Here is a 72,089-nt window from a genome sequence, read left to right on the forward strand (position 1 = left end):
AAATTCTTTTTCTAACAGTGAGGTTAGCTTTGGAAATTGAGGAACATTTTCAACAATCACAAAGTTTATCTTTAGTAGTAGAGGAAAGAAAGCCCATATTCTTCTATTCTTCCTCTGTTTAGTCCAGTAACCAATAGACAGCAAAATACTGTAGTTTTCAGAAAGATTGCCAAGATTCAGTTTTGTCCCCACATCCTTGAGGATGTTTGTAATGATGACATCACACTCTTTCACTTTAGAGGGGTGAACAATCAGGTTAGGAAATTGGGAATAATAGTTTCTAAAATTTCAAACTGCTCTAAAATGGAGCTTCTTAAATTACTAAACAGCTGTCAAAGTATACCTTGCAATAGAATAAAATAGAATTAATATAATATGAGATGTGTGAAACCCAGGTTAGCTATGAGGTTTGGAGTTTCTTGCATTGTCTTCTATTTTATTCTATAAGTCAATGAACACAGAATCATATCTACGTGGTGCACAGGACACTAACACAGGGCTTGAAACATATGTTAGTAGTCAATAAATATTTGGTGTATTAGAATCAATGTCTCAGTTGTCCTTTAGGTACCATATCCATGAATATATAGAGCAAGACTGTATCCAGTAAAATGAAAGTTTCATTGATTGTACTTTGGTTGGGATTTTCTGTTTCCACTCATGGAGAAAAAGAATATGACTGTACAAATTGATAAAAATAAGACTCTCTGAGAGGGATTTGAAATCAGATAGGAACCCTGGGAAGCATATATGTTACTTGTAGCCTTTCCCTGGTTGTCATTTCAAATTGAACATTAAGTTGCTAAGAAAGTTAGGTATGTAATGCAATATTTCCTAAGAAGTGATGGACAGGGGTTTCTATTTCTGAGTTCTGTCATAAAAATTTATAGAATATTTGAAAGATGCCAGACTCTATGGATGTAATACTCATAGTAGATACCCTACATCATTTTTCAATGCAAAGGTAGTGGATTGTAGGTAAATGTGGATAAGAAGACAGTGTTTTTCTGGAACATTTTCCCTTCTGGTGTGCAATGTGCAGCTGTGTGTGTGTGTGTGTGTGTGTGTGTGTGTGTGTGTAAGGTCTAAAGATAAAGGGAATACTTTTCTCACTGTTTAGAAGGAAAGCTGACATATTCTGAAAGACATCATCAGAACTTTGGCATTATACTGACTGACTGCATTAGATCAGACAGCAAATTAGATATTGATAGAACTATTTTGAACAGTCAATAAGCTTCCTGATGACTGATATCTTTATGCTGCCTGGTAATATCAATGCTGGCATTTAGAAACTAGAGAATGATGCTGTAATGTAATATTCTCTTTGTGGAATCCTTACATGTAATCTAAGCTCAAAAGACTCATTACTTAGCAGGATTTAGAGTTGACTTTCACAGGCATTAGAGAAAGAAAATTAAAACATCACCCTGTCCTTTGTGTACTAAACTGTCCTTCTATCCACCCTTCAGTCTGAATCAGAGGGCAAAGAAGTCAAGTGTTTTAAAGTTCTTCTGGTATGAGGGAAAGAACTTGTTCACAAAACCTTTCTGCAAAACTGTCCCCTAGAGAGCAAAAAAGACTTCATGTGAAGCAAGTGGTTCATTTCATTAGGCAATTATTTCTGGGAGGACATTCAGCTAAAAACAAAGTACCCAGAAAGCTTCAAAGTATACCACTGTCCACTCCTAAATATTTTTTTCTGAAATCTAATCAAGAAAGTGCAAGGTGATGGACAGAAAGCATTGTGACTTATACAATAACCTCTGCTTTTCTTTGGCCAGTTTCTTCTCACCTTCCATTTCATTGTTTGTAAATAACTTTTTTTGGGGTTTAATCAGTCAATAAATTAAAAACTTGTTTTGCCATCCATCGAGGGATACATTTAGTAAATATGTGTCAGTATTTTTATAGGATTATAGAACAATGGGTAACAGATACAAATTCCCTCACTGAGTTTACCTTGTGGTGGGAGAAGACACATCATTAGCAAATTAGATCAGTGTAAGTAGACAAAATCAACAGAGAAGTGAGATGATGTAACCAGGTGCAGTTTGCTGTTAGGAATGACAGTTAAAATATGGGACATTAAGTTTGACTTGAATTAATGATTTTGTAAACAAAGCGGAAATCAGAGGTCAGAATGGTTATGGTGAAAAAATGATGTTGTGATCATATGTAAGTGTTGCAGAACTAAAGAAAATATTGGACATAGAAAATAGAGACATTAGGATACAAAAACCAAAATTTGTTTTTGAGATGTGAAAATTAAAATGTCAGAGAACAGAAATACACAAATTGGGCTTATGGTCATATAAGATACCCTCAAAAAAATTTTAGTCAGCTCCTAGTCATAATAGAAAATATCGAGAGAGGGAAGGTAAGAGTGAGAGGGGGGAGAGAGAGGAGAAGAGTTAAGTGATAGGTGGGACAATTTAAAGTGAGTTTATGTGAGTATAAATGGTGTCTCCTGAGGAAGATTTTGAACAGATAATTTTGCAAACTTGATGAAATCTAATGACCCACAGGCATACCAAGTTTTAAGTGTTACCAAAACAAACCCCGTAGTGCCAGAGTCATAAAGAACTACACTAAGGGGTATTATAATTGAAGTGACTTTAAGTAAGTAATAAAAGAGAAAGCCTTAAAAGCATTCTGAACAAAATAATATATTGCATACTTGGGGCCAAAGATAAAAATTACAGTATATTTTGAATCAGAAATAAAACAAGCCAAAGGCAAAAACCTTTCAGAATGCTAGGAAAACATAAAAACAAGACTGACAATCTATAATCTAAGTGCAGAGAAAATATTTTTCAAAACAATGAAAGGGAAATAAAGTTAGTTTTGGATATACAAAAGCTTAAAAAATCCATCTACTAAAAGTATTGAATAAAATCCTTTATGGAAAATGAAATTATCAGATGGAAATATGGATCTGTGTAAGGAAATGACTACTGAACAAATAGCTATATACACAACTGCAAAGGTTTATTTTTATCTTAAAATTTTGAAAAGATAATCTATTATTTCAAGTGAAAATAATAACACAACAATAATCTAGATAAAAACTATTGAAAAAATAGCCCAAAGGCAAATACAGAAGAAATAATGATACCTGTTGTGAGATTCATGTGTACTTCTGGAACTGATGTAATTTCACTTGCATGTGATAACCAGACAACATCCATGACAGTCCTAAAATGACATGTACAGTTCCAGTAGGTAAGGAATTGGTATTTCTGAAATCCAAAAATGGTTTTTAAACCTATAAATTGCTATATTTTTAATTTAGCCTCTCCTAAAATCTTTCACTTTCTCCACGTGAAAGTTGAGGCATTAATCGGGAAAGAATTAAATACAAAAAGTTCCTATGAGCACACCACATTGGACCTAGATAAAACTGAAAATTTTGAATATCCTTGTCATTCTTAGACTCCTTTAGAATAGGACAGTATGGTGCTCCAGGGGCTGGGGAAACTAGTCCCCATTAGCCTGAAAATTCTGTCATAACCCTGAAAGGTATCCTCATTCACTCAAGACCCATTGCAATCACCCCATAGTTAATAAGCCTATAGTGTACCCCTGTCAGTGTATCCCACAGGTACTATTGTCCTCAACATTCCAGGAAGAAATGGACATAGCACATATCTTGAAAGGTTGTGAAACTGTGCTAATATGTATCAGTAGAGATGTGGGAAATGTAGGACTGAGCATTAATGGCAATATACCAAAGAAAGCAAAATATTATACTCAGTTGGACTGAATCATTGATGTGGTTCACTTGATAGATGTTACAGATGTCATACACTCTATTATACCTCTGGCTGTGGTACCGAACGGTTACTTAGATGTTTAAGTGGATATAAATTAAATCAGAGTATCCATTTAATGAGATTAGGGTGCAAAGCTTCATTGATATGATATAAGAAGACAAACAAAAGGCTTAGGAAGATAGAAACATTGGACTGGATTTTTCAGGAGTAACATGCGTGCCTGTCTCTCATCCAACCTATATAAGATTTAGAAAGTACTCCTTCCTCTAAAGTATCCATAAATACATTAGTGAAAGAAAGTTTCAAAAAGGGTTTATGATTGGCTCCAGTATAAGTCAGGTGTGCTGCAGGGAATGTCACTATTAAGATGGTCTCCTTAATTTTAAAAATGAATTATGTAATTCCAGAGTAGCAAAGGCTAAGTGATGGTACTTAATCATCAAAGTCAAGTTGGGGAAATCAACCATAAATGGAAACAAGGATGTGCTAGTAATTAGAAAGCATTGACCTTCAGAGATCTTTTGTGCTGGGCAATTGGTCACGGTGTCCCTAGGAATGACATAGATTGATGGGTTACTAGCATATTACTTGATTTACATAATAAAGAATACCTTAAATTTGGTAACAAGACACTTGGCTTTGGTTTCCAAAGTGGAGCATTATAGTCTCTCACCAGTTTCAAGATACAACTCAATTCAAAGATCCACAGCCCCTCTATGGTCAAGAAGTCCTAGTCATTGCAAGGAAGAACTTTGTACCACTGATGCAAGCATATTCTATAGACCTTTCTCTAATCCTTCCCCAAATGTACATCTATTTACTAGCACTGAAGAAAGAAATACCCAGGGATTACTACACACTGGCTTTCACTGAAGCTTTTTCTTGGGACTTGAAGTAGTACAGTGGCCCACCAGTGAACGTCGGCGTCTATGATGTTCAAGTGGAATCTTAAGTCTGAATTATAGCCATCCTACTAGGTCTACAAACAAAGCTTTTGGTAATTTTCTTAGCTCCTGAATATATACTTGGGATAGACACATTTAACAATTGTTAGAATACTTGCATTGGCTTTTTAATTTGTGGTATGTTCCATTATTGTGGGAAAGACTATATAGAAAACTTGGAATTTTCTTTTCTGATAAGATAGAACAGTAAACAAAAACAATACCATATCCTGGGAGGAATTTCAGAGATTAATGAAATCAAGGAGATTTCAAAAATATAAGGATCATAACACATATATCACATCCTTATTTACTTCACTAGTTTGACCTATAAGAAATCAGATGAAGAATAACTAGATTGTCATAGACTTATATGTGGTTACTTCAGTTGTAGTTTCTGTAGTACCAGACGTGCTGTGTTTACTCGAGGAAGTCAAAACATCCTCTCACACCTGGTTTGCTGCTACTGATCTTCCTCAAGCCTTTTTCTCCATACCAATGTCTAAGTATAACCAAAAGAGGATGATTTTATCAGGACCAAAAACATAACTTCACAGCATTGCTTCAAAACTACATGACTCAACTTTCAGTGTGTGGTAATATTATCTGATAAAAATATTTTACAAACCATCTGACTAGTTCAATATATTGACCATTGTGTGGATTGCATCTAATAAGCAAGATTCAAGTAAGTGGCATGACAAAGTGGTTCTGGTCCCATTAATAGCAGTTTATGCTGAATTGTCTTCTTTCATCTAAGCCTTTGGACTCTGGAATGTTCTCTATGACCAAACAACTGAGGTAGAACAATCTGCAGCCTGATTTGGACATGGGTCACGTGCTATGCTACTACCACTTAAAAACAGAATGCTGCAGCATTATTGTCCCCTCTAGTATGGGTCTAGATATCATTGATGAAGGAAAATCTTCCCAATGGGCAGAACACTGAGAAAAATTTTTGTTTTTCTCTATGGATCAAGAGTTGTTTTGAGGAAAGACATAATAATTTATGATCAGTTGATAATCATTTGCTTAGGATAATGAGGGACTAGAAGAAATAGAATATTAGTGAAACAAAAGTTTCGCAAAGAAGTATGTGGATGGACTTCTCAGAATAGACAAAGACTTTGAAAATATTTGTGATTGTATGAGTGTTCACCAAAGGGCATCCATCCTAGTGGAAGCTCTTCACAGCTAGAATGGACAAAATAATTAGAAATGAAGGGTGGCAGTCAGCCTTTTCCCTGCCTCTCCAACTCTTGTTCAATGGGCCTGTGAGCAAAGTAGTCACAGTCATAAAGGCAGAGGCTATGTGTGGGCCTAGCAACATGGATTGCTTCCTACCAAGGAGGGCCTGGCTATTGCTTCTGCCAAGTGACTGAACTGCCAACAGCAGAAAAGTCCTGGCGCAGCATTTTGAAGGGTGAGTTGAGTCCAAACCTATCATATGGTAGAACACTGATGAGATTTTAATTCTCCCATCATGAAGACTGCAAAGTTTTGACATCAGAGAAGTCAGTGCATAGTATAAACATAGAGGTTTCTTCCATCATTTCTCATGGTTCTTCTATAAGCCTTATTATACACAGTCATAGAATGCCCTACTTACCATCATGTACTACATATCATTGTGTGAAATTAAGAAGATGATTTCTAGCAAAAGAAGTGCAAATCCATGGAATCAGATGTTTTATCATATAACCCATCATCCAAAACTAGCTGCCCATTTGAATGATAGAATAGCTTCATAAAGACACAGCTATGACTCCAGTTGAGAAAGAGCACCCAGAGATTTAAGTTTCCCATTGTAGAATATAATTTTATGCTTTGATTTAGAGATCATCTTGTAGTGCTACTTTCCACAAGAACAGGATATATATATATATATAATTTTAGTATAGCTCCTCTTACTATGAAATGAAATTACACATATGATTGTTGTATCAGTATTGAGTCCTGCTAAATTGGAGACTTTTGTTTCCAAGAGGAGAATATTTTCCAAAAGGTAAACAATAATAGTTCCAATGAAGGTAAGATTTTTATTTGGGGAGACATTTGGGAAGATGGCAGAATGGTAAGCAGCAGAAAAAGAGCCTCTCTAAGAGTCACAATTCAGACACTGAGATATAGCAATGTGAGGAAGACAAGAAAGAAGGAAGTGGGTCTCCTAGACTCAGGAAGGATCTGAAGTGACAATTGAAGCCCACAGGGAGACTGAAGAGAGAAACTTCAACAAAAAAGGAGGTAGCACATGGTGCCTTCTACCTAGTCAGGACTCACTGCATGGGAGGAATGGTTCAAACCTGCAGTTATGCAATGACTACTGGTTACACCAGACCTCATGGAGAAATGCTGCAGTGGAAAGGAGCAGTGGGTGTGAAAGACTATATTAGCAGGAGGTGAGTGCTGAGGGCTTGGTTATCCTACAGGAGAGAGTGATTGACTGGGAGCCATCTTAGAGAGGGGCCAACTGAGCTCAGAATTCAGAACAACTACTGGGTCCATCTAGTGGCTCCCAGCTGAGTTCAACCTCATGGAGGGTGCACTGACTGCTGCAGGCTGAAAGGGTCTGATCTCAGCCCATACTTGTCTAAAATGCAACCTGACCTTCAGGGGAAATAAAGGTGCAGGTTCACTAATATTATCCACTACCCTACATAGAGATATTTCTGGCTTACTGAGATAAATCAAGACAAACTTGGACTCTGTCTTCACATGTTATCTATCAGTGACAGCAGAGACAAACCTGGAAGTGGACTTTCTTCCCCCTCCCTTATTTTTTGTTGTTATTGTTGTGTTTTTAAAAATTGTTTGATGTTTTTATATGACTGTGAACATGGTTTCTAGCCTTTTGTGGCTGTTATTCTGTTCTGTTCTTCCTTTCATTTCTATCTTCTTTTTCCTTACTATTTTCTGCACCAATTTCCCAGCTTAGCATGATTCCCCTTTGTCCTCCAGGCTTATTTCTAATCTCTTCTTCTTCTAATTCTCTACTTTTTGCACTAAACTCTTTTAAATTTTCACCCCTGAGGGTAAAATTGACATATTTAAGACTTATATACTGCATGTAGTTTTTTGGTGTAGATTTTGTTATGTAATCACAAATCTAGTCTGTACAGTTAAAGGTGGCAAGTTAATGGTTACTTCAATTTGTCATTTTCTAGGCTGTGTTTGATGCCATTGCTATTGTTGATAGTATCACTTTAGCCAAAAGTGATGCAAGTGTTCTAACTAGCTGTTCTTCCTAGTATTCCAAGACTCAGATTGACTAAGAGTCATAGAAAAAAATGTGGTACACTGCCAAATAACTGGGGACTGGGGAAAATAGGCAGCATTTTATCATCCCTAACAAATTCAAGAGTAGGATCTTGAAGTAGACTCAAAACCTCAAAATCAGCTACATCTGGAAGGCTCCATGAAGAAGTAGTCATTTACTAAGGATTCCAAATTCTAACAATAAAGCAACTCACCACAGGCAATTTACAAGCATCCACACAAAAATTACACTACACAAAGAAAACAGAAATAAAATTAAAAGATACTTAGACAAGATGCAACCCCAGACATCCAATTCACTAAAGGCAAACTCAAGGGACAATGAGGTGGGACAATATGAAAGCCACCCACCTGGGCTTTCTGAAGTGATGATAACAAAGGAATTGAGTAAAGCTCTTGAAAAAATGAAATAACAAATAATTTCTCAGATAACTGCCACAATGGAAATGATGTTTAGTGACTTTAGAGCAGATCCAGATAAAAAAAAATAGAGGAGTTTAAAAAATGATGGAAGCCATGAACACCCAACATAGGAAAGAAATGGAATCCATAAGACAAATTCAAGCAGACATCCAGGAGAATAAAAGTTCCATTGAAAGTATCTGCAGTAGAATGAGCCAATGTGAAGACAGAATCTTAGATATAGAAGACAGGCTTGCAGTTAGCAATCATGAGAAGAAAGATTTCTCAAGAATAGCAAGGGACCACGAGAAATCAATCAGCAGCTGCTAGATGATGCAAAGAAAAATAACCTGAGATTGATTAGAGTCAATAAAAAAGCAAGAAGTAGCACAAACAGTATATATATAAAAAACTGTCCATAGTCATCATGGCAGAAAACTTACCTGGTAGGGAAAAAATATTTGCATATTTGACATACAGTTAAGTGAGGCATATAAAACTCCAATTAGCCATGACAAAAATAACTCTATAGCCAGGCACATCATAGTCAAGATTCCAATAATTCAACACAAGAATAGAATCTTAAAAGCTGTTAGGGAAAAGAAATAATTCATCTATAAAGAAAAGTCCATCAGAATCACAGCTGACTTTTCAGCACAGACTCTCAAGTCAAGGAAAACATGGAATGAAGTATTTCACACTCTAAAGGAAAACAGCCTTCAACCTAGATTGATATACCATGCAAGACTATCTTTCCTAATTGATGGAGAAATAAGATAATTCCGTGACAAAGAACATCTGAGGAAATTTTTATCCACCAAACCAGCATTCCAAAATGTTATGAAGGACTTTCTAGAAAGACATAGCAAGGACTACAACTCCATGAACCCCAACAAAAGGAATTCACCAGGCAAAGCAAACAGTTAAACACAAGGGGGAAAAAGAGGGAGTCAACAACAGGAAAATAACCTGACAAGGGTAAGTCAGTACATATCAGTTATATCCATCAATGTTAATGGCCTCAATTCACCAATCAAAGACACAGAGTGGATCAAGAAGCAAGATCCAACAATATGCTGCATTCAAAAAATGCATTTAGCTCAAAAAGCAACTCATAAACTGAAAGTCAAAGGATTGAAAACAAAAGCCCAGAAAAAAGCAAAGGTAGCAATTCTATTTGCAAATAAAGTGAATTTTAAGCAGAGACTAATTAATAGAGACAAAGAGATCACTATATCCTTGTAAAGGGAACAATCCAAGAGATAGAGATAACAATTATAAATAAATATGCAACAAATATCAGTGCACCCAACTATAAAACAAATATTAAAGACATGAAAAATCCAATAAGCAGTAATATAAATGTATTAGTGGCTCTCAATATCTTAATACCCCTCAGAAAAAGACAGATCAACTAGACAGAAAATCAACAACAAAATATTAGAACAGAACCAAACTTTTGAACAAGTGCACTTAGTAGATGTTTACAGAGTGTTTCACCCAACATGAGAATATACATTATTCTCAGGTGCACATGGGACATTCTTTGAAATGGACCACACATTAGCTCATAGAACATTCTTAGGTAAATGCAAAGGAATTGAAATTATCCCATGCATATTATCAGACCAGAGTGGAATGAAATTGGAAATCATTGGCCAGAGAAACCACAAGAACTTCATAAACATATGGAAATTGAATAACATCCTCATAAATTACCAATGGGTCACAAATAAAATTAAAGAAGAATTTAGTTTCTACAATTAAATGAAAACAACAATACAACATACCAGAACTTATGGACACAATAAAAGTAACCCTAAGAGGGAAATTTATAGCAGTGAATATCAGAGATATATAGCAAGCACAAATAAACAACTTAATATTGAACCTCAAACTTTTAAAAAAAGAAAACTTGGCAAAGCCCAAAGCTCATATGAGGGAAGAAATTATGAAGATCAGAGCAGAAATTAATGCACTGGAGACTAAGGAAATAATACAAAGAATCAATGAAAGAAAGAGTTGGTTCTTTGAAAGATGAAATAAAATTGACAAACCCTTAGCCAACCTTGTCAAAAAAGGATAAAAAAGAATCAAATCAATGCAATTAAGAATGAAAACAATGAAATAAGAGCAAAGCATGCAGAAATGCAGAAGGTCATCTATACTTATTTTTGAAAACTTGTATTGTAATAAGATGAAAAATGTAGAAGATTTAGATCTTCTTCAGATTCCTAGATCTATATGAATTACTAAAGCTGTATCAAGAAGATTTAAAAATCCTAAATAAATGAGAATTAATGAAATTGATGGTGTAATTAAAAACCTACCAATAAAGAAAAGTCCAAGCTCTGATGGATTCACTGTTAAATCCTACAAGCCACTACTGCTGAAACTCTTTAAGGAAATTAAAAGGGAATCCTTACTAACAAAATTATTCCTAGAAGCAAGTATTACCCTGATTCCAAAACCAGAGAAAAAAAGAAAACCAACCAATAAAGAAAACTGTCTAATGAACATAGACACAAAAATCCTCAGTAAGATACTGCCAAACAGTATGAAGCAAATCAGCAAAAAGATTATACACCAAGACAAAGTAGGATTCATACCACGGATTCAAGGATGGCTTGACATACACAAATCAATACATGTAATACACCATATTAACAGAACCAAAGACTAGTCACATGATCATCTCAATAGATGCAGGAAAAACATTTGGCAAAGTTTAGAATCAATTTATGATAAAACCCTATACAAAACTGGAATAGATGGCCTTTATCTCAATCTGATAAAATCTATCTATGACAAACCACCAACTAACATCATACTAAGTGGACAAAAATTGAAACCTTTCATTCTAAATTCAGGAATAGGACAAGGATGTCCCACGTGTCTAGTCTTATTCAACATAGCTCTGGAAATGTTAGGTCGAGCAATTAGACCAGAGAAAGAAATAAAAGGAATGAGGATAGAAATGGAAGAAGTTAAATTATCATTATTTGCAGATGTCATGATACACTACAGAGAAAACCCCTAAAACTCCACTATAAGTCTGCTATATTTAGTAAGCAAATTCAGTACTGTAGCTGGATACAAAGTCATCACTCAAAAATCAATAGCATTATTGTACATGCATAAAAAAACTCACTAAGAAATTAACGAAACAAAACCTTTTGCAATAGCATCCAAAAATGTGAAATACCTAGGAATCAGTCTAATGAATGATATAAAAGACCTCTACACTGAAAACTACAGTACTTTGAAAAAGGAGATTGAAGTGGATATCAGAAAATGGAAAGCTATCCCTTGCTTATAGGCAGGAAGAACCAATATAGTGAAAATGGCCATATTTCCAAAACTGTTTATACAGATTTAATGCAATTCTGATCAAAATTCCAACAGTGTATCTCACAGAATTAGAGAAAACATTCCTAAAATTCATTTGGAACCAGAAGAGACCTAGAACAGCAAAGGCAATTCTGGGCAACAAAGACAATGCAGAGGACATCACAGTCTCCAACTTGAAATTATACTATAAAACTACTGTAATAAAAACATGGTACTGACAGAAAAACAGACCCAAGGATCAATAGGAGACATTAGAAGATGCAGAAACAATTCCAGACATACTAAGCCACCTTACCTTTGACAAAGGTGCTAAACATATTCACTGGAAGAAAGCTTCTTTAATAAATGGTGCTGGAAAAACTGGTTCTACCCATGCCAAAGCTTAAAATTGGACCCATATGTTTCACCCTGCACTAAACTAAATTTGAAATGGATCAAAGATCTAAATATCAAAACAAACATTAAATCTGCTGGAAGGTAGAATATGTAAAACTCTTGAAGACACTGGTATATACAAAGACGTTATGAATAAAGCCCTGACTGCACAGTAACTATCTCAAACAATCAACAACTATGATCTCATTTATTAAAAAGCTTTTGCACAGCAAGGGAAATCATCAACAGAGTGAAGAGATAACCCACAGTTTGGGAAGAAAATGTTTGCCACCTGTTTCTCAGACAAAGGATTACTATTGAGAAAATATAAAGAACTCAAATAAATTAGACCTCTCCCAAATTTAAAAATCTAATCCAAAAATGGACATCTGAGATGAATACATACTACTCAGATGAAGAAGTACAAACAGCAAATAAATATATGAAAAAATGTTCAACATCATTCGTCATGTGAGAAATGAAAATTAAAACAACACTGAGACTCCCCACCCAAGAAAGTATGGCTGTCATCAAGAAATCAACCAATAACAAATACCGGTGGCACTGTATGGAAAAAGAAACCCTTCCCCACTGTTGGAGGGAGTGTAGGTTGGTGCAGCCTCTATGGAATTCAGTGTAGAGATTCCTAAAAAATGTAGGACTAGAGGTTCTGCTTGACCCAGCCATTCCTCTCCTGGGCATCTTCCAAAAAGAATTAAAAGTATCATTCTACAGTGACATATGCACACTCATGTTTATAGCAGAACAGTTTTTAATAGTCAAATCTTGGAAATAACCCAAATGCCCCTCACCTGGTGGCTTTTTTATTTTTAAATTTTTTGTAATATTTTAAAAAGTTTTGTAATTTTTTAAAAATTACAATAGACTGCTACTCTGCCACAAAGAAGGAAATGCTTGAGACATTTCTAGGAAGGTCAATGTACCTTTGAGTGCATACTGTTAAGTGAAATAAATTGGACACACATGTGAATGTTGCAATGTTTCTCTGGTGTGAGAAACCAAAAGTGTAAACAAGGACCAAAATACATTTTGAAATCAGAGGAGAATGTTCAAACTGGGAGGGAACAAGAAGGAGTGGGGAAAGGAAATTAGGGAAAAGGAAAAAAATGAGAAAGGGAAGAAAACATTGAAATAAAGCTTTGTGAATGGGAAGGAGGAGGGCTTGAGGGAAGGGGAGTGGGTGGGGAAAAGAACATGTTATATCATGTACAGGTGCAAATTCTCTATGATGAATGTGATCATTATGTATATCTATAATGGATGAATGAAATCTGATGTAAAAAATTTTATTTGGCGATTTCAGTATCTTTAAGTCAGTGAGCTTAAGGGGTGAAAAAGATCTTACTGACTCGAATGACGAGATTGATTAGCAAAGGAAATTAGTTATACTGCACCATGGAGGTAAGAAAGTTTATGTTGAGGAGATTTTTTAGAGTACCTCTTGGCAGTTTTGTATTCAGTGACAAATATTAATGGAAAACTAAAGTCACCAACAAAAGGAATGTGCCTGAAGATTCAGATCAGTTGGGAGTAAACAGTTAGGTTATCCTACCCTTTAAAACAAAAAGATCTGGCTGAAGTCAGTGGAATATTGAATGGGTAGTTACAGAGAGCCAAAGAAATCATTTACAACTCTGGCCAGTTGAAACTGCAGTTACTTTGCATATTTTTTCTATGCTTGTTATAGTATATATTGCTTATTCATATATATTAATCATTCTCATCTTTTTCCTTCTCAAGTGTTTTGCTTTAAATATCTTCTGAACGAGTGATTAATGATTAACTTAACAGTTCAGTCTTTAGGTAATATATATAGTATGACTGTCATTGAATATAAAGAGTAGTTAATATTGTTTACAAATGCCAACAAAATCTGTCTGCACTCTGTATTTTCTCATTTTGGAGTGAGAACCTTACCAGTAAGAAAGCTATTAGTAGCTTGCTAGATAGGAATAGCTTGTTACATCATTTTGCAGTAAGAGAGCTTTAAAATGCACATGGATGAGTGCCAATGGAAGCTCAGTAGCTAAAGGGTGATCTGTAAAATTTATCAATTCATTGCCTCTTAGGTCTCAGTGTACCTTTCAATCTATGATATATAGAGTGTTTGTTTTTGCATTTCTGCATGGAAATGAGCACAAAATTATATTTCCTTAGTAAAGGACACTGGCGAGAACTTCAGGAGGAAAAAATTCTTCCATAGTTTTTGGCAGCAGCGTGGGTGCTGCTTGAAGGGATGTGAGTGTGTCTGATGATCTCTGTGAGCAGCGTGCCATGCTCGGGTCCCTATGCCACTGAGCTCAGGGCTCACACCCATCAAGCTGCTGTTCCTTCTTCAAGCCCCTCAGAGCCCCCTGGTTAGGAAAGTTCTTGTTCTGGCCTTGTGACTTTTACATGATTGGTCCCTGTTAATGACTTTCTGTTCCCTTTTATATACTGGAAGATTGTTGCTTGCCTCTTAACTGAAGGTCAACTCCAGAAATATGGCCCAAGACAATACAATCTCCTTGAAATTTTCCTTTCTTCCAATGCTCTGCCTTAGCCCTCAGGTAAAATATACAGTTTTTTTGTATATTATACACTTTTTATTATAGTTAACTATATTTATTTCAAACTTCCCTTCTTTTTAACTTATTCTGTGATCTCTGTCTCCTGAGTGGACCCACATGGCTACCTGATTTTAACCAGTTAAAAAGAAACACTGCATAATCATCCTAGTAGGTACTGAAAAAATATTTGAAAATATTCAACATCTACTTTGTACAAAATTATTTTAATACACTATGAATAGAATGAAGCTTCACTAACCAATAAGGCATTCTTAATAACCTTCTACTTAATACTGAATAACAAAATGTTTGTATCCTCTGTTACAACAAGAAATAGATTTCTACTATGTTTTATTGGCCATTGTACTGAAACTTGTACTAATTGCAATAAGATTAGATAGAGAATGATACAGACATAGAGAGATAGATGCAGAGACAGATATGGATAGATAGATATGCAGACAGACATAATCCAAGTGGGAACGAAAAAGTAAAACTATTTATTGTGGGTGACATAATGATCTATGTGGAAAATCCTATAAAATCTGAAAAATAGCTGCTGTGATCAATGAATTTAACAAAGGTTTAGGGTACAAAACCAACATACAGAATTCACCTATGCTTCTATACATGATTGATGGACAACTAGAGAATGTATTTTTTGAAAAGAATATTACTTAAATGTAGGAAGTACTTAGAGATCTATTTGACAAAATATTTGAATTAAAGATTGAGAATTACAAAACAATGCTGAGACAAAAGAATAAACAAACAAAAAGACGCCAAGAGATAGGCAAATTTTTAAAATTCAATTTGAACTGCAAAACAATTGGAAAACCATTTGAAAGTAATCAGGAACAACAAACTTTAATCCACACTTCACATTCCATGGAGAAAGACAACTTTGGGTTTACTTCAGACCAAAAAGTAAAAGCTAACACAGTATGACATCTGACAAGTTGTTGATAAATTCAATTCCATCAAAATTAGAAACTTCTTTGAAAGACATACTTTTGGAGTGAAAATTTAAAATATTTGTTAAGGGAAAGTATTCACAAATCAAAGATCTGATAAAGGATTTACTAGTGTTTATAGGGTTCTCACAGAAGCAACCTATATCAAAATGGATTACACATTTAAGTACTCCATAAAAATGACATAAATGTGCCAATAAGTACATGAACAGTTTATTTCTAATGGAGTCAGGGTTAAGTTTAGGTTAATATTAATATAGTTAGGGTTTAATATCATTAGTAAGGAAATGCAAACATAACTACATTAAGATATTAGAACTCTTATTAGAACACCTGTTAAGGTCTGACTGTACTAAGTTTTGCTCTAGGTCGGAGCAAAGAAATTCCAATATACTTGTCTTGATTACTTTTCTCTCATTGCTGAGAGAAAATACCTGATGCCCAGAATTAAGGAAGGAAAGGTTTATTTAGCTCACAGCTTGTGGAGGTTTCAGTCCATGTTCAGCTGGCTCCAAAGCAGAGTGGCACATGGCAGATGGCAACAGTTCATAGCAGAGGAAGAGAGCAAAGCAACAAGAGCAAAAAGGAGGAGTGACGGAGGAAGCCTCTTTCCCTCCCTTACATTGAAAGTAAACTGTCCACCCCAGGACTGGTGTAGCACTCACACTCATAATCCCAGCACTGGACTATGGATCAATCATAAATCTAGAAGCCCACCCTGTGACTACATGAGGCTTTGGGGGGACACATCCAGACACGAACAATAACAGTACTCTCAGTGGACATTTAGAACAGTCTAACAATATATAAACACCATTTGGTAACAGTTTTGAAAACTAACTGTACAACTAACATATGTTCCAGCCATTTTGATTACCAGTATTTACAAGGTGAAATGAAATCATACATCTATATACAGACTTGTACACAAATATTCTTGACAACTTTATTTTCAGTTAAAAAAAAAACCACTCAGAAAACCCCAACTGTCATTAAACAGGTAGAAGTATAAACAAACTGTGGCACATAAAATAAAAGAGAATAAATTAGTGATACATGTAACAATATGAATAAATCCCAATTTAATTATGATATTTGAAGGTAGCCAGATGGCCAAGAAAACATACCATATTCATTTACATAAAGTTTTGGAAAAGGCAAACTAACATGTAGTGACGGAATGCAGATTAATGGCTGTCAGTTCATGATGATTGGAAGGCAGAGAGAAGACAATTAGTTGACAAATCTGCCTGAGAATGGGAAAAGAATGAGCGCTAGATGGAGCTTTGCAGTCCAAAAGCACTAACTTCAGATGAAAAGCCTGAGAACATCTCAGTCCAGTGCGAAGAAACGAACAGGGCGTGTCTGAAGATACTAAGAGAAGGGGGAAGGTAGGAGAGGTGCATGGCCAGGGCCCTCAGTGGTAAAGGAGCTGAAATTTGGCTGGTTCCTCAGCAACATAATCTTCAGGCTTAAGATTCAGGAGCGGGCTGGGGATTTAGCTCAGCGGCAAAAGCGCCTGCCTGGCAAGCGCAAGGTCGTGAGTTCGGTTCCCGGTACCAGAGAAAAACCAAAAAAAAAAAAAAAAAGATTCAGGAGCTTTGGGGGAGAGTGGAGTGAAAATATGAAACCCTCAGGCAGTTTCTGGGGGTTTTAGCTTTAGGCCCAAAGTTGGCAGAGCATGACCAGGGATGAAAAACCTGTGTTTAGCTTCACTGTGTAACTCTGAGTGGTCCAGGGCTGCTTGGGACATTAACTCAAGCATCACAGATCTTAGCATCAGGCCTTTTCATAGTCTTCTGGCAACTGAAATACTTTTCCTTTCTTCTTCCACATTTATATTGTCTGGACTCTGCCTAACATCTAGCAGACAGTAACACCTGATTGGAAACTGAAATCAAATAAAAAATAAAATACCAAGAGGAGGAAGTTTAGGGGCTGGGGATTTAGCTCAGCAGCAAAGTGCCTGCCTAGCAAGCGCAAGGTCTTGAGTTCGGTTCCCGGTACTAGAGAAAAACCAAAAAAAAAAAAAAAAGCCCGGTCTAGAGAAAAACTTAAAAAAAAAAAAAAAAAGAGGAGGAAGTTTGTTTTTTAAAAAATACTATTTTTCTTGCAGAAGTTGCTTGAGATCTCATGACCCACTGCCCCATTAGATTCTTGTTAAATTCATACTTTCTACAATCTCTCAGACATTATTTTCATATAGATACATTTTCCTAATATTTAGCATCCCCCCAAAATATATATTTTATAAAGCACATGGAAACTTTCTATCGTGAAAAGAAAAAAAGATGATATAGAGAATGCATAATATCATTTGGAGATTTCCACAACACTCAACCGAGAGGGGAAAATACAGACCCTGATTTAGGGTGCAAGAGTCCAAGATACCAGCCAGACAGTGCTGGGAGGAATGTAGTTAAAAGAGACTTGAAGAGAAAAATAGAAATCTCTTTTATAGGAGATCAGCTGTACTCAACCAGCATGTTTTCAGTGGACTCATTCTATGTGTCTGTCATATTAAAGAGGTGGCAAAAAGAGAGAGAAAATATCTGAATTAGGAAACTGAAGATTTGGATTACTGTTTGACCTTTGCTATTAATTGCTGAGAAACTGAGGACAGATAAATGAGTCTTAGTTTAATTATCTATAATCTGACAATAATTAAACTAGTGCAATCTACTTGTCAGAGATCAAGATGACAAAGTTTGTGTGGGGCATTATTAACTTTAAGATATTGTTCTGGAAATAATTATAATTTTTGTTTATAGTTTTATATTTCTCATCAATAGTTAACAATAAGCAACCAAGTAAAGAAGTATTGAAAATAAGAAATATCTATAAGATACTTGTCTTTGCAAGCAGATTGGTGCCATACATTTATTATAAGCTGATTTATCAAAGCTGTAGAGGTAGCTATATTTCTAAATTAAGAATACCTGCCTTGCTACTTCAAATATTAATCACGAGACAATTTCTATTTTATCTAGAAATGGAAACTGCACAAATACTAACATGCTTTAAAATAATAAATTAAAATAATCAAATTAAATAACCTAGTAGACCTAGGTTTTTCACTTTCTATTTGATACTTTCACATTAATAAGGATTATTCATTTTGAGAACTTGTTTATTTACTCTGCATCCTTTCCTTGGTGATCTATGCCCATCTCAAAGGTGATGGAATGCATATATCACAGTCTTGTCCTGCAGGATCATTGGTTAAATCTAGTTGATCAATTTTTTGAATCATGGTGGCCATTGTAAACTATAATGTGTGTAACAAGAAGCTTACAATAAACACACTTTTCAGAAAAAAAAAACAGATTTTGAAATATGTTAACATATTAATTTTTCCAAAGTAATACATTTGGAACATTACTGGTCTAGGTGGTAAGCTATGTACTGCCTGACAGAGAGCCAAAATGGCTGTTTTCCACGATCTCGTTAGATCTAAAGTAGTTTTATTTTAATTATATCCTCACAATAGTTCAAATAGTTCAAGCAGTTTTTGTGATGTCATATACTCTTACAACAGAGGAAAAATTTCTAAGTGTTTTCTCCAGACATTTAGGTGCTTTTAACTGTAATTGCTCTGTGAAAGAAAATAACACCACTTCCAGGGGTGATACAGTCAAAGCGCTGTATTAAGACTGCACGCGACTTCCTTCTGGGAATTACAGAAGGCCCTGTCCTATTTAACATAGCATATGGACATAGCATATACTATTATTGTAGTCTTCTTTTTCTATTAAAATGCTAATGAATAAAAGGGATTTCATTTATATTAAGGAGGTTAGAGGTACAAGTGTGGGAGAGTGAATTAAAAGCAAACCTACTGGGAGAAGAGATAAGAATTCTAGACATCTGCATGATTCTCCCTCCCACATATCACACTGAGAATCATGCATCCACAGGGAAGAAGGATATTAAAATACAAAAGAAAACTGAAGCCAAACTTATAAAAGAATAGCAGGCTACACCAAAAGAATTCAACAAAGCAAATAGTGTTCTCATTTTACTCACAAACAATGTTGATATTTGTTAAACCCAGATAAACACATAGTGAGTGGTTTAATTTTGTTCTCTCTGTCATTTTTTAAGATTTACTGTATTTAAGAAACATGCAATAATACGAGCATTTTGTTATTCTGCAATTTACTCCTATGTCTCTGCATTTTTCTTGCTGACTTGCCTTTGGCTAATTCGGTATTCATTATTGCCTCCTTCTGCCTGAAAAGGTGTTGTTAAATACGACCTCTCCCCGATCAGCAGCTGTAGTTCACCCTTTTCCTCTAGGTTGCTGATCTATTCAAACGTTTCCTAGCCACAGCCTCTCAGAAGGCTAAATTAGGCATCCCCAAAGCCAACAGATGACTTTTCTTTTTATATTTTTTGTCAGAAAATTAGAAACTAGCACTTCTTCTAAAATTAAAATCGCTTCTGTGCTGACAGTCAGCTGAGTTGTGTGAGAGACTGTTTCTCATAATGATCACAAACAAAGGTGAAGAACCTCAGAGAAATTGTGCTGCTCATTGGAACCCAACAGATGAAAGGCAAAAGAAAATGTTTGCAAAATTGGAAGCTAGATGAGTATGAACAGGTTTAGATTTTATAACTGTACACTTACAATATTAAGAAATAACCATTCTGGAAAAAATAAAAAAATTCAAATTTCAAATTCTTACTTAAATTACTTTCAAGGCTTACAACTCATTAGATTGAATTACTTTTATCCTTGAAATTCAGCATTTTTAAGACACATTTAGAAAACATGATTGTGTCTCCAAATGGATTATCACATACCTGTCCCAAAAATCCAAAATATCTGTTGTAAGGAGCAGCCTTTCATCTTTTAATATTTTCTTTTTTTTTTGGTTTTTCTCCGGTACTGGGAACTGAACTCATGACCTTGCACTTGCCAGGCAGGCGCTTTTGCCGCTGAGCTAAATCCCCAGCCCCTAATATTTTTTTATTATTTAATATTTTCTCTGTTCTCTTTCTTGGGAGATGATACATAGTTTTATTCTAGTTGGCAAATAAGAAAGTGGAGCGCCACCCATCCTGCCCTGTAAGCTAACTCTTCAGGAAGTCTCTTCCACTTTCAAAGGCATTGTTGCTTCCTCTGCGCACATGGTTTCCTTAGTAGGAATCACTTGTGATGCCCCCTGCCACCAGAGACCTCCCTGGACTGAAATCCAGTCTTCGCTTCCCCCAGGGCGGGCGACAACCCCATCGTCTGGCATCATGACATTGGCAGCTTTTTCTTAGTTAGCTTCGATATTCCAAAAAGCGTTTTCCATGCGTCCAATGCTTTATACTTGTCAGGAAACTTGAATTTTTTTTTCAAGCGTTCTATACATTATGCTACTTTTATGCTTTCATGTTTGGTTAGTTTTAAAAAATTTTTTCCAGAATGTTTCTTTAATTTATTTTCTTATTTTGACAAATATAAAACTTACATTCACAACTTGAGCTAGGCATTGCATTGCTTAGGAAATCTTTTCAGATAGTACTTCCCACACTGCTACCTCTGTAAAATGCAGATGTGCTAGTTTATTACTCAGTGCACACAGTCATAACAGCTCCTCTCAGCTATAATTTCCTGGAGGAACATTGCATTTCTATCGTCAGAATAAAACAAAGTTTATGGATAGAGTAACTGTATGGAAAATCATCATTGGGGGCTCAGTAGACAATACGATCTTTAGAGTGTTATGTTGTTCCCTTTTGACTTGTAAACATTGGTAGCTTTGTTAAGATAAGTACGTTCTTTTCTTATATTCTCCTATCCTTCCTGTAGTAATCAGGGTGGGAAAGGCTAGTTAATGACGTATTCAAGATTTTCTAACTCAGATGAATATGACTGCCATGTTCACGACCCCATCATAGGTGCTCTCCCTGAGAGCTGTCATCTGACTGGTATTCTGTGCCCCTTGTATGACGAAATAATCACCCCACTTTCCGTTTTAATTTCACTCAATGCTTTATTGTTATTTTTCATACACATATTTTTGTTTGGTTTAAAAATGGCAGGTATGCTTAATATTTAACCTATATAGAAATAGCTATGAAATATATCACTTACATAAAAAACAAAATAAGTAGAATAGCTACCTAAACAAGACACATACATGTTGTCATTTATGCTTATGTAGCATTACTTGTTAGTATGATAAGAAATGAGAGGTATAATTATTGGTATTTTAGTGTAAAAGACTGATTATGGAATGTCCACACTGGATTTTTAGGAGTTTTTTGCTCATAAAATTTGTTTTTAGAATTAAATTTATGAATCACATGCAATTATCAACACCATATTAACTAAAATGGTATATATTGCAAGTTCATACACATGCACACACACACACACACACACACACACACACACACACGCACGTGTGTTTGCTCAGGTTTTTCAGTTTTGCCTGAATAAGTGCAGTGGAATTTAGAGAAAGGGAGTAAGGAAAAAGAAGGAAAGAAAGAAAGAGAGACAGAGAGAAAGAAAGAAAGAAATGGGGAGGGTGGGAGGGAGGGAAGGAAGAAGAAGAGGAAGCGGAAGGGAAGGGAAGGGAAGGAGGAAGTGAAAAGGCTGAACCTATGAAAGCTAGCATGATCAGTGGTGCAGTATGCTAGTGAGTAGCAGTGAGGTTTACTTATGTGTCAATTTGACTTAGTTAAGAATGACCAAACATCAGGTGCAACATTATTTATGGCTGTACCTGCATGTTTCCAGAAGAGATAATGTTTGAATCAAGAGATTGAGCTAAGAAGATCTACCCTCCTAAGTGCTGGTGGGCAGAACTTGCCTTGTGGACAGCTCTGATGGAACAGACAGGCAGAAAAAGGTAGAGCCCCTCCCTCCTTTAGCTGGGCCGCTGTACTTCTCTGGTCCTCAGGCACTGGGAGCCCTGCTTCTCTGAGGCTTCTGTCAGTGGCCACTAGAAGGTTTTAGGTCCTGCCCAGACTTTGGGCTTTTGGGCTTGAACTGAATCACATCACAGCTTTCCTGGAAAACCACTTAGCAAATATACATCATGGGTCTCCTTGGCTTCCAGAATCACAGTAACCAGCTCCCATCATTAATGCCCTCTTGGATGCATCTGTGCCTCTCCTGCAGTTCTGTTTCTTTGGAGAACCTGAGTAACTCTAGCCTAACTCTAGAATCTCAGGAGCCAGACTGTCTGTGCATTGTTCCCAGTGTCGGTCATAACAGTCACTCTGCATTTGAGAAAGTCATGCAGGATTTTTATGACTCAGTTTCTTCTGTGAAATTCAAATACAATCAAGAGTTCATATCTCAAAGCAATTTTTATTAAAATGAGTAGATACATGCCATTTGCAACAGTTTGTACACTTTATATACATTGTATACTTCATGTATGTAGTAGCTATTGTAAATATTATTAATTGAAAGACTGTAATTGGTATTTCTAGTAATTTTACTGTTTTCATCCCCATGAAAGTGATTTACAACTACTTTATAATCCAGAGTTTTAGTTAAAGAAAACAGATAACTAATGGTGCTAGAACATATCTTTTCACAAGAGCAAATTGTTTCAGATTCTCAACAAAACTCTCAAAGAATTACTAGAACTTTCCAACTGATTAATTCATTAATTAACATTTATTAAAAGCCTGTCATGTGTCAAGTACTGTTCACATGTACACACACTCACAGGTGAATAAAAACACATAAATGTGTGCTTCTGTACCTTATGTAGCCTTCATTGGAGTGACAGGATGCTACCAATCATCTATAGACTAATCACATTTATGTTATATTACACGCTGAGGAAAGAATGTTTCCGAAAAAGGGATAGCAAGGTCATCAGCTCTGAGGTGGTTGTGGTTAGACGAAGTTTCCCAGGCAAGAGCGATGAGGATGGTAAATGTGGAACTGAGGGAGACCAGGAAATGTGATGGAGTGGGTGACACAGGGTCCTGGAGAACACACAGATCATGCCAAGGATAAGACTTCTCTTCTGAGTACACTGAGGCCCAGGAAGAGGAGTGCCAAGATTATGCCTACTACGAACAGGGCCATGCTGGGGTAGACTGTGGTGAGCAGAGAACGGGGCGAGGAACTGAGGTGCTTCGGAGTGGGGAGGAATCACACTGCCACATGAAGGAGCTGGAGGAGTGTTCACAGTGGGCAGGTAGTTCTGCAGGAAGCGCATCCAGCAATTCATATGCACACAGAGTGCTCAGTGTGGTCTTAATTTAGCTCCAATAAAATATGCAGCTTGAATAATGAATATGGATGCATGGATATTAATAATATCTACATTCTTTAGGTGCATACTGATTTTACAGAGAGTACAGTGTTATTGTAAATGGTCTTAGTCAGTGTATTCTAAAAGAACAACTATTATAACAGAGTGGACCTGCAGGTTTTCATTATTAAAACACATTCATGATATGAATTGGTTACAAATGGGAAAACCCTGTGCTTAAAAAGGTGTACTTGAATCCCGGGGGATTTTCCCCTCATATTTGAAAAGAAGACACAAGAAGTGACCAACTACCTAGAGCACATCTCTTTATATTCAGGAGTGCACCACATAAATGTAGGAAAAGAATATAAATCTAGAATACACAAACCTACATGATTTTACATGGGCAATGAATTGGTTGTTTTGGCTGTTCAACTGTGTTTTGTGATTCATTATATATTCGCTCCTAGAATAAAGATTTACTTTGTTTTTTTTTGTTTGTTTGTTTGTTTTCCGGTACCAGGAATTGAACTCATGACCTTGAGCTTGCCAGGCAGGCCCTGTGCCACTAAGCTAAATCCCCAGCCCCCAGTAAAAAATTACTTTGACAAAGGTGTCCCCTTTATTATCTTCCTGTGTTGTCAGAAGATTAGTATACTGACAATAAGTAACAACTGGAAAGCAATATTAATGTGTCTCATTTCAATCATAATTTCATGGAAAATGGATAGAGTTTGTTAAATTCAGAAGCAAAAGTGATCAAACCATGATGTATACAAAACATATAGGTATAGGTAGATGCACTTTTGTTAATATTTAAATTAAGTTCTCAGGTTTTTGATCAGAACTTGCATTTTTCTAGTTGCACTTAGTGATTTTCTCAATCTCTACTCTCTGCTAATGCCCACTAAAATAAATGACACTCTAACTAGTATCCATGTATTTCTGTTCACAGAGAGTCTCCTTTACCAAAGCATGACCTCTATTTCGAGGTCATTATGTTTTTTTTTTTTTTTTTGGTTTTTCTCCGGTACCAGGAACCGAACTCATGACCTTGCACTTGCCAGGCAGGTGCTTTTTGCCGCTGAGCTAAATCCCCAGCCCCTCGAGGTCATAATGTTGATGATTGCCCATAACTCTGGGAAGTCAGTCCAACTCCCTAGCTTCAAAATGCCATAATTTTGCAAAAAGCAATTGTTAAGTTAATTGTAACTATTTGACCAGTTCGGATTCAGATGATCCCATCTAGAATTGCTGAATTGGACTGTGCCGAAGACAGTGAAGTCCCTCCTAAACATTAGGCAATATTCCATCCTGCTCTACAAATGGCCAAGGAATACAGCTGCCTTATCTGTCCATGAATTACCTATGACACAAAAAAGGACAATCCTTCCTCTTATTGCTTAGGCCCTTTCTTTGTCTCTTGACATTAGAACATTTTCTATTTGGATGGTATTTCCACTCCATGATCAAATTAATTTATATCCACTCCTCAACTTGTTGTCCTTCAAAACTCCAGCTTAATTAGAAACAAATCTTTCTGTTAGATAAACACAAAGCCGGCACTATACAGGGCAAGGTTGATGGGAATCCGTCCACATTATTTACCAAATGGTCGAGTATTTCCAAGAAGCTGATGACAGCTTAGTCATCAATTCAAATTCCTTTCCAGAGAGACATATAAAAACTTTACTGCTTAACATAGCTAAAAATATCCACCTGTCTTTCCAACGGAAGTACAAGCAGAGACTATTTTGCTAGGGTCTTCTCTACTTTTTTACATTCGGTACCACCATCTGATGCTAATTATATTGTTGATGTTTCTAATTCCTGTTTGATTTGAAACTTTTTATTGTGTTAGGTTTGGGTGGGTGAACGTCTATGGCAAAGAAGACAGATTGTGGGAAAATATGAATGCATAGGTACTTGACTGTGAAGCACGAACACCATACTGCCATGGATTCTAAGAGTTCAAACTACAGATGCATTCACATATGTTTGACTTAATTGCTGGAGTAACTTTACTTCTCATAAATAATGCATTCATTGCATATATTTTTTGAACAACCCTTCTCCCAGTACTTCCTCCTTTTTTACAGGTGGAGAACAGGAAATCCGAGCTTTTGCAGCCAAGTGCAGGGCAGGCTGCGAGCTGGTGTACTCAGAGTTATTAGAGCTTCTTGCTGCAACATGCCGTGTGTCACATCCTCCTCCTCTCCTTGCTCATGCTCGCTGGGTGGGATCTCCTTCCATGCAGGCTTTCAAAATTAATTTTTCTTCTGTTCATGAATGTACACATCCACTTAAAGTCACAGTGGCCCTGAGGTGTCGGTTACTGAGGTACTGCCTTGGTCCTGTGTGCACATCTCTTCATCCAGGCCCTGTCCTGGCCTCTAGAAGATTCCAACCTGTGGCATTAGGATGATTTGCTCTTTTAAGGAATATTTTAGAAAAGAGGCTCAGGTGATTTCTCACACCTCTAACATATGAAATGTGTCTGTGTTTATGGATTCATATCTAAAAAAATGTATCTGTGCAACACATAATACTCAAATATCAGAAATTCGCTCCCTAATGCCACTTGTGCTTTAAGAATAATAGCACTTCAGTGGACCTAATACAACAGATGTTGATATTTTCTCCAGAATCTATGTCAAAGGAAACAAGTGTTTATGCTAAATATATATCCTCAAGCCTTGAAGAGCCATCCTGTACTGCATGCGGCTCAAGGTACCAATCTTATTTTAATACATTTCAGTGTAATGCTCTATTTAAAAAGATTGTGACCTGTCAGATGACAAGGAAAATGTGCAACAAAATTTGACTCTGTCTAAAAACCCAGTAATAATTTTTAAAAAAAATTATACTGTGGTACATTAAGCTTTTATACAAAGTGAAACGACTATGCTGGAACCCTAGATATTTAATAAAGATAAAGGAAGATCTGTTAAGGCAAATACTTTACTGTATAGTAATATCCTTTCAACTTTCCTGCAATTTCTTCACTTGGCACAAAGTATCTTGATGCTTTTAAGTATTTTTTATGTAGCCAGTAGAATGGATTTTTCAATATATCTTGATTCCCAGAGGCTTTATGGGTTTTGCAAACCTATGGCAAACCATAATTTGTATAAGTGTTATTTTCTTATATGAATGCCATTATTCCATAGAGATGAGCTTGCTGAGTAGACAGAGTATTGCATTTTCTTCTCTGTGGTATACTGAGAATTCACTGCAGTTCTAAAAACTAAAAAGTTGAATAATTGAACAGGATGAAAATTAACAGGGGAGAGAAGCCCCAGCTGAGGGAGAAATAAATGGCTTCATAAACTTTGAATCTGTTCAGCAGAAGAGGTTATATCCAAAGGCTAAATACACCTCGAAAAGTTTTTTTTTCCTCTGTCTCAAGTTTTACTTTCTGGTATCAAAGAATTCTTGCATTACCACTTGTGATATACAGCAATAAATAATGTATAGCTCACCTAAGTTGAAGCTTGTAAAAAGTTCACTAATGGCCTGTTATACTTATATCTTTCACTACAATATCCAAATATGTACTCCTCAATATTATGGGTGAATTATCTCTCTTTAAAATTTAACAGTCTTCAAGGAGGAGATAAGGAATCTTTCCCCATGGCACCAGAAAGAATGGCAATACTCGTGAACAGCAGAAGGGTCCTCTCGAGAAACAATCCAGATATTTCAGTGACTTTACAGAGCATGGATTGGTGGTACCAGGATGTGGGTGAGCTGCTCTCTGTGTGTTTGTATGTGCTTGTGTGTATGTAATTTTTTGTGTGTTTAAGTGTGTGCCTCAGTGTTGTGGACATGACTATGCATGTGTGTTCTTGAATGATGTGTTCCACATCATCATTTGGAGACCCAACCCTTCAATGTGCATTCAGGTGTTGGAAAAAACACACAAAAAGATATAAAACCCAAATGCAGTGGTAACATCTTTTTATTTAGAGTGCACTGGTCTGAAAGCAGTCATGCAGCTGTATCTAGCTAAGAGATGCTGGGAAACCACTATTTTACTTATGTGCCTGGGAGAAAAGATGAACAGGGTTCTGGCTCCTATGTGGAGAATGGATGGACCCTCAGTCTCTAAAATCTCTCAGCAGAACAACTCCACTTCCTGCTGGCATCATACATAGAAAGTGCGTCCTTTAAAAGAGACAGAGTACGTTGGTCATTCACTATAGAAATCTCAGTGGAACCTCTTAACACACTGTGTTTAAGCGGTCAAACTGAATTAGCAAAAGGTGAATTGAGTTTATGCTTTTGACTCCATAGAGAAATAGTCTGTCTCTCAACTCCAAACCTGCTCGATAATCTGAGTATGTGAAGGAAAAAAGTATGTTTAGTAACCCTATCTCCTACAATGGGCTTTTTGACTCAAGAAGAGAGTATTAATTCAAGGGGTAAAGAAATATATCTTCCCTTTGTGCAAAGGGTCAGAATCCAGATGAATGGAAAAGCTGTTTTGTGAAATAGTTTTCCAGATTTTATAATCTCAGCAAAGCAGAAACAAAGATTATTCATTTCCACTGAGTGAGCATCAGAATGTGGAAACCCCATACATAACAAATGCTATTTGAGTAATGTTATATGGCAAACTTTATCTTGATTTCAAGGACTGTGTGAAAATCACCTTCATGTAGGAAAGTGATGAGAAAATGGGTATTCTCCAGTATTTGCTATCTTTTGATTATAACAGACTTTGCTAGAGAAAGGACAAGGCTTTGATTTTCACTGAGTATACTAAAGTACACCCTGAGGTTACTGTTAAGAATTCAGGAATGCTTGCACAGAATTTAAGGGTTTCTCTGTGAATTGCTTTGCACTTAGGGTCCATATTAATTTTCAATAGAATGTGCACGTTCATTTGGAAATAATCACCTTGTATAGGTCTGCTTTAGGCTACAATGGCTATGGTGAAAAGTTCATTTTATATTTTTAGTAATCTAGCTCCTGACTGCTATAATTAGGAATAATATCAATAAAGATTTAATTGTAAAATTAGATAGAAAATAGTCTACGTGGAACTCATACGACACTTAGAGATTCACTCTGAGATATTTCAAAACATTTTTTAAAATATTAACCAATTGGATAAAAATTGGTCTGTGTGGTGCATTAACTGATGGTCAACTTGTAACACCAAGCTGAACTGAGTCAGCATGGTTCTGGGTGCAGAAGGCCCACCTGAGGATTTCTGCCAACAGCATAAAAAGAGAACTAGAAGGGAAGGCGGTGCTGTTGTCCTCCTGGAGAAGCTTGTCATGGTGGCTTTCCTGATATGAACTCAGCTGTTCTCATTGTCAGAGAAGCTCAGGTGCTCACTGTCACTGAAGATGGCTGCGGTTCCCTTCAGGGGAGCCCTATTCTTACCTTCAACATCACTTCCTGGCTGCAGTAAGGATCCCTCAGCCTGCTGGCACAGATCCTTCATCCTGCTGGTGCAGACTTTCTAGCTTCCATCACTGACCTTTGGGCCTTTGCAGTGCAGATTCATGGGATAGACTTACATGAGACATTGTTGTGGGCTCTACGCCTCCAGCTGGATTTGTGCAGGCCATTGCCATGAACTCTAGGTCTTCAGCTGGACTCATGTGGGGCATTGCCATGGGATCCAGGCCCTCAGCGGGATTCTTCAGGTCTCTAGAGTGTGGACAGATTTCTTGTGCTCTTCTGCATTTGACTTTTTGGGTGATTATTATAAAATAATCCTATAAATTATGTGCCCTATGTTAAATCTATACACTTGCAAACCTGGCTACAACAGTTTGTATGGTACAGATCAGAGGTTTTTATGCCTCGGGACATCTTTGACACTCTATATCCTTGCATGTTGATTTTAGGTATAGATGGATGTCCTGGTATCTGGATGTACTGTATATTTAAAACAATATGGTTCTAAGTATAGACTAAAATGTCATTCAAGTGAGTATAGCTTCCATATTTTGAGAACTTACCTTAGAGAGACACCATAAGAAAAAGTAATGACAATATCTCTAGGAATTAAGTAATATACTATTTAGTTCAAATTTAAGAGAAATGAAGAGCTGAAAATTTAATCACAAAACTTCAAATATAATATGCAAATATTAAACAAAAAAGAAATAAGCTTTAGTTCTTTCTCACCCAACACTATTTTCCAAATATATCATATTCAGTAAAGAAGGTAACACAGTCAACAATATATTGGAGACCACACAGGAAGTTGATATTAAACAAATAGTGTTTGTAAATTTAGTAATGAGAATCTAACACTTTAAAGGTAATGACCTAGCAGTCTAACTCCTTCAGGATCTTAGTTATTTGGTAACATTTTTAAGGTTTCCCGTGCAATATCTGCCCTATGTGTTTTTCTTACATGGAAACCTTTCCCTTCTCTCTCTCATAAACACCATCTCTTCTTCTCCATTTCTTCATTCTTTCTTTTAACTCTTTGAATAATTCATTGATCCTATTGCTCCCCCTCTTGGAGTTTTACCTTAAAAGGATCAGTCCATTATTTAAATTTTCATTTCCCAAATGGATTATGAGTTCTTTGAAGAGCTCCTTAGTGTTACTCACAAGCTGTTGCTCACAGTGAGTGGGTTAATAAATGAGTGATAAATATCTCTCATTTATACCAATTAAAGGGATGATGTGTTAAAATGGAGAAAATGCTAATGTTCGAGTCATTTAACTTGACCTCTATTTTCTATTTTGTAAATTGAGGCCATTGGGCTAAGTAATTCCAATGTTATTTCTAAATCTCCTGTTATCTGGTAGATCAAAGGGCTATGATTTTTTTGTTAGTAGAAAGCATATATAAAAATAACTAAATATGACTTTTGGCCAAATTTATGTATTTTTCTGATTTCAATTCCCTCAAACAGTAGCAGAACTCATACAGTTTCTATCATGATAAAATTAATTATCTACAGATACAGGGTAAAAGTTATCTTCTATGTGAAATTGTAACTTCACTTTTCTGCGACAGTTGAGAATCGGGACAAAATAAACTTTCTATAATTTACATAAGCATCTGTAGTTAATATTCCCCATCAAAGCTTCATTGTAAGAGATAAAAATCATTATTTACATTGATTTGCCCTAGCAACTAAAAAAAAGCTGGGTCAGACTCTGTTGTCAACATAGTATGGATTTCATCTTTACCGTTCTCTGGCTTTATGAGATTGGACAAATTACTTAAATCCAACAGCTTGCTTCCTAGAAATAATAGGGCTCATCTAAGCCAGATCTTCCAGTTTACACAAAAGTCCTGTGATTTAGAAGCTACACTTCATATAAAATATTAACTGATCCCCATTTATCATTCTAGGATTTGCCTTTAATACAGTATTAGGGTTGTTTGCTTTAGAAGAAATGAAGAGAGTACAAATTATATTTTAATTTAATTGTCAATAAAAATATAGATCTATTGTAGCTAATTTGACACATATGTAGCAAAAACAATTTCTCCCAAATGACATTCAGTAAATCAACCATAATTGCTTGTTATGTCCTCATCCAGTACATGGGATATCAAGAGATCCAAGGCATGAGGTGAAAGGTACACAAAAGTCAGTTTTGCTTGGCTCCAGTAGTGTGTTACATAAGTCAAGTAATTATTTTCTCCCAAGACCTCACACAGTTTCTGGTATTCAAAGTCATTCCTTTCTCTATAATGATCTTCAGTACTCCCGAGATACAAATTTCCAAACATGAGCATGGTAAGTCTTCCAAAGACAGTCTGTAAGCATATGGGATAAGACATTTGTCCTTGGTACCTTTCCATAAAAGGTCAGTTTGTCCAGAGTGTGCTGCTGTGAAGTTTCAGATGTTGATTCTCAATTTAATGAAGTGGGTGCACAGACTTCTTCGCAGTGAACCCCAAGTGGCTTTATATGTGGTTGTCATTACTCAATGGTTTCAAAGTGAGCAGTCATAACTAATTATAATGCAGGTATCTCCTTAAATTAGCATAAATGAAAAGTCATCTAGACCAGCAAGAGATCAGGACTTAAAGGCCAAAAAGTATTCTTTTCCTCAATAGATTGCTAAAGTGGCTGGTATCTAGAGTATTTATAGCACTATATAAACCATATTTGTGAGTTGAGTTTAAATCCATAAGCTTTGGTTAATATTGCCGTCTACATTCAAAGCAGAGCTCAGTGTTGAAAATATGGTCAATAAACATTTTAGTACACTCTTTTCCAGTGATCTGAATTCAATAATGTTACCTTTCTAGAAGCTGCAAATGGAAAGTGAAAGAATGATTTATGATGCTTGGCTATGCATGGCCAGATAAGAAAGCTTTAACTGATGCTTGCAGGATTCTCTTTAATGAAGTACAAGTTGCCAAGATAAGTTTAGGTAAATGAAGCTTCTGTCACATTGTGTTACAGTGAAAAAAATGACAGACATAGCCTAGCAGATGGAGGTTAATACAGAATGGTAGTGTCAAGCAATGTAGTCTAGGTAACTGCACAAAGATGGAGCAGATGCATTAGTGTTATTACTATAAACAAGTTCATAATACCACAGCACATTAATGGGATCTGTTCAAATTAGGCATAGCAGCTTTCTTTGTTTAAGTTGTCACTTAGGCCACATGTGGATCATATTTCTGAGCCGTCAATTCCTTTCATGTAAAAGCTTCTATATTCAGTGCCAACTCCTATTTAGATGGGACTGTTAACCTTAAAACCCCTAGTGTTTCGCCTTTTCAATAATTTCTTAAGGCCACCACTGAATGCTATGCTGAAAATGTTATTTTCGGGGCTATTATTTAAATGAATGAATTGTCACAGCTCCTTATCGCTGGTTTTCTTTTTGAATGCTAACTGGATTCGTGAATGTTATGGCCTGAGAGAACTCAGCTGTGTCACTTAAGCACAACAATGAGAGTAGGTCTGGAAGTCTAACGGGTCGTTTGTGATTTTAGTTCTGGAGGTTCTTGAAAAGGACTTTGCTTAAAAGAAATTATTGGTTTAGACCCATCCTGGCATTCCTTGGTGGAGAAGGCTGGTGGCCCAGTCCTGCACTGAAACAAATCAAGAGAGAAAGAGGGAGTTCATTATTCTGTGATATTTGTTATTAAATTTGTATAATGCATAAATATTGGATTTCCTTTAGTCATTAAACTCTCACAGTTCTATATTTCTTTCTATGTATAATTACAAAGAACACATTGATAAAAATAAGCATACAACAGCAGACTCCCATTTAGATGCTGAAACAAAAATTATTCAATTTGAACAAGATATATTGAGCAACCATCAAAAGAAGACACTCAAACTGTTATCCTCTGACCTTGAATGAGAAATTCTTCCAAGATTTGCTTTGTTGTAAACTTATTTGCTCTCTGAACTAAACTATGCACTCCCTGCATAGACGAATTGAGAACAAATTCTTAAAGATGCTAGATTTTTGTGGTAGACCTATAGCTACATTTTTGAAAATGATATTTGGTACATATGGTGGACTGTAGAATGTTATTAATTCTATTGAGAACTTTGTTAATGCATATTTTCTTAGTATCTGATCTTAATTTGGCTCCCACGTTTGGGGATTCAGTCTACGGTCATCTGGCTAAAAGGAAGGGAAGGGGAGAACACAGCTGCTTGATTCACCGTATCTGGGAATCAGAGCAGGAGAACAGTGACAGAGGAAGGGCAAGGGGGCAGATATGGACCCCAAAGTAATGCCCTCGTGTTCTACCAGATGCAGAGGTGTGCTTACTAATCTCAAGCCATCAAGTTGACACAGTCAAGCTTACCCCCACCCACTGTCAACCTGATACCCAAACACTTCTCCTTAAACCACACTTCAGCACCAAAGAAACACAATAAGAAGCTAGTAATTCTACCTAGCATGTAACAAACCTCCTGAATACAACCAGTAACAGGAAAATCTCTTCCCCCAAGGCTCAGCAGTTCCAGCAGTTTTCCAAAAGTCCAAGTCTAAAGTTTCTTCTGAGGACTCAAGGGAAACTTTCAGTTATAAATTTCTGTAAAATCAAAAAGAAAAACCAAGTACCATAATCCCAAGGCATGAACCAGAGCCGTATAGAAGGCTCTAATGTCTCCCACACAGGCAGTAGCCCATCCCAGTGAACTATGGAGGCGTCAGCCTGTGAAGGTATGGATGGCTGAGCACAGTGAAATAAAGCCTGGGGAGTCGATTTCCCCGTGGCCCTGATTAAGCAGAGTTCCAAGGATTTTTTTTTTTTTCAAACAAAAGGATTATAGTTTCGTACCTTTCAGCCTGCATTGGGTGGAAATTTGCTGGTTCTTGAGATCCCCTCAAGACATATTACTTCCTATTGATATATACAGTACTCAGTTTGTTTTTAATGGCACTAATCTCTTTAGCAGTCAAATCTCCTCTGGCCCCTACGTTAGATATGGCTCCTTTTGGACCAAAATTTAATTTTACAAAATTTTCTGCTCTGCTTTTTCTGCTGGATGCTCGCTGTAAATTTGGCTGAAATCAGCCAGCAGTACTCATGACCCAGACTGAATGTTGTACTGCTTTGAAGTTTGCTTCACTACATCAATTAGACCAATACCCTTAATCTTGGTCCCCTGTAAAGTCTTGGGCCATGGGCAAAATTTAGACAAATTTTTTTGCTAGTGTTTAGCATGCAGGGCGTGTAGTCTAACTGTTAGCGTGGTTCTTATTCCCAACTGAAGCCTCAGGAACCTATCTTTCCTGTCTGTGATCCTATCAGCATTTTGGCTTGCTGATATCTGATCAGAATCACTTATCAGGCTCTGCTTACAACATTTTAGGGCATCTGTAGCTCACATCTCCAAAGCCTTCCAAATTCATCTTGCAAACCATCTCCCAGGGCTTCTAAACTATGTGGTCAGGTAGAATAACAGCAATGACCTGATTTCTCCTGTAACAATTTCTGACATTAGTCTCCATTTCCATCACTGGGACACAATACTGAACATACACAATTTGAAGGAAGGGAGGTTTGAATTGGCTCATAATTTCAAAAGTTTTAGTTCATTGCCACTTTCCCCAAGACAGAAACATTATGTCAGAAAGTTATGGCAGAGCAAATACGCTTCATTCATGGTGGCTGAAAAGCAGAATAGGGAATAGTGACAGAGTGGAAGGGGTAACTAAACAACGCTGGCCCCTGGTCATACCTCCACGACCTACACAGACACACTCAGAAGTGTGCTTTACCAATTCCCTGGTTGCTTCCCAAGCCAATCAAGTTGACACAATCAAGTTTAATATCCTCAGAGTCCACAAATCTCTGTACACATATCTGGTAGAGAATATTGTAGTTGGAAAGTGCTACAAATGGTAATTTGGATTAAGGTTTATCAACAAATGCCCATATGATAGAGTAAAAATATAACATTTGTGAATCAAGCATTCCTTATAGTTGATAGATTCCAGATAAAAGGCCATCTGGACAAGAATAAGCAAGGTAATTCAGCATGTTATACTTTTGAATTATATTTAAGGGAAAACACAATACCAAAGCTCTAAGAAGAACAGTTGGTGGCACATAAACATTCCACTGCCCTTTCTTATTTCCCATTTTAGAAGCCCTTGACCCAGTTAAATTTTAATTTGTTAATTACAGGTATTAAACATTGTCTCACTAAAGGTTTCCCACTAAGTTATTTACAGAATCAAGATGCCAACTGCATAACAGAATAAAGAAAAACAAAGTGTTCCAGCAGGATGTGTTTGGGACTGAGCACCACCCAACCTTGTCTCTCACACCTCTCTTTTAGAGACCTTGAGACCCCCACCTACCTAGAAACCTACCTAGGAAGCCTCCTCCTTAATAGTATTTCACAAACTGCTGCTCCTGACACCATTCCTATCATGAACACTTGTCAATTCTAAAACAATACTCTTTCCCGCCCAACACCTGTCAGTATGAAATCATTTTGAAATAGTTCTCTATGACCCTGCCCCAAGTCTGCCCTAAAAGTCACACAGTTCTACTGCTAAGCATTGCATTCCATAGAGTCCACTCATACTTTTTCCCCCCGCTGCCTGTTTCCCTTGGCCCATGCCCCTGTCATGGTGGCCAACTCCTCATGCAGCTTTTCTTCAGTGATGCTGCCCTTTTCCATTCCTCTGAGCTTGGCTCGCTCCTTGTGTGCTAAGATTCCAATGATGCTCTGAGATGTCATGGTACAAGTCCACCTCCCTTCGTCTACTCTACTCCTGACTATCTTCCAGTCCCAGACTGAACTTGACTTCCCACTCTTTAACAACCCCAAGCTGAGCTCTCCTGTACTGCTTCCTAGCAGTCATAAGAAGAATCATTTGGTCTACTTTTTAAACATTTGTCTTCTTCACTAAACTTGAAGCTTCCTTAGGTCAGGGGACAATGTTTACTATACTCACAGGTACATTTTTAATACTATAAAGCCGTTGAATTTTCACAAAGTCACTGAAGAAAAGAAGGAAGGGTTGCATAAGAGAGTGACTAAAACGTTTTTTTGAAAAAACAAAATTTCATAATCAAATAATGAGGGAGTAATAATACTTATTACACTGTGTATTGTTATCTTCAAAATAGTTACTCAGAGAAGATATAAACCAAAAAGATTCTTTTAAAAAAAGAATTAAATGGATAATAACACAAATCTTTCTTTCTTTTCTGCAAACTAAGATAAAGTAGTAGTACAAATTAAACCAATTAGCATATATATTGAGATATTTTTAAAACAATAGAATTTGTAATTTGGGCAAGTATGTGAACTTTTCTTACTTTCTATTCATCTCTGTTTTATTTTGCTTTCTCTCTATGTATACGTATAGACTTTTTTCTCATGTAAGAGAAAACATGCAATATTTGAACTTGTTTATCTGATAATTTCACTTCACTTTACGTTGTCAAGTTGCATCCATTTACCTACAAATGCCTCAAGTCTATCTTCTTTATGGCAGCCTTCCACTCCTCTCTATTTAAATATCAAATTGTTTTTATCCATTTATTTGTTGATGGACATATACTCTGTTTCTAAGATCTAGCTATTGTATGTTGTGCTGCTATACACATAAGTGTGCATGTAGCACTGTAATACAATGATTTTAACTTGTTTAGGAAGATACTAAGAAGAGGGATAGCTGAGTCAAGTGGAATTTCTAGTCTTTTGAGGGATCTCAATACTGATTTCCATAGTGGTTATATCAATTTATCTTTCCACCAACAACACAGTAGTTACTTTTTCCCCATATCCTTGCAAGGGTTGTTATTATTAGACTTTATTTAATGATATCTGTTCTTTCTGGAGTCAAACGTTGTCTCAGTGCAGTTTAATTTACATTTCTCTGATGGCCAGTGATGATGATCATTTTAAGATGTATGTATTGGCCATTTGTAGTATTTCTGAAAAGTGTCTATTCAGTTCATTTGCACATTTTTTGATTTGGCCTTGTTTTGAGGGTCTAATTTTTTGAATTCATTATATATTCTTGATGTTAGTTCTCTGCCCATGAAATGGCTGGAAAAAGATTTTCCCCATTCTGTAGGTTGTCTCTTCACTTCTTTGGCTGTTTTCCTCACTGCACAGAAGATTTTATTTTTATGTGATCCCATTTGTTACTCTTGATATTTCTTATGGCATTGGGGTTTTGTTTAGAAAGTCCTTTCCTATGCCTATGTCTTCAAGTGTTGTACCTATTTTATCTTCCAGTAGATTGTTTCTGTTTCAACATTTAGATTTTTTATTTGTTTTGACTGTAGTTTAGTACATGGTGAGAAGTATGGATCTATGGGGATAGCCAATTTTCTGAGTAACATTTATTAAAGAAGCTGTCTTTCCTCTTCTTTATATATTTGCCTCCTGTGTGAAAGATCAAATAGCTGTATTGCTGGGGATTGTTTCTGCTTCTTCTTTTATGGTCCCTTTATCCATATGCCTGTTTTTATGTAAGTACTGGACCATGCTATTTTAAACCCTATGGATTTATAATATAATTTAAAGTCTGGGATTATGATGTCACCTGCTTTTCTTTTGTAACTCACTAATGGTTTTGCTATTCTGGATCTCTTTGGCTTTCATAGAACGCTTAGGAATGTTTTCTCTAGTTCTGTGTGAAATTAGGATACGTTAAATCTGTATTTTTTGGAAGTATAGCCATTTTGATTATGTTAGTTCTTCTTAACCAGAAATGGAATACTTCTATATTTTCTTACAGCCTCTTCAATTTTCCTTTTCAATTTTTATTGCAGAGGTCTTTCACTGCCTTAGTTAGCTTAATACCTAAGTATTTAATTGTTTTGATGCTATTGTGAATGGTATTGTTTCCCTAATTCCTTTTTCACTAAGTTCATTATTAGCTTATAGTAATGTTATTGATTTTTGTATGTTTATTTTGTAACGTGCTTCACTTTAGAGTTCTCTTGAGTATTATAAGTAAAGGATCATGTCATCTGATAATAATGTTGTATTCCTTTTATTTCTTTCTCTTGCCTGGTTGCTCTGACTAATGTTTCGAGGTTTATGTTGAATAGGAGTGATGATAATGGATAACTTGTATTGCTCCTGATTTTAGGGGAAGATTTTCAACTATTCCCCATTTGATATGATGTTCATCATAAATGGCCTTTACCATAAGTGGCCCACAGCTTCAGAGTGGAGTGTGAGTGCTCAAAGAAGTGAGGCACAATACAGTTGGGAACTGGGAATCTTTTATGTGTTTGGGGAGGTGGAAATTTGTGGAATTTGATAATCCATAGTCATAGTCTTGGTGGATATGATTGCCCACCCATATGAGATAACGGTCTCTTCCGGTAGGAAATGCCAAAACAGTGATCTCCATGGGTGAAAAACGACCATTTGCAAGTAAAAAGGAATGGGCAGACCCTTCCCAGATGAAAGAGAGCTGTCCAGGTTTGCTCTTTAGGGAGAAAGAAAAAAGTAAATAAACCAGATTTGTATTCTAAAGCTGCAGTTTTTCTTTAAAGTACAACTTTTAAAATTTCTACTCCTTGTCTGCTTTCTACCTAGCTTTATTTCTTCTATTCTACCTCAGAAAGGAACCTCCTTTTTTCCCAGTAGAAGGACTAAACCCAAGGTCTTATGCATGCTAGGCAAACATTCTAGCACTGAGCTACATTTTCATCCCTTTTATTTTGTTTTGAGACAGAGTTTCACTAGGTTATTGGGTTTCTCAGGGTGGCCTCAAACTAAAGGTATTATGGACTCAGCCTCTTGTGTAGCTGATATTAGAAGAATGTGCCACCATACCCAAGCTCAAAATTGAGTAATTATGGACAAATTATAGACAAAAATATGGACAAAATGTGTTTGTTTAGGAAGACAGACCTGGTGGTACATGCCTGTAATCCTAGTTTATTAGGAAGTTGAGGCAGAGGCATCATAATTCCCCTTACGGTTGCCTCAGCAGTACGTGATGCAGGGGAAAGAAACTCCCAACCTATTAGATGTCTGGAATGCCAGGTTTGTGTTCTCTAAAATGGAGCAATGAATTCTAGGAACAACAGAGGTTAAGAGTACGAAGAATTTATTGCGAGAGAGAAAGCTTCTGTCTGAGAGGGACAGAGAGGGGCCTGGAAAGTGGGTTTCCCCCAAGCCTGCTTCTCAAGGGTGTTTCATTGAGTAAAGCCACAACGTGAGGCAGGTTCAAGGTAGTTATTTAATCAATCAATAAGATTACAAATATAGTTGCTTAGGTAATATTTATCTAATGGGAAATCACAAGGTGGGGATGAGGTGGGACAATACTATGGTGAACCAATAAGGTTCCAACAAGTATGGTCACTTGGGTAATATTGATTAAATGGGGATTAAGTTGGGAAGCAAGTCACATAGTAAGTGCACATGGGCAGACAAGGACTTTCCTGGAAGGGGTTGGTTAAGGAGGTTTGATCTCCTCCCCAAGGTGACTGATGACTGTTGGAGTATCAATCACTGTTCTTCATCCCTAGGGGAAGTATATGAATGAGTAGTTCCTTATTTCTTGAAGCCTGGCCTCCAGTGAATATGCCTCCAGCCACAGTTATCTTCCACACTGACCACTTGAGGGCTCAGCCCTGTGTGCCTATACTATTTCTACCCAACTTCGTTATTTATAGCATAAGGACCTTCTAAATCTGTTTTTTTTTGTTGTTTTTTTTTTTCAGTTAAGCCAGTCAGTTGGATGTGAGCTCTGTTGGCTAAGGCTGTGAGAACCCAGGAACTGGAGGTGGAGCACATGTCCCACATCCTTCGAACTCCAGACCTGGATCTCACAGGCTGCACCATTGGCTCAAAAATATTCTTGAAATACATTACCAAATTGATCATTATACTTTTAAAAATTTACTTTTCCCTTCAATATGTGAAAATGCCTATTTTGTTATATTATTAACTATATTGAATCCTTTATACTCATAAAATTTGTACTTATATAATTATACTTTATATTAATTTTTAGTTAAGTGAAAAACCATAATTTTTCAATTTAATCATTAATGATAGCATTATTTTTATGTAATTGTTATTGATTATTTGTTTATATCCTTAGTGTATTTGAAATTTTAACCATTGACTAATTTGATGCATATGTATTTGTTAAGTATATTACTAATTCATTACCAATTTCTAAAACAATTTTTTTCTGTAATCTGTCATTGTAATTTTTGCAGATTTTATTTTTAGAACAGTTTTAATTTTACAGAAAAGTTCATCAGAGTCTAGAGAATCCCTTGCAGTCCTTCCCACCTCCCATCCTCAGTTTCCTGTTTATATCATTTTACATTGATGTGGTGTGTTTCTTAAAATTAACGAATCAGTATTGACACATCATTAATAACTGAAGTCTATAGTTTATATTGAGGTTTTATGGATTTTACCAAATGCCTTATGTCATGTATTCATCATTATCATGTGCTGTGTGCTTGACACTACAGTGAATGTTTACATCAGAAATTATTACAATGAAAGACACATTGCCTTTCATCTTCTTCAAAATACTCCTGGCTTCAAAGCACTTCTCCTTTCATTCTCACCACTCTCCAAAGCAGTTCTCAGGACTGTTTCTAGGTATTCAGTTGGGGCTGTCTCAACATTGTCAGCCAATTTGAAATATTTACTCTGGTCATTTTGATTTTGGGGAAGAGTCATGAACTGCACAATGGGTGCCAGAGCAGTGAATAGCGTGGCTGAGGATATGCTGCTCTGGTTGTTACCAGCCTGCCTTGCTGTTGGATGGTGCTTGGCAGCAGTATTCATGATTCTTGTGACCACACTTCCTGAGGACACTAACAAAAGAGAACTTCCAGAGGTGATTCAGAAAATGGCCCTAACAAGGGAATAAATGCGTCCACAGCAAGAGGGTGTATTTTTTTATTATAAAGAAAATTGAAAAATAAAACAATAGCAAAATGCCAACAACATAGACAAAAACAAAACAAAGCAAAAGCAATAAGAATGATACAGGGTTTCAGAACAAAATGATAGGGATTAACAGTGGTTGTTACAGTACATATTTTTATCTTCATCAGAGATGATCAGATTACCAGATGGTAAGAATGCAAGATTAATCAAGCCATTAAAGGGAATAAAAAATAAAAACAAAAAAATTATAAATGATACAGAGTTTCACCAAATGAGATGATAGGCATTCAACAATGTTTGTTATGTTGCATATTGTTGTCTTCAATTTAGTTGTTGATTACCAGATATAAACATGCAAAATTGGTCAAAAATAAATAAATAATGAATAAAGCATTAACTGTTCCTTTCCATAAACCATCAGACATCAGCATTGCAGTTATCCCAGTATCCTTCTGTACACATATGTTTTCCCTTTCTTCTTTCTTTCCTTTTCTCCTTCCCCAATTGGGAAAGGGAAAGAAATTGCTCAAAGTAGGGAGTATTTTGAAGGGTATTAATGGCAATGTATGTTTTACAGTTACAAATTTATTAAAGCATTCACACTATAACTTGATCTCACTCTGTATCAGACAAAATAGTTTCATGCCAGTAAAACCCACCTTGCTTCACTTCACCTCTTCCTTTCCATTCCTCTCAATTTTTGTAGCTCAGCTGGAAGAGCAGAGGAATGTAGACTAGATGTTTCCTATTTCATTTTGTGTAGACTTAATGTTTCATATGGTAAAATCTATCGTGCAGGAGTGTACTTTCATATACTTCACAGTTAAATTTAGTAAGACATCCCAGCTGAAGTAAAAGCTTTTATTCTTTGGTGTTCTACGTATTACAGTCACATAAATTCCCTAACTAGAAAATAAACAGATTGGGAACAGGAACTGGTCACAATCTTCAAAACACACCGACACAAGGACCATGTATTCTTATACATAAGAGATTTCAGAGTGGATAGCAGATGTATTTATTAAATAAAACGTAGTAGAGGGGTACTATAACCAAGTGAAAAACGCTTATTACTACATTCTTTGAGATCTTCTTTTCTGTGTTTGAGGGTGAGCAAGGGTCAAATAGCTCTACAGATCCTTTACCACACCCATGGAGCCACAGTGCCCAAAATAAGTCCTAAGGGCTGTTTTCCATAGCCATCAACTGAAGAGGCACACTCAGGTGCAGACTCAGGCATAGACTCAGGTATAGACTCAGGTGTACACTCATGTGTAGACTCAGGTGTACACTCAGATGGACACTCAGATGCACACTCAGGTGTACACTCAGGTGTACACTCAGATGTATACTCAGGTGTATACTCAGGTATATACTCAGGTGTATACACAGGAACAGGCTTCTGAAAATCTCTATAGAGAGGGGTTAAAGTAATGACTAGTCTTCCTGTCCACTAACTTATCATTGCTGCTTTCTCCAGGATGACTGCATTTATCAGCTTTGTGCTGCTCTGATGAAATGAAGAGAGGTTTATGGTTCCAGAGGGTCCAGTCAAAGACTGGGTAGCCCCACTGAACTTCTAGTGAGAATGACAGATGTCAATGGCAGGAACCATACTGCAGTGAGTGCTCATATCTTAATCTAAGAAATAGAGGAATAGGAAGAGGCCAGTGTCTCAGTCCCTCCTAAGGGCCCTAAGGAGGGACCAAAGGAAGAGCAAAGGAATTCCTAATAGGCTCTACCTTTCAAAGGTCCGGAGGACCCCAATACCACTGATCTGAGGCAAAGTGTTGTATGTGGACTTTTGAAGGATATCGACATGGCTTATGTTGAAATTACAGTGATGACATTTGTGCCTCTTCTTTGGAATGCCTGAGATGCACCTGTCTATCTCCTGCATTCTCATCATGCATTCCCTCTCTTGTGCATTCTTTCAGGTATGTACCTATCTTCCTTGTTAGAATAAGCTCTCCTTGGAGCCTGAGGTTATGCCTAATTCAAGTTTGCTTCTTCTATGTTCCTTAGCACAAAATCTGACATAAAGCAACTCATCTATACCTTTGTCTCTCTACCTAACACAAGAAATACAATAGAACTATAAAAGCAGTATTGAAATGCCATGAGCATGGAATAATTTTTATTTTCAGACATTGACAGTCTCTCAAAATATTCATTTAACCTCTTGTATTGCAATTCTCAGCTTCTTCAAAAGAAATAAAAAGGTAAAAAGAGAAGCAATTATGTGAAAAATAAAAGCAAGAGTTCTAAATTCCTTATTTGAGAAATTATGCTTTCACAATTGTATTTCTACCTAACAGTTTTCTTATTTTTTTCAAACTCATTGAACTGTTAACTGCAGCTTGATTAACCAACATAAGAATACCCACACACATTCTAGGAAAGTATGATTATCATGGTACAGAACATCATAGTTCTAAACACTACTCTTTACACAAGAATGGTTATAATTCATAAATCTAGAGATTTTTTCATACTGTTTTCAGAGGACAAATAAGCACATTGTTTTATTGGTATTTCTTCCTTTAACAAATTATTGATTTTTTTAAAAAAAGCTATCCATCTTTTGTCACATACACATAACGAAATGTCTATTCCATGTTGAATACTTATGACAAGCAGTAGACTGAGTCTTTTGTACGACATGGTCAAATCCACACAAAAAAATCTGTCAGTAGAATTATTATTTTTCTCATTTTATAGACAAGAGAAATAAAACATAAAGAAACTAAGCTGTCCAATATCACAAAAATCAATGAAATAGTAAAATAAAGTTTCAAAATACAGCATGTCTGATGCAAATGTCTTTAACACAAATTTATATTTTAGTAAAATGAACCTATGGATTGAATGTCCATCCATACATACCCTGTTTTAAAAGGGACTTCAAAGAATGGAACATTGGTTAGTAAACCAGATCTATTACTATGCAGAAAAACTTTATTTTACTTTTGTAGAATGAAATTCTTGATTCAGTTATTGATAAGATTATAATACTATGTACACATTTCCTTATCTAGTCTACATGTTAAAATTTTCCCAATTGTCACACACCTTGCTTCAGATTTTGGTAAGTTTTTATTTTAGTGGCTTTTAGTCAGGAGTGTGGGCCTAGGGGCAAGATTTCCCAGACTGAATCTTGATTTAGGAAGGCATTAACTTTGCTTTGGGACAACATACTTTGCCCCACCTTTATGTCAGAAGAATTATCATAGCAGCACTTTAAAATGTTTCTTGGACATTCATTTAGTTTCTATATTTATTGCCATGGCATAGAAAAAAATCTGAGCTACCATTTTTCTAATCCAGAAATGACTAACTTATTTTTTGATTGTATACAGCATGTGAGGAAAAAGGAAAAGATCAAGACAGAGAGCTTCAGCAGAAACAAAATAAAACAAAATAACAAAATATAATGGAACCACAAATGTGGAGATTATTTTTTCCTAGGTATTTTATAGGTCAATCCAGAGCTTCATGCATGCTAGACAAGTGCTCTGCCCTTGTGGTGCATTCCTGGCCTGCAGATTTGGTTTTGGTTTTTTGATATGTGGTTTTGTTTCAAAGTGTCTCTATTGCCTAGTGATGGCTCTCTACCAAATCAAGCCTGGGTTCTCAGTCTCTCTCTGTGGCTCGGTTGGCCAGTGGGCCCTGATGCAAACCATTGCAAACTGTCAATAGTTGTTCATCACTTCCTGCAGGCTGTTTCACTGGCCCCTCAATCCTTCCTGCAGAATTTGTTTCCAGTGACTTCAGGAAATTGCATTCTGCTTTCTTGAGATTTTGACTTAGTCCAGAAGTTTCATGCTCTATGCATTTTTGGAATTTATCAAACATTTTAAGAAGAAACCCAGCCATCTGCTTGAGTATCCTTGAGGATGTGCTTTTGCTTGAGCCAGACAGTTCTGCTTCTTCCCATGTCACTCTTGGTCATCCTGTGTTCTAGAATCTTAGTCTCTGGCCTAGTTGAGAATTAGAAAGTGTTCCTTGGGAGACCTAAGGGTACTCAGCTTACCTATCTGAAATTCCACTCCCTCTGGTTGTTGTTTTCCTAGCCTCTGATATTCTTAGAGCATCTGCACACCAGTGCCAAGCTGGTCTCTAGATTTGATTATGCCTCAGATCCTATCTAGTTAATGAGAACAACCACAGAACACTTGTCTCACAGCAGTACTATGAAAACAGGATGGATTATGTATAAAATGTTTATAATGGTGTTTTGAACAAAGTAAATGATGGAATAATAAATGTTGCTTTTACTAATGACTTCAGAGGAAAGAAAATGAAATTTTTCTTCTGCATACAAGATAATATTTTCTTTAATGTAGTAATTTGGGAGACCTTTTTCTTTTAATAAATTAGGTTATCCTAATAGTCCTTAACCCTATTAGACTTGATGTCCTACTCCTTCTTGTAAAAATCAATTTTAATGACTCACTTACTAACTTAAAATACATAAATAATATAATTCACATCTAAAGATAATTATGAGTGAATGTTACAGTATCCCAAATTAAATGTAAGTATGAAATAAAGAGAATGTGATTTATGATAAATTAATATAAATTTCAATGTAAACATAATTAGCTATGAACATGCTAGAGGACAAAAACAGTCAGATGTTTTCAACTGCATACAATGAACAAATCTGGATTTAAAAGATCAAAACCCTTTTCACTGAAGAATGCAGAGAAATAAAGTGTGCAACAGCACAGGATACAGGGATAAAACTAGTGTTAGAGCAAGTAAAGATGTACTACATTATAGCAGAAAAGAGAACACATGCACACAGTGCATACTATCATCAAAGTAGAAAAACATGAGATACTCTGCTTGTGACCAAATGCCAGATAACACTTTTATATTGCTCTGCTTTGGATCTCAAGTGTCTCCCAAAGGTTTATGTGTTAAAAAGCTTGGTCTCCAGAAATATACTTTTGAGAGGTGTGGGTGGGATACAGCGGGAGGTCTTTAATTCTTTGAGGGTGTGCCTTTGAAGGGGACACTTGGACCTGCCTCCGTCCTCTTTCTCTTTTCTTCCAGGTGTTGATGTGAGTTATTTTCCTCCACTTAGTGTTCCTGACATGCTGTGTAATCTGCTCATAGCTCCAAAGCAATGAAGCCAGTTGGCCATGGACAGACCTCCAAAACTGTGAGCCTCACTTAATCTCTTCTCTTTTAAAATCATAATCTCAGGTATTTGGGAGAATAACTATCCCAAAGAATCTAGCTATCATGGAGGTATACACTTGGTCCATGAAAGTCTTCTTTTACTTTAAAAGTTCTTATAGGTCATGAAAATATGATTCACTGTTCAGAGGGTGGACACTGAAAAGATTTATCTAATTTAAATTGACATCAGTCTTATTGCTGGAGCTAGAGACAAGAGACCTCTGTGTGGATGCATAACAATATTACATAACTAGTTTGTTGTATGCGAGAGGACCATGGGCAACGGGGGAAAACTTGATTTTTGGAAGGTCAGAGGAGCTGCTATTTATGAACTTGTAAGGGGTATTTCAATATTAAGAGCAATGCAAAGGCACTGAATTGATCTGCCTGCAATGAGTCCTTATTGTATGGCATTGTCTTGATCACTGTAGACATCTGGGATCCTGGCCCCAAGTCCCACACTCTAGAACTACTGTCTTCCCACTGGTGGTGACTGAGAAATATGACTCAGTAATTTTAAAAATTACACTGAGGGAAAAAAGGAATTATACCACATTATTCACATTAGAATAAAACAAATCTTGTATGTTTATTATCAACTAAGCCAAGTCTCTGTGTGCTTCCTTCAAATCAACATAAAGGATTGATAGAGAAAATATCATCCCTTCAGTATAGAATCTATTACCAGGGGGAGGTGCATGTTAGTGAGAATGCGCCTATTACCTATGTGCTACTATTTATATATTTGAATTCTGCATCTGTTGACATATGTGATCTGGTCAGTACAGCTCAAATAAACAAAAAAACCAAACTGGTTATACACTCCAGTCTCCTTCTGAAGCTATCTGAGCAAAAATAGCAATATTATGTGTTAGATATCAGCTAGGGTTTGCTTCCTGGAACCGTGTGAAGCTATATGAACAAAAATAGCAATATCGTGTGTTAGATATCAGCTAGGGCTTGCTTCCCGGAACACGGTAACAATCAATTGCTTTTTAACAGAGAAATTTATAGGCTGGGAAATAATTACTAATATGTCATTTAAATACTAGTTACATCCTTCAGATGAGAAGTCCACATCTAGCACAAATCATATGCAGTCTACTTTGGCACAACTTTTTTGTTAATGGACATATGGCATAAATATAATTTATTTCAAATTCACTTCAAGTGAAAAAAATTAAATAATTTTACTTTTGATTTCCTGAAGATTAAAGTATTTTTTATTAATTTGTAAATTATTCCTCTGATCTGTAAAACATAAACACTTTTCTGGGAAATCTTTAAATAGACACATCTTTAAATAGACATGCCAACTATATTGTTGTCAAGCAGTAGAGTGCATATCTAGCAATATGTTCAAAATCTGTACTACAAACAGAGAGTTAGGGTACAATGTTTGAAAAATAAAAATAGTGTCAAATTTTCTAAATAAAATTAATAAGTTAATAATTGAAACAATTAACTAGAACATCATTTATAAATGCTGATTGTAAATGGCATTGAAGGGATATTTACCATCATATGTGCTATGATTATTATTTTATTGTGACTATTGATTGCTAGAATTTGTATACGATTGCATTTAAATTTTACATAAAAACTCATTAATTTGTTTAAAATACTGGGGCAACTTTCATTGTATTTATTTATGTATTTATCTTTTGGAGGTTAAGAGCAGGAAATTTGTTGGAGAATAAGAAGGGGAAAAAGGGGAACAGAAATAGCTCCTGAGAAACAGCAGGGGTTCAGAATAGTATTGTATTTAAATAGAATTAAGTAATAAATTCATCCTGACTTGTACTTTTAGAATAATAAGTAAAGATTGAAAAAGTTCAAACAGTACAAAAAATTTCATTTCTATTCCTGAACCTTAGACATTCATTGACCCTACACATTGACAACTATTATTTCTAGGGTATGAGTATAATTCCAGAGAAATTTCATGAATATAGAGTGTCTCAGTAAGCACATTAACTGAAGATTGCTGTACAATTTGTATCGGAGCTAAGATCTTTGCTTTTTCTTTCTCTGCTCTTTGGAAATTTGGTAATATGTCATCAACACCATCTTCCTTCTTTGGAAATCCATAGTATTAGTGTAAGTAACTTTTTTGCTATATTTTTATAGTAGGAGGACAGTGAAGATGAGTGATAGAAAAGTAAGATTTGTTTAATTTGCAAATTGTGAATTCAGCCCTATTTAGTGCCAAAACCGAAGGGAGTGACATAAAAGGATACAAAAGAAACCAGTTCTATTCCCAAGTCCTTTTCTTTTTATTTATGGACCCCCTCCAAAGAGTAATTGAAACTTTAGACATTCAATAAATATTACTGTATGAAGAATGAATGAATGAGTTGTTCTGAACTCAGAAACAGGTCACTGGAACATTCTTCTTTGTGTTAGAATGTGGTTCAATATATCTATAACTCAAACAATCTCAAAAGTGAAATCTTTCTCTGTGGATGAAGGATGGGAAGTTGACAAGATTAAAACCTTAACCAGACAAATAGCAAGCCAGAGATTTGTAATGGTCATAAAAGGCTTGATGCTGGGTTAAAAGCTGCTATTAGAAAATATGTGAGTGCCACAAAACACTGTTACTGGGTCTATATTTTAACTTATGGAATTTTTCTAAAATTTATGGCTATTTCCAGGACAAGTATTTTCAGTGCTGATTCTCAATGTGTCCTCTTTTAAGGTAAAGATTTAACATCTAATATCAAAGTGCTATAAAGTCCCCAATTTTTCCCTGTTTAAATGATATTTGCAGGTAAATTTATTGTACCTGTCAAGAGCCAGATTTGCAGCCCTGGTACCTGAAGGACTTGGTTATACCCAGAAATAATGCATGTTGCTCCTACTTTTGTTGATAGCATGAAACAGTTCTCTGGAAGTATCCTATATAACACTGCCATTTTCCCCAAATCTGCCAGTAAGTGGCTTTCTATAGACATCATTCTCATATATATGTCCACATGAGAACAAAATTGCCCATACATCTATGTTAAAGAGTCTACTTTTTAAAATTTTGCAGAGTTTTTCAAAATGCTAGAGAAATAGATTTCAAACTTATGCTAGTCCCAAACATTAACCCAGTGGAACTTGTAGGCTATTTTCATTAAGGTGTGACAAGGAGGGAAGCAGACAGTTCCTTTTCCACTTGAGCCACATTTGAGATTTATTCCCAATAATTGGTAAATTGTGTTGAGTCAGAAAGTTCTAACACAAACTCTGTCACATGTTAACATTTTAACATGTTAACTGACATTTACTTACTGTTTTTGCCTGAAAACTAGGCATAATAATATATGGTTTACACGTATTTTTGTAAAGATTACCTTAGGTAATCAAATATTATGGCCTTAGGATAAGATCTGGTATGAAATAGGACTTAAAAATTTGATGATGCTGAGGATGAAGATGATGATGATGATTATCTTTGCAGAAAGAACCAATATTATTTTAAAAACTGTTGGCTAAGGCCAGATTTGTTTGTTCCATACTTGCAGAATGTTTTTATTATGGCCCTAATTACAAATGCAGGTAATAATAGCAGTCATCATTCAACAAGTACTTGACATCATTGCTCTAGACACACAAACATTTGGTCCAGTTATCACCCTCTGGTTCTGGATTGCAGGAGGTCACATAGGGATGTCTAGTGGCTTCAGTATGGCAGATGATCTGTGTCTTGGTTACTTTTCTCTCATTGCTGGGACAAAATACCTGACTCCCAAAATTTAGGAAGGAAAGGTTTATTTTGCTTACAGTTTGTGGAGGTTTCAGTCCATACTTGGCAGATTACAAGGTAGAGTGGCACACGGCAGAGGGCTACAGCTCATGGCGGCAGAACACAGCCAAAGCAACAAGCACACACACAAGGGAGGAAATGGCCTCAAGCAGCCTCTTCCTCTCCCTCACATATGCAAACTATCCACCCCGGGGTGGGTGGAGCTCTCACACCCATAATCCATCAAACTCTAAAAGCCTGCCCCATGACCCCATGAGGCTTTGGGGGGACACCCAGACACAAACCATAACAATCTGGAATCCAAAAATTTCAGTATTTTCCTTGACAAAATTTAAGTGTTTCAAAATTATTTATTAACTGAATGTCTATTCACTTTGTCAAGTTATAATATAAAATTATAGTTGATAACATGATAATTAAAATAAGAAGAGAATATATTTAATCCAATCTATTTAAATAGTGGAAATATTCAATTACTTTGGTAAAACACAATGGAAAAAGGAAAACCCTTGAAATGTATGATAGATTAAATGTTTGTGTCCTCTTCTCAGCATCTGAGTTAGTCAACCAATGCTTTAACTACTAATCTGATGTTATTTGAAGACAGAGACTGAGGAAGTCATTTAGGGTTAGTTGATGTCCTGAGGTGATATGAGGAAGAGTCTGGAAACGAGTTTGCTCTCTCCCCCCACCGTGTATGGACACAAGGAAATGAATCTTTGAAAGCCAGAAATGGCTCTCACCAGAAACCACACATCAGCACCTCGACCTTGGGCCTTTAGCTGTGGAGCTGTGGAAGATATCTGTGTTTAAGCATGTCATTCCCGGCATTTCCTTATGGCAGCGGGAATGACAAAGGCAGCACAATTCAGCACCATTTTGAATGAAACAGTCTTCCTTCCTATCCCTGTTCATATCTAATTCCTTGATTTTTTTAAATTTTTATTTTTTGAGAAGGGTCAGATCTGGCAGTCTTACCCAGCTGTCTAGCATATGACCTGTACTGGACTGGAGCAGTGACTATAACCTTTGCCTCAGTCATTATGAAGTTAACCTGGAAGACGTGCTTTGCCTCCTCAGCCATTTTCCCAACTACTTCTGAAGAGTCACTACAAAAATACACTTTGATTTCATAAAGTAATTGCCCTTCCACAGTGTTTTGGATGATAGTATTTCTTAGCTCATGTTGAAGTACTTTATAAGAAATAACTCTTTAGCCAGGTGTGGTGTCACATGTCTAATTTCAGCACTCAGAAGGCTGAAGCAGGAGGACTGCTGCAAGTTTGAGGCAGGGCTGGACTACAAAGTGAGACCCTGTCTCTGAAACACAGAACAAAATTTCTTCAAAGCTCATTGTTGCATCTGCTGTAAGCATTACATAAATATGATGATAATTTATTCACTCATTTCAAATCTTTGTTTGAACAGTTAGTAGAGGCCAAACCCTGGGGTTGACATTGAACAATGGAATTCCTCTCCATACCAGTTTAACAATATTAGCATTGTCCTGAAAATCAATATGTGCTTTTGTGTTTTGTAATCTATTGATCTTCCCTATGCTGCTGCTAGAAGCCTGCACTCAAACCTGAGACTCAGAGTAAGCATTTCGGGCTAAGGTCGTTTAGGCTCTATTGTTCCTTCAACCTTATTTCCCCTTTGCCTTATTCTTAGATATTTTAAATTCTCCTGGCTAATTTACCTGAGTCACCTTGAATTTATCTATGGAAAATGACAGAAATAAATACAAATATCAAATAGAAGTCACAGATAAGTAAAAATGGATGAAATGAATGTTGCCGTGGGAGTTAACATTGTATAGATTCAATTGCTGGCTTATTTTCTGGTGTTTCTCATTAAAAGCATTGCTACTTCATCATTTTCTGATATTAAAATGAACATAATGAAAGAATATTTGCCAAAAATAAATGGCGTGGAAGCATGCTAGACTGCTTAATAATCCAAGGCTGAAGTGCAATCATTACAGAAAAGGTAAAGTAAGTCAAGATAAAAAAAAAACTAATATAATTTTATAGGTAAAAAATTGAAACTTCACAAAAGGAAGAGATGCAGTGTGAAGACGCATCCTGTATCCCTGTTAACCATGAAAGAAAATAAAGGAACTATTATCATTTATGTAGAGCAAAGTATGACCATGTGTCCTTAAAAATGAAAATTTAATACTTTTGTTAAAGCTTTACAACAAAAAAGACAATAGTAATCTGAAAAGTGTGACAGCCTAGAACTTGTAAGGGCAAAAGAAAATGTTCATAAAGGAAGAAAATATGAAGGTATTTTAAATTGAGGTGTAAAATTTTAAAGCAGATTGGATAGAAAGAGTGATATAGCTTCAGTTTTTAGCTTCTTTGAAAACTCTTGGGGTTAACACAGTGCCAATTCATAAAGGCAATAGAATGATCATGAGCCAAGTATAGTGGTGTGTGCCTGAATCCTAGCGCTATGGCGACGGAGGTGGGAGGATTGCATGTTTGAGCCCAAAATGGGCAGTTTAGAAACTTGGTGGAGATGTAGCAGTGTGAAGGGTCTGGATTCAGTGTCAGCACTTTTCACCCCCACCCTACTCCCCAAAAAGAGAAAGAACAGAAAGGTGCCCTCCTTGGGATTACACTCTCATAAAATCTGGTATAAACTGGCTAAAATGCTGTTTTCAAACACTTAGGCCAGCATGATGTACAAGGAAACACACAAGATTTTATGAAGAACAGCTCCGTCACATGAGTAGTGGATATCTTTCTATTGACAGAATAATGGGATAGTAAATCAGGGAGAAGTGTCAGTTGTAATTTATCTTGACTTCAGAAAGAGTTTGATTCTGTCTTGTATGAGGTATTAATCAAGAAACAGGAAAAAGCATGCTGAAGGCTTCACTGTTATTAAGTGGATCAGCATGTGGCTCATTTGGTCAATGAGAGGCACTCAGAATATTGCTATTAGTAGCCCAATATGTTTGGAGGTATAGAGTACATGAAATCATCTGCAGCTAATGACATAATGTAAATATGGGAAAAGAAAATAGAAAATAAATGGGAATCAATAGCTGCCCTACCAATAAATAAATACCAACGTTAGCATAAGTGATTGCCTATGGGACATTTTACTTTTGTACTGTGTTTTATTTATTTTAAAAGGCTTTCGCATTATATAATTTGAAACACTGGAAGATAAAAACAATTTATTGAACTTACTGGCTAACACAACAGTGGGTAAAGATAACTGGTGTGCTGAAAAAGTGGTCAAGAGGAGATAAACATAAGAAAGGGCCTGTTTATATCAACTTGTACATTTGACAGCTGTGGCAAGAATCTTACATAGCATTCACTGAGTGCTTGTGATGAGCCAGGCACTCTGCATACCCATCATTTCTTGCATGCAGACCAGGCAGTGAAGTTGGTGGCAAGTATTTCCCAGCCTCGAACACCTGCATGAACACAAATTTTTGCAGAATCAGAGAACCCCAGATTTGAAGAGAATTTAAGGATTCTCTAATCCAAGATTCCTCAAGGTAAAGCTGCTTCTGTAAAACCTCTGCCATAAACAAACTGTTGAGAGCCTGCAAAGACAGGATGTTAAAAACAAAGTAGAGCCCCCTCTGTGAAAAAGGGAGTAAGAAGTGTTTTTATGACAGGAAAGATCATCAACCAAATGGAATAGAGAACAGAGGAAAAGGAGGAACTGCTGTGTAAAGTGTTAGTAGCTTTGGTGAACAGGCTGGGTGATGACCTAGCATAGTTCCACTGTAGTGAGGAGGGACAGAAGATAGTTCACAGGAGGTAAAGGGAGGGCTTTGTGTGCTTGTATGTGTGTATGCAGGTGTGCTTGTGCATGTATGAAATTAGAGTAAGGAATGTATTGTTTGAAGGGATTTGCCACAAAAAGAATAAATGTAAGAAAATAATAAAAACTCAACAATAAAATAACGATTATTTTAGGGGATTTAAAATAAAGTGCAAAGGAAAGTCTGAATGATGAAGCAGAGGTGAAAAGTATCCTGTATCAGAAATTAAGGAAAATCTCAGTGCAGGACTCTCTTAAAACAAAAAGGAATCAAACTCAGAGGCAGGTGAACAGCTCCTCAGATGAGGTCCGAGTGGACGATTACAGGGAAAGGGAGTCCTGTAAGGAACAGGCGCCTGGAGCGGAGACGGCTTATGTGGGTTTAGTAGCACCACCGCAACGGCGGCAAACAGCCATACAGTTGATGGTGGGGTAGCGGGGCTGACAACTTCACTGTAACATACACATGTGGTTCAGCCAGTGCTGCTGCGGTCCTCTAGGACTTATAGCATTATGTGTAAGAGCAAATGAGTAGAAAAGACAAGAGTCGTTTTGTAAAACAGAATGGACAGCCTATTTTGAAAGAATTTCTTTGCTTAGTTCTTCTTCTAAACATATCGCAGACATTCCTTATGGGGTAAATTCTTTCTTTCTAAAGCACTTTCTTCAGAAGTTGCTCCAGCCGGTTAAGTGAGTGATAAAGAGAAGGAGAGGGGAGAGAGTGGGGGAGGCATAAATTTGTCTTTCTGGCTTTGCAGATATTTTTGCATTCACTGTTTCTTGGAAGTTACTGCTATGTGAGTTGTAGTATTTTCTCCCTGAACAATTTTACTTTATTCTATTTGTTTTTAACATTCTATAATTTCACTGTGTACTTCTAGGTAAAGATTATATGTTTATTACATATTTGGGCTTTCCCCCTGTTCTGCCTGAATCTGAAAATTCTGCCCTTTTTTCAGTTAGTAACTATAATACCTTCAAATAATAGATTTTCTATTCTCTCCACTGTTTTCTACTGGAGCTCATTTTACATATATGTATTAACAAGAATTCCTAATGAATCAGAAGTATTTCAAAGTATCAGCTAATCTCAGGAAGTAATTGTTTTATCCCACATTACTATAACATAATAAAATTAAAAATCGTTCATCTAGAAATGAAGATATTCACCTCTGAGTTTTGGCGATAAAAAGTTACTTTGCTTTATGTCAAAGTACCAGAATTAAAGAGCTATTTTTTGACTAAGTGGTCACTTAATTCAATACATTACAAAAACATTATAGTACTTTGGATAACCTCACAGATATGTTCTATGTGGACAAAATTATGCTTTATTCCTGTATTTTAAATCCAAACAAAACTTTTTACATTGTTTCTCATTTTGTAAGATTTTCCACATAATCTAATGAATGTACTAATGTGTGTGTGTGTCAGAAAGAGAGAGAGACAGACAGACACAAACACAGAGGCAGAGACAGAGACACAGAGAGACAGAGACAGAGAGAGGAGAATTGCATTGTGATGCACTGTGTTGATGAAATTTAAAAAATTTTATATATACCTGTGTATAAGTGGATAGTTGAACATAAAATCTTTCATTTTTTCTCTGAATGTAGATTATCTGTTTTTAAAATTCCATATGAGAATCTTTGAGCACTATGGCTGCACATTTTCATACAGCTAAAACAGCTTCTCAACCCTTCACAGCATGAATTCTAATAAAAAGCTTGGAATCATGAACTGTATTCTGGTTTGACTCAGCAAGCTTTGACATTCAAAATCAGAGTGGTCTGAGTGGCTCAGTCAAGATGCAAATCTAAATTAATTGGGAAATTTGATTATAATGACCCTTGAGGGAAAGGATAATATATTGGACTTTTTTTTTATTAAAATGGTAGCTTTGTAATTTAAATGAATAATTATTAATAAAATAGCTAAAATGAAAATGTGTTCAGGTTAAATAAATTGAATAACCTCTTTGGCTCTTTCGGTGATTCAGAAATACAGATATTTGCATCTGGAATGAATTGGGTTTAAAACAACTGGTAAAAAATATTCATGATTGTACAGCCACAATTCTTAGTATAACAGTGGGATAAATATATATCAATTGAGTACATAAATATATGTTGTTTAAGAACTTTTAGTTTTATATGAATTAAATTAAATTGCAAATTCAAATGCAATAGCATCTTCAGTATGCACTGTCATATTTAGCACATGTGATTATATTGCTTTGTGTAGATAACTTTGCTTTCCTTACTTGGGATACTACTAAGCATACCCTCAGGAGCTTAGCACTCCATGTCTGCCACACATTAGGTGAATAAATTCAAAGAATCAGAAAGAGGCAGGCTTATAACCCTCTGCAGTTGCAGTCTAATGCAGAATTGCAGTAAACTTCATTATAGTTTTGAGAAGAGAAATATTTTAAGTATATAAAAAAACAAAATTTATAAGTTTATGTTTTTTTGTGTGAAATGTTATTCAGTTATTTATGTAATCTTTCAAAATACCCATGCACCTCAACAATACATACTATAAATCAGTACCTGGATTTAACACTCATGATAAGGCAAATGTCCTACATTGCTCCTTCTTTATGGAACTTAAATTCCATATGGTATTCATTTTTCAATTAGCAATTGGGTTTCTGTTCCAATAAATGCTATACATAAGAAAATATTGCTCTAAAATTGTGTAATTCTGTGCTGTTCTTGGGGAAATAATTTAACTGAAATTTTATGGAGGAATAAGAAATGAGTCTACAGAGAGAGCAGCTGATGAAAAACTGCAAGTCACTGGTAGCAGACTATAAGAGAGTTCTGAGGTTGTTAGGAACAGGGTACAATGAAAACAGTGAACACAGGACAATGTGGGTAGTGAAAGGGTAGTAGCTGAATGTAAGGCAATAAGTTTAACTGGCCAGATCATGTTAAAGCTTGTAGCATCATTTAAAAATCGTATCCATTATGTGAGTAACAATGACTGTGCTTAAGCAGCAGAGCAGGATTCACATTTTGTTGAGAAATGCCATTTTGTGGCAGAAAACAGATTGAAAGAGGACAAAAGTGCATTTGAGGAGATAAGATAATAGGGTAACAAAGATGGGTAGATAAAGAAAATAGCTAATAACAAGTGGTGGTGAGGAATCAGAGCCCTCCTATGCAGTTGATGGGAAAGTGTAGTGTTACAGCCCATTTGAGAAATAATTTAGCAATTACTCACAAGATTTTACATATATGACCCAGAAATTCTACTCCTAGGCATATACCCTAGAGAAATGAAAATATATATCCCTATAAAAGCATACTTGGCTTCCCCCATGGGAGCTGAGCTGCACCTTGGACAGCTTTGGCAACTCCGGTGAGCTGCTGCTGCCCCCACACATAAGCTTGGGACTAAGCAGAAACTCAAGCAGCTTTAGGGGTCTGGAGTCCAGTCTATACCCCTCCCCTCCTCCCCCCATCCCCTCCTCCTCCTTTCCCATGTCAGAGCTCAGCTCCACCTTGGACAGCTTCAGGAACTCTGGTGAGCTGCTTCCACCCCGACACATGAGCTTGGGACCAAGCAGAAACCTGGACAGCTTTAGGGCCCTCAGTGACTGCACACTTATCCTCCACAGTGGTGTGGGAACTGGGCAAGGCAGTGACAGTGTATGGAGACATGCTGATCACAACCCACCTCCTACTATACCCCAGAAAAACAGGGCTGAAACCTGGACAGCTTTGGGAACCCCTGAGTGGGAGCCAAGCTGAGACACAGACGGCTGTGGGAGCACTGGAGATCGCACCTCGCCTGCACACACACATAATTGAGGGAGTCACACCGAGCACTGGGGACCTTTGGGTCCTTGTCTAGCTTCTACAACATCATCCTGGGAGTGAGACTGAGCTCCAGGGAATCTCTACATCTCTGAAAATGACAAAACAAAGGAGCGAAATGCCATCTCAGACCTTTACCCCACCCAGAACAAGTCCAGAAGATATTGACACAGATGAGCTTGTAAGTCAGATGCCTGAAATTTCTAAAATGATAGCAGCTGAAGTAAAAAAAAAAAAAAACTCCATCAGGCCATAGAAGACATCAGATCAGAAATAATCTCTGAGGTTAAAAAAAGAAATGACAGCAATAGTGAAAGAATTGCTTAGCACATCTAAAGAAGACATAGAAAAAAAAAGTAGAGGAGCATAGTAAATTAATTGAAACCTTGAATGACTAGTATAGGAAACAACTGGAATCCATACAACAGATTGAAACAGATATCCAGGAAATTAAAACTTTCATCAAAACCTGGCAAAACCACTTGAACAAAGCTGAAGGTAGATTTTCAGACCTTGAAGACACCATTGCTGTGAATGACTGTGAAAGGAAGGATCTCTTAAAAAATAACAAGAGACCAAGAAATAACAGTTCAACAGCAACAAGATGAAGCAAAGAAAAATAATGTAAGATTAATAGGTATCACTGAAACAGAAGGTTTCAACACAAATGACATAAAAAAGAATATTTGCAGATATAATAGCAGAAAATTTCCCAAGCATGGAAAATGAATTAGGCATCTGGGTAAATGAAGCATATAGAAATCCAACTAGCCATAACCAAGATAAATCTACACCCAGACATATGGTGATCAAGATTTCAGAAATTCAACAATAGAACAGAATATTAAAAGCTGTTAGAGAAAAGAAATAGATCACCTATAAAGGAAAGCCCATCAGAATCACAGCAGACTTCTCAACACAAAACATCAAGGCAGGAAGACCTTGGAGTGAAATATTTCAGGTCCTGAAAGAAAACAGCTTCCAACCCAGATTGATATACCTGCAAAACTATCCTTCACAATGAGTGGAGAAATAAAATATTTCCACGAAAAAGATCAACTAAAGAACTTCATGAGGGCCAAACCAACCCTACAAAGAGTTCTAAAAGATATTCTAGAAAGAGACAAAAAAGACCACAACTTTAAGAACAACAACAGAAAGGAAACACCAAGCAGAGCAAGCAATTAAAGAGGGAAACAAGAGGAACGAACAGTAGGAAAACAACATGACAAAGATAAGTCAATATATACCACTTATACCCATCAGTGTAAACACCAACCAAAAAAAGTAGACTGGCAGATCAGATCAAGACACAAAGTCCAACAATATGCTGCATACAAGAAACACATTTAACTCAAATGGAAATTCATAGACTGAAAATCAAAGGATGAAAAGTAATACTCCATGTGACAGGTACTCAGAAAAAAAGCAGGTGTAGGTGTTCTGTTTGCAGACAATAAGAACTTCAGACCAAGAGCAATTAAAAGGGATAAAGAAGGTCACTATATACTTTGAGGGTAAAACTTGAAGAGGAGGAGATAACAATCATGAACATCTATTCACCAAACACAGGAGCACCCTAGTATATAAGACATATTTTAACAGACATGAAAAATGAAATAAGCAGCAACACAATCATAACAAGAGACTTCAATACCCCATTGTTACAAAGAGACAGATCAGCTAGACAAAAAATTAGCAAAGAAATAACAGAACTAAACCAAACATGAACAAATGGACTTAGTAGACCTGTACAGAGTGTTCTATCCAACAGCATCAGAATAAACATTCTTCTCAGCTGCACATGGGACATTCTCTAAAATAGACCATATGCCAACAAATAGAACATGCTTAAGGAAATGCAAGGGAGTTGAAATTATCTCATGCATACTATCAGATCATAGTGCAATGAAACTGGAAAATAACGACAAAGGAAATTGCAAGAATTCCATAAACACATGGAAATTAAACAGCACCCTCCTGAACAATCAGTGGATCACAGATGAAATCAAAGAAGAAATTAAACATTATGTACAATCAAACAAAAATGTAGACACAACTTGTAGGAACCTGTGGGATGCAATGAGAACAGGCCTCTGAGGGAAATTTATAGCAGAGAATTCCTACCTCAGGAAAACAGAATGAGCATAAATAAACAATCTTATACTGCACCACAAGCTTCTAGAAAAAGAAGAACAAATCAAATCAAAAGCCCAGAGAAGTCAGGAAATTATAAACCTCAGGGCAGAAATTAATGCAATGGAGACTAAAAAAATCAATACAAAGAATTAATGAATCAAAGAATTGGTTCTTTGAAAAATAAATAAAATTGATAAACCCCTAGCCAACCTTATCAAAAAAAGGAAAGAAAAAACTCGTATCCATGCAATAAGGAATGAAAGAAATGAAATTACTACAGATCCTGTAGAAATTCACAAAATCATCAATACCTACTCTGAAAACATTTGTCTCATAGAATGGAAAACAGAGGAAATGGATCGATTTCTAGATACATATGAACTACCAAAAATGAATGAAGAAAATATAAAACTCCTGAGTAACCCTATATTAGCAAGTGAAATTGAAAGTGTAATAAAAGACTTGCCACTGAAGAAAAGCCCAGGTCCTGATGGTTTTTACAAATGAATTCTACAAGAAAGTGAGAGAAGATTAAACACAAATACTTCTCAAACGCTTTAAGGAAATTGAAAAGGAAGGAATTCTTCCCAACTCATTCCTGGAGGCAAGTATTATCCTGACACCAAAACCAGAGAATTACTCAACCAAAAAAGAGAACTACAGGCCAATCTCCCTAATGAACATAGATGCAAAGATTCTCAATAAAATACTAGCAAACAGAATGCAACAACTCATCAAGAAAATTACACACCATGACCGAGTAGGATTCATCCCAGGAATGCAGGGGTGGTTCAATATATGCAAATCAATTAATGTAATACATCATATCAATAGAGGCGAAGACAAAAATCACATGATCATCTCAATTGATGCAGAAAAACTTTTGATGGAGTCCAACACTTACTCATGTTAAAAACCCTACAGAAAATTGGCATAGATTGCCTTTGCCTCAATCTGATAAAAGCCATCTGTGAGAAACCAACAGCTAATGACATTCTAAATGGTCAAAAACTGAAAGCTTTCCCTTTAAAGTTAGGAACAAGACAAGGATGTCCACTTTCACCACTACTATTCAATATAGTTCAGGAAATATTAGCCAGAGCAATTAGACAAGAGAGAGAAATAGGGGCTGGGGATTTAGCTCAGTGGCAAAAGCGCCTTCCTGGCAAGCGCAAGGTCATGAGTTCGGTTCCCGGTACCAGAGAAAAACTAAAAAAAAAAAAAAAAAAAAAAAAAGAGAGAGAAATAAGAGGAATAAGGATAGGAAAAAGAAGTGAAATTATCATTATTCACAGATGACATGATACTCTACAAAGAAGACCCCCAAAACTCCACCAAAAGGCTTGTAGATTTAATAACTACGTTCAGTAGCATAGCTGGATACAAAGTCAACACTGAAAAATCAGTAGCATTCCTGTACACAAGGAACAAACAGATTGTGGTTTTAGGGAAATCACACCTTTCACAATAGCATCTAAAAAGACAGAATACTTAGGAATGAATCTAACAAAAGAAGTAAAAGATTTATACAGTGAAAATTACAGTACTCTGAAAAAAGAGATTGAAGAGGATATCAGAAAATGAAAAGACATTCCTTGCTCATGGATAGGAAGAACCAATATTGTGAAAATGGCCATACTCCCAAAATTGTTGTACAGATTCAATGCAATCCCAATTAAAATACCATTAGTATACCTCACAGATCTATAGAAAACATTCCTGAAATTTATCTGGAACCAGGAGAAGATTAGAATACCAGAAGCAATCCTGGGAAACAAAGGAAAGGTAGGAGGCATCAAAATCCCTGCCTTGAAATTATACTGCAAAGCTACTTTGATAAAATCAGCAAGGTACTGTCAAAAACACAGACCTGAAGATGAATGGAACAGGTTAGAAGGTGCAGACACAGCTACAAACTCACTCAGCCATCTTATTTTTGACAAAGGGGTCCAATATGTTCACTGGAAGAAAGATAGCCTGTTTAACAAATGGTGCTGGAAAAACTGGATTTCTACATGCCAAAGACTAAAACTAGACCCATGTCTATCACCCTGAACTAAGCTAAAGTCAAAGTGGATCAAAGATCTAAATATCAAAACAGAAACACTAAATGGAGTTTAGTGTTTCTACAAACACTAGTGGAGGAGAAAGTAGGTAAAACTCTCAAAGACATAGGGGTAGGAAGAGAGTTCATGAACAGAAACCAAATTGCAAGGGAAATACTTCAAAGGATGAACAACTGGGATCTCCCCTTACTGAAAAGTTTCAGCATATCAAAGGAAATCACCAACTGAGTAAAAAGAAAACCCATGAATTGGGAAAAGAATTTATCCAACTGCCCCTCAGACAAAGGACATCTATCTAGAACATATAAAGAAGTTAAAAATATCAGGCCCCCAAAATTCAAAGACCCAGTCCAAAAATGGGCATCTGAGATGAACACATACTTCTTAGAGGAAGAAATACTCATGGTGAATAAATATATGAAAAAATGTTCAACATCATTAGTCATTAGAGAAATGAAAATTAAAATAACACTGAGATTTCATCTCACCCTACAAAGAATGGCTGTCGTTAAGAAATCAACCAATGACAAATGCTGGAGAAGTTGTGGTGAAAAAGTAACACTTCTCCACTGTTGGTGGGAGTGTTGACTGGTGAAACCACTGTGGAAATCAGTCTGGACATTCCTCACAAAACAAAGATTAGAAGTCCTATTTAACCCAGCTATTCACCTTCTGGGTATGTATCTGGAAGAATTAAAAACATTATATCACAGTGATATACGTGGACTCATGTTTATAGCAGGGCAGTTTGTCATAGCTAAATCTTGGAAACAACCAAATGCCCATCACTTGAAGAATGGATTAAAAAATTTCTATAAAAATTTCTATGGATTAAAAGATTTCTATACAATGCAGTATTACTCAGCTATAAAAAAAGATAAACTTGAGGCTTTTATAGGTAAATGGATGCACCTAGAGACCGTATTCATAAGTGAAATAAACTGGGCCCACATGGGTAAACATCATATCGTCTCCCTGATGTAAGAACATGAAAGAGTAAATAAAACCCAAAAAGTACAATAGATAATAAGAAAGGGAAATAAATTGCTCAAAGGTAGGAACAGCTGGGATGAGGGAAAGAAGAAAAAGAATTACGAAGGTATTTTATATGTTATGGATCAGTGGCATAACTGTACTGTTGGTGTCTGATGGTTTGTTGAGGGGAACAGTTAATGTTTAAAAGTTTTTTTTAATATTTTGATCAATTTTACATGTTTATATCTGGTAATATGAGCAACTTATGTGATGACAGCAATTTACAGTGTAATATCCTTTGGTGAATTCCTAGAATCCTGCCTAGTGACACTATGTATTATCTCCAATGTTCTTTTAAATTATTATTTTCTCATTCTCTTTAATGATTTGATCAGTCTTCTATTCTTACATTTGGTAATCTGAGCAACTTCCTTGAAGATAACAATGTGTAATATAACAACCACTGTTAATCTCTATCATTTGGTTTGAAACCCTGTATTATTTTTAATGTCCTTGCTTTGTGTTTGTATTTTGTTATTGTTCTTTTTTTGTACTATTTTCTTTAAAATAAAAAAAGTTTTTAAAAACAGCATACTCGATGTTAGTCACAGCATGAATCATAATAAGCAAAAGATGGAAACAACCTAAGAGTCCATAAAGTGACAAAAGGCAGAGAAAGTGTGCTAGATTCTTATAATGGAACAGGGAAGCATACAGAGATAGCAAGATTAGCAATTCTGAAGGGCTAATAAGATAGTGTGATGATAGCTAAAGGTATGTGTTTATTTCCTTACTGTAAAAGATACAAGTTATAATAAAATTAAAATGAGAAAGGTTTATTGTGTTCATGGTTTTGGAGATTTCAGCCCATATCCTGTTAGTTGATTGCTTTTGGGCTTGGGAATTATGGTACATCACAATGAAAGTATGTGTGAAGGAGCTGCTTACATGACAGTGACCAGGAAGCAAAAAGAAACACATCAGGTTCTGAAAATTCCCAAGGCCAAGTCCAAGTGGTCTAAGTTCCTCCAAATAGGTCCCTTCCCTTAGAGCTTTCACTACTGCTCAGTGGTGCCCTAGAGTGCTGTGATAGCCTGCTTTCCTGTCACTAGAAAACAGGACAGGTAGGGACCCATCCTTCACCTGGTGCTACCAGGAGCAATGAGGCTTCATTTGGCTCACAGTTTCAGGGGATCTGGTCCATGGTTGGTTGTCTCCAATGGAGAAACAGTGGAAGGGCCTGGTGGAGCAAAGATACTTAGATTCTGGTGCCAGGAAGCACAGCCTCTCAGAGGAACAGCACCAAACAGGAAGGGGAACAGGGCCATATACAGTCCCCAAGGTCATCCCTCCAAGATCCACCCAGACACAGCCAGACCCAAGCTGTACTAATCTGCTAGGTGTTTATTAATGCAATAGAGTTAACACACCAAGATTAATGGACACAACTGGTACCAAGCCTTTAACATCTAGGTCATTGGGGGACATTTCAGATCCACACTCTAGCAGTATATGCGATTTCTTTTTGAGACAATGAAAAGTATTCTACAATGGGTTTGAGGCAATAGTTGCACTTATCTATGAATGTACTAAAATCCTTTGAATTGTACATTTTAAATGGATAAATTGTATCATATGTGAATTGTATCTTAATAAAGTTATTTTAAAGATTTGTGAGGCTTGTAAAAGTCATGATAACTGAAATTTAAAAAAGAGGCTCTGATGGAAGAAATATGTTTGGATTCAATTGTGAATAGATTGTATTCAAAGTTGAGTAGTGTTGAGGGAATAGAATTAAGTATCAGGGCTCAAACTGCAGAAGTTCTCATACTGTACACATAGTGTGAAGAGATGAAGGGGGCTCCATAGAGGAAAACAGGAAGAAGCAGAGGAGCAGCAAGTATGAAGTTGTAGTTTCAAGGAAGCCAGTGAAGAGCAATTTAAGAAAGAACATGCGTTTTAAGAAAGAATATGAAGGGGCTGGGGATTTAGCTCAGTGGCAAAAGCACCTGCCTGGCAAGCGCAAGGTCGTGAGTTTGGTTCCTGGTACTGGAGAAAAACCAAAAAAAAAAAAAAAACAAACAAAAACAGAAAGAATATGAAATTGAGTCAAACAGGATGTAGTTTGATAAACTTTACTGGATGACTCTGCCATCATTATTCTCAGTGAGAGCCACCTTGAGCAGTAGTGGTGGAAAGGATAAGGGAAAAAGAATGGCCAGAACTCACTGAGTAGTGCGTATGTGAGGGATGCAGTGATGGGGCAGAGATCTCTTACTGATTTTGGCCTCAGGGATGTGTTGGAAGAAGACACAGTTTGCCTTTAAATTTGTGAAATTCCACCACAACTAAATGTGCATGAAAGAATCCCACAGACAGATTTACGTGCTGAAAGATCTAGGATATCAAGTAATAATCTCAGAAGATTCCTGAGAAGGAAAGAGGTGATGTGGTTTAGATCACATGTTAGGAATTGTCCTTAAATGCAACTTCATACGTACTGACAAGAAAGACTTCCACAGGTTCAGCTGGAAGGTGGGTGAAATAGGTTGCATGAAGCCTCATGTGCTGATCACTGAGGAGGTATCCCAGGAAACACTTGTCTACACTTACTGGCTTTTTGGAACTTGACTTCCCAAAGTCTCTCCATCTCTCTGTCTCTGTCTCTGTCTCTCTCTCACACACACACACATGCACACACTCACACACACATAGTGGTTAAAGACACTAAAACACCAAGCAACTTTGCAGGATTCATCGTTAAGGAAGATAGGACAGAATAATGTCAAAGGGACAGGTTTTGATACTTTTGCAGGGCACTACACTATATATACTGTATAGCTTTGAGATAAAATTGATTGTTTCTTCTACGTGTAAAGTGGATGAATGATTTACTAGACAGTTTGCCACAACAAGCAGGTCAGTAAAAGGCCTTTGTAGTGAAAATCTAATGGAAGATGTTCTTTATTTTACCTATGTTACCATAATCTACATCATCACCGATGAAACTGCCTCATAGTCCTCCTACTTAATGCTCTGTGTCCCCACTTCAAATCCTACCTGAAATGATCATGGAAAACCTGCATGGCTTATTTTTTCTGAGACCTCACAACCTTCCCAACTTTGGAAACAAATGAATCAAAACCAAAAATCAAGATATCATCTACAGTAAACATGGTTTTCTCTGCACACTGTAATAAATCGCTGCAAATAAACTGGTAGTTTAAAATGGCAAAAACTTATTCTCACAGGAACAGAGTCCAGAGATCTGACATAAATTTCAGTGAGCTGACATTCCGGTGTCAGCAAGCCTGTGCTCTTTCTGGTAGCTCTTCCAGCACGGGTGCCTGTCAGCATTCCTTGTCCTCTGGCCACATTACTCCAGTTTCCGTCTCCATGATCGCTCTGATCCTGCGTCTTCCCTGTGCATCAAAGTGCCACACCTCTCGCGCGTGACCACATTTGATGGCATTTTTGTGCTCACTCACTCACTTTTGGAGATAATCTTCTCATCTCAGGCTCTCTGTTTTAAACCTTTACAACTTCACCATAAAAGGTGACACACACAGGTCCCAGGGTGGGACCTTCACATTGCACTTCTGAGTATAATGGCACTGTCCGGATGGCCCAGAATGTACACTGCTTCCGATAGCCATACTGAAGCAGTTGAGAGAAGACTGCCTGAGTTCAAATACCATCCCTTTTGCCAAATGCCTGAGTGGGTTGTGAAGTCTTCTCATTAGTAAGATGGAGATGTCAAATATGGTTACAAGTATTAAATGAGGAAGCAAATATAAGCTTTCATAATGGAAGTTGGTGAATAATAAAATCTACCTAAGGTTAATTCGTTACATCTTTGACATTATTAATATACTTTAAATGAATTTTATTATAAAATAAAATATTCCCAACTAAATGTTAGAATTGCCTTTTCCAATCTGTAAAATACTTAACGCTTACTACTTTCTCCTTTTAAGGAACAAATCCAGGTAAGGTTTCAGGAACATTTGGCCAGTGGCCTCATCCAGACAGTAGGCAGCTCTGGTGCCCGGTGCAGGTCAGTTTAATAAAGAGCCATAATGCAGATGCAGTGATTGTGGTCTCCCATGTGTACTCGTGTGCATGATTCTTATGTCCCAGGTGAGAGTTTTGGGGAGCTCTTTGATGAGGTGGTAAAGATGCTGCATGGACTAAAGGAGGCCTGGGGAGCCCCATGTCCTGCTGCATGCCAGGACACAGACGGAAGCTACCACCCGTGAGCCAGGAGGACCACCGACCTGTCAACGCCTTGCAGAGTGACTGTCCAACCTCCAGTGCTGGGAGAAACAAAAGCACCTCTGGTTCCTTCCTGGATTTCAACCCTGTGCCTTCACACTGATCTGTATCCTTACCCCTTTTTTAAAAAATTATTTTGAGACAGAGTCTCACTAAGTCACTCAATTGCCCAGACTGGGCTGTACCTTGCCATCCTCTTGCCGCAGCTTCTCTCAGAGTGGTGCGGCTACAGGTGTATATGCACAGCCATGTTCCATTCTTTTTGTTTGTTTTTGTTCAAGGTCTCACTATGTAGTCTAGACTGGCCTTGAACTCGCTTTCTAACCCAGGCTGACCTTGAACTCCTGGTGATCCTTCTGCCTCAGCTTCTTAAGTGCTGGGATTGCAAGGATATGCCAGCATGCCCAGCTAGTTCCATTCTTTATAAGCCTCAAATCTATTGATATTTTGTTGTAGTTACCTAAAAACATAAAGATAAGCTTTAAGAAAATTAATGAAATTATAATTAAATATGATATGCTAATTAGAATTAAATTTAATGTCACTAAACCAATTTTAATGAAATCTACATATTAATAATATTGCTATAGTTTGTTAATAGTTCATAAATTTATGCTTTCCTTTGGCTGTCACCATACTCATGTGAGAGAGGATCAATTTTCTTATCAATTTATAGATGAATGGATTAGACTCATCTTCATAGTGTAAGAAAGTGATGCATAATCTTTGAACACTAGTATCTTTCGTGAGCTTTATTGTTTCATAACTTTAGAAGGTACAAATCCTCAGTCTACGGAGAAACCTTACACTTTCAGGAAAAGAAAATTAAAGAGAAATCATTGTGCTTTTATCCAGGCTGCAGTTTCCCCTAATCTGAGAGTCAGAGTCAGCTCTGGCTACTAGGAAGAGAAAACAGGACCCCAGACTGCACTGTGGAGATGCAGGATGAGAATAATCCCAGGAGGGGCAAGGATCATGTCAACCCAAGGAGCGTGTTGATTGCTGCTTGCATAGGTTCAATTTTCGGTTTATCTGAGTTTCTGAAAAAGAAGTTCACATCGTGCACAGTTCTGTGGTGTTAGTAAGGGTGAGTCCCTCACAAGCACCTGATCTGCTAGCAAAGGTAGTTACTGCAATTCATGTCAGAGAACTGGGAAGTCAAGTGTGGAAGTATTTTTGGGGGGCATTGACTAATGTTCTAGGGCTGAAAAGATCATTTTCTATATCAAAATTATGTTAAGAATTACTTCATAGCATAAATTACATTAAGCATCATACATTTCATTATTTTTCAGTATATTCCAAAACTTGCAACAACATTCCCTTCATGTTTTGTTCATTTATTCCAGAAATGTTTATCAAACCTTCATTATGTTCCAGGTTTCATATGTTCCAGGTTTTCATTATGTTCCTTCATTATGTTCCCAGCAATAAATAAAAATGACAGATGTTTTTACCTTTGTAGAACTCTAACTACCATGGAGTGACAGACTGTGAAGAAATCACTGAGTGAATTAAATAGCATATGGAAAACAATTAGGTAAAATGGATAAAAATGAACTGAGAGAGGAGGATGAAGGACAATGCTGCTGTATGGAAGGTGAGTATTTAATTTAAAGTGTATTCTTTGGGAAATTCATTTAAGAAAAAAATTAAAAGAGTTGAAGGAACAAAATGCTTGAAAATCTTGGGAGAGAGCACGTCAGACAGGTGGCTTATCTGTTGCCAAGGTCCTGGGCCAGGGGATCAGCCAGAGACTGATGTGTTTGGAGCAGGAGTAGTCAAGAAGAGAAGGGAAGTAAGTGATGAGATGAGAGAATTAACAGAGAGAATAGAGAAGAATAAAGCTTTTGATATTTGAATAGGGTTAAGGATCTCCAAATTACACTAACTCAGACATACAATCTTCCTTTCCCATGAAGCAGGACAGACTTCAATTACCTTTGTCTCCCACACTAAGCAAATATTTTAGGAAAACCATTCTAAGTAGTGTGGCTACTGAAAGCCTGACATAAAGAGCAGAGATAAGAAAGTTGACTGATTTCCTGAGGTTTTCTATTTGGGTTGAATTCAAAGTGCTACATGCTTACCTTTAACCATTATAATTGACAATTGAAAAGAAAACTATGCACCTTAACTCTGAAGTTTGAACTGTCAGGCTTATATGTGTCTGTAGTTTTACTGCTTGTAGATCAACTTTTGTGTAATGAAGTGATCAGAAACATATTTAAAACAAAATGAGGCAAAACCAAGAAAAATGAGAAATTCTACTATGAGTTACCGTATGCAAATAAGACCCCTTTTTCCTCTAGCAAATTGTGTCTGGTTATTATCATCAGGATAACATGGTTTTACATTGACTTTAGCTACAGCTTGATGGAGATATGTTTAAGTTTACTGTGTACAGGATATGTTTAACTGCTTAGTTAAATACTACATAGAGTGTATTTTGAGATTTTTTTCTTTTTCTTTTATTTTTAAGTATATTTTCTATGTGAATAGTTAAAATCTCAGAGTAAAGAGAAAATCTTTAGGAATTGTTAAAAATTACCTCACTGCAGTTTTGAATTTTCTTAGAATGGCAATCAATAGTGTGATCTCTGGGATAACTTTTGTACAGTAAGCTCTGGTTAAGGATAAGTCAGTCCATGTTTGTCTGCTAATGGTTACAAAGGCAAAATAATCCTCATAATTTAAAAGATAAAATTCTTGCTTATCAGATTTGTCTCTAAAAAATGTATGTAGATGAGACTTCAAGTCTTTAGAGAGATAATATTGCTATCTGAAGTCATTTCCATTATTACATTGGAATTCTAGAGAAATACTTTCCTTTCTCCAATATGTGGTAAAGCAATAAATTGCCTCAGAACAATTTTTATTGAGTGGGTATTCAGCTAGTAATGAGAGCAGAATTACTTTCCCTGAATTAAGAAATAATCCTGTACTGAATGCTTGAGCCAATTAAAATAGAAAAGACCATGCATAATACCTCATTTATTGTAGATACACTTCTTACTAAATTCAGTCTCTCTTCAGACTGTTGTTTAAAAGGTCCCTGTCATTAAGTAATTTATTTGTTATATATAGTCAACATTTTTATTGGAACACAAGTCAAATGTAGATAGACTGCCTTTTCATTAAAAATTTTAACATAGGTCTTACTATGGAAAAAGGAAAACCACATACTTTATTGCAACCGAGTACAATTAAAATATAATTAGAATCTAATGGATAGGCTAAAGCATTTAATGATAAATAATATTGAATTCTGTACACTGTGAAAGGTTTGATATTGACATGTTTTATTTTTTGTAGTCAAATGAGTAGACTAATATAAGGTAACGTGTAAGGACTATCATTCAAACCACAGAATAATATCAGGGTAGCAAGGCTGATGGCATATACCCACATAATCTTTTGACTTATGCATCTATTATTTAGGACAGAAATTAGATTTCTAAGAGTAGAAAGTAATATAATCTACAATATAATACGTAGGACTTTCTGGTAAAACTCTGCTTTCTAATGCTAGGATAAAATATTTATTAAAATCATTTGCCATCTGATTTAGAGGGAGACTAAACTTATTTGTATTTGATTTGTCATATTTTATGTTATAAATTGTGCAAGTCATTTAATCACTAAGGATAAATGAAAATGCACTACAATATACATGAACTATACACAGTGGGCTTGCAGTTTTTCAGTATGAGACATTAAATTGACCAAACTACTTAGTGATAATGTTTCATCTGATAATAAATTAAAGGTGTAATGTTTTATGTTATTGGATATGGGACCTACAAGGGAGTTAAAAAGAGCAAAATATTTCTAAAGCTTTACCTTCAATTTCTTTTATTAGTATTTTATGGTAGTTTTTGCTATTATGTTCTGTGTCATGTATGACACATGTTCTACAAATAAGAGGACCTGTGTGGAAATCAAGTCACTGTGAGAAGGATAGAGCCATGTGATTGATACCTAGACAATAAGCAGATCAGCCAGCTAACCAAAGTAAATCAAGAGTGAGTGGCTAGGAGGTACAATCGATTATGAAATATGAAAAAAACTGTGGAAAGCTAAATTGTAGATAAGAAGGACCTCCTGTATAGAAGAACAAAAGTTGATGACTGTTAACAGCTTTCAACAAAAATTTATATTTCAGCATCAATAATTGTACTGTGGCTTTCTTCATGTGTTAACTCCATAATTACATATTGAGTATGTATTATGAAGAAGATGCCATGGTTGTTTCCAGATAATATGCCAGACTTCTGACCTGGACTTATGAAGTAGATATGATCTTTGGTGCTCTGTCCAGTCATGTAAAATGATTAGCCCTGGAAACTGCGTAAAAGATTTCCCCATTATAATTTTTTGTTTGTTTGTTTTTGTTTTTTTGTTTTTTTTTCTCCTGTACCAGGAACCGAACTCACGACCTTGCGCTTGCCAGGCAGGCGCTTTTGCCTCTGAGCTAAATCCCCAGCCCCTCCCCATTATAATTTTGAAATGAATGAAGAGGAAAGTAGGAACAGCTGAGGACTCTGGAGTGTAGAGGCAACAGAACAGCAAATGCCTTCTAATTCAACAAAATGAAATAACCTAGACTTAGCCTTTCTTGACCCCCCCCATCTACCTAATGCAGCTAAGGTTAATATTAAATTTGCTTTATTAGGAGTCAATAATATAGGGGAGCAGGGCAGCATTTGCAGTGGGTGTCACCTAAGAGCCCCATGGTCAGGGGAACATTCTCCTCCCTCATCAGGGCTGAGAGAGCAGGTGGCTTGGCAGAATCAGCTCAAGGACTTTTACTGTGACAAGTGCCCAGCACACAAAGCTCCTTGTCTAGTGAGTCTGAGA

The sequence above is a fragment of the Chinchilla lanigera genome, unplaced genomic scaffold, assembly GCF_000276665.1.
Source record: "Chinchilla lanigera isolate Chin_1 unplaced genomic scaffold, ChiLan1.0 scaffold00004, whole genome shotgun sequence".
Lineage (NCBI taxonomy): Eukaryota > Metazoa > Chordata > Mammalia > Rodentia > Chinchillidae > Chinchilla > Chinchilla lanigera.